This window comes from Hordeum vulgare, chromosome 3H (genome assembly GCF_904849725.1).
Source record: "Hordeum vulgare subsp. vulgare chromosome 3H, MorexV3_pseudomolecules_assembly, whole genome shotgun sequence".
In the NCBI taxonomy this organism is placed as follows: Eukaryota; Viridiplantae; Streptophyta; class Magnoliopsida; order Poales; family Poaceae; genus Hordeum; species Hordeum vulgare.
In genome coordinates, this window is record NC_058520.1 from 612,430,915 (window position 1) to 612,503,003 (window position 72,089).

General features: G+C 44.9%; 2 protein-coding genes across 2 annotated transcripts; one reads left to right on the plus strand and one right to left on the minus strand.

Moving 5' to 3' along the window:
• The first annotated feature begins 27,161 nt into the window (after window positions 1–27,161).
• LOC123445661 (eukaryotic translation initiation factor 4E-1) lies at window positions 27,162–32,058 on the plus strand. Its single transcript, XM_045122679.1, has 5 exons — window positions 27,162–27,507; window positions 29,124–29,289; window positions 29,378–29,503; window positions 31,627–31,692; window positions 31,789–32,058. Exons 1-5 carry the CDS (start codon window positions 27,269–27,271, stop codon window positions 31,837–31,839), a joined length of 648 nt encoding a protein of 215 aa, XP_044978614.1. The 5' UTR covers window positions 27,162–27,268; the 3' UTR covers window positions 31,840–32,058.
• A 500-nt stretch (window positions 32,059–32,558) lies between these two features.
• On the minus strand, window positions 32,559–36,135 carry LOC123445662 (malignant T-cell-amplified sequence 1 homolog). The gene is made up of 8 exons (XM_045122680.1): window positions 35,820–36,135; window positions 35,311–35,392; window positions 35,155–35,222; window positions 34,823–34,920; window positions 34,052–34,188; window positions 33,614–33,681; window positions 33,198–33,261; window positions 32,559–32,904 (listed from the first exon to the last, which is right to left on the minus strand). Exons 1-8 carry the CDS (start codon window positions 35,828–35,830, stop codon window positions 32,887–32,889), a joined length of 546 nt encoding a protein of 181 aa, XP_044978615.1. The 5' UTR covers window positions 35,831–36,135; the 3' UTR covers window positions 32,559–32,886.
• Between the last annotated feature and the right edge of the window lie 35,954 nt (window positions 36,136–72,089).

Genomic DNA, 72,089 nt, shown 5'->3' on the forward strand with positions numbered 1-72,089 from the left:
CCCCAGAGGCAGAGGATCCCGACGGCACCCAGCTGGCGTGGCAGTACGACGAGGAGACAGATCGCCTTTATGTGAACTATCCAGAGGACTGAGCCGTGGTTGTGATCGTGGGCCTGCAGCGGGTAGCATAGCATTTCCCTTGTTTTGTAGTCCGTACCGGAACTACCTTGTTTGTATCTGCGTTGTACTCTGTATTTTTAATAAGAAGACAGTTGAATCCCAGATTGTCTACTATATTTATTATTATGTGCTATGTTTACTTGCTTGCAAAACACTTAGATGCGCTTCTTTCCTATTCGGGGGCCTCGACCCCCAGATCGGAAAGGACCGCATCTTGGTCGTTACAGTGATAGACTCAACGTTCACATACAACGGGTGCAAAACAGTTGCGCACGCGGAACACTCGGGTTAAGCTTGACGAGCCTAGCATGTGCAGACATGGCCTCGGAACACATGAGACCGAAAGGTCGATCATGAATCATATAGTTGATATGATTTGCATAGGGATGCTTACCACTGAAACTACTCTCGACTCACGTGATGATCGGACTTGGGATAGTGTAAGTGGATCATGAACCACTCAAATGACTAGAGAGATGTACTTTTTGAGTGAGAGTTTAGCATATAATTTGATTAAGTTGAACTCTAATTATCTTGAACATAGTCTAAGTCCACTTTGAATATATTTGTGTTGTAGATCATGGCTCACGCAAGTGTCATCCTGAATTTTAATACGTTCCTAGAGAAAGCTAAGTTGAAAGATGATGGAAGCAACTTTGTAGACTGGGCTCGTAATCTTAAGCTAATCTTACAAGCTGGAAAGAAGGATTATGTCCTTAATGCTGCGCTAGGAGATGAACCACCCGCTACGGCTGATCAGGATGTTAAGAACGCTTGGTTAGCGCGTAAGGAGGACTACTCAATAGTTCAATGTGCAGTTTTGTATGGCTTAGAACCGGGACTTCAACGTCGCTTTGAGCGTCATGGAGCATTTGAGATGTTCCAGGAGTTGAAGTTTATCTTTCAGAAGAACGCCCGGATCGAGAGGTATGAGACCTCCGATAAATTATATGCTTGCAAGATGGAGGAAAACTCGTCTGTCAGTGAACATGTGCTCAAAATGTCTGGGTACTCAAACCGTCTAGCTGAACTGGGGATTGAACTCCCGCAAGAAGCTATCACTGACAGAATCCTTCAATCACTGCCGCCAAGCTATAAAGGCTTTGTGTTGAACTACAACATGCAAGGGATGAACAAGTCTCCCGGCGAGTTGTTTGCGATGCTGAAAGTCGCAGAGTCTGAACTCCGTAAAGAGCATCAAGTGTTGATGGTGAGCAAGACCACTAGTTTCAAGAGAAACAGCAAAGGCAAGAAGGGCAATTCGAAGAAGAGCGGCAAGCCTGTTGCCAATCCGCCAAAGAAACCCAAGGCTGGACCTAAGCCTGAAACAGAGTGCTTCTATTGCAAGGGTATGGGTCACTGGAAGCGCAATTGCCCCAAATATCTGGCAGATAAGAAGGTGGGCAAAGAAAAATCAGGTATATTTGATATACATGTTATTGATGTGTACTTAACCGGCTCTCGTAGTAGTGCCTGGGTATTCGATACCGGTTCTGTTTCTCACATTTGCAACTCGAAGCAGGAACTGCGGAATAGACGAAGGCTGGCGAAAGACGAAGTGACGATGCACGTAGGAAACGGTTCCAAGGTTGATGCAATCGCCGTCGGCACAGTGTCACTTCAACTACCATCGGGATTAGGGATGAACTTAAATTATTGTTATTTAGTGCCTGCGTTGAGCATGAACATTATATCTGGATCTTGTTTATTGCGAGACGGTTACTCTTTTAAGTCTGAGAATAATGGTTGTTCTATTTCTATGAGTAACATCTTTTATGGTCATGCACCGAATGTGAGAGGATTGTTCATATTGAATCTCGATAGCGATACACATATACATAACATTGAGACCAAAAGAGTTAGAGTAAACAATGATAGCGCCATATTTTTATGGCACTGCCGCTTGGGTCATATTGGTGTAAAGCGCATGAAGAAACTCCATGCTGATGGACTTTTGGAGTCACTTGACTTTGATTCACTTGACACGTGCGAACCATGCCTCATGGGCAAGATGACTAAGACTCCGTTCTCCGGAACAATGGAACGTGCAAGTGACTTGTTGGAAATCATACATACCGATGTGTGTGGTCCGATGAGCGTGGAGGCACACGGCGGATATCGTTATTTTCTCACCTTCACTGACGATTTAAGTAGATATGGTTATGTCTACTTGATGAAGCACAAGTCTGAAACATTTGAAAAGTTCAAGCAATTTCAGAGTGAAGTAGAAAATCATCGTAACAAGAAGATCAAGTTCCTACGGTCTGATCGTGGGGGTGAATATCTGAGTTTCGAGTTTGGTACTCACTTAAGACAATGTGGAATTGTTTCGCAGTTAACACCGCCTGGAACACCACAGCGTAATGGTGTGTCCGAACATCGTAATCGTACTTTGTTAGAGATGGTGCGATCTATGATGTCTCTTACTGATTTGCCGTTATCATTTTGGGGTTATGCATTAGAAACAGCTGCATTCACTTTAAATAGGGCACCATCAAAATCCGTTGAGACGACACCATACGAACTGTGGTATGGAAAAAGACCAAAGTTGTCGTTTCTTAAAGTTTGGGGATGTGATGCTTATGTCAAAAAGCTTCAGCCTGAAAAGCTGGAACCCAAAGCGGAAAAGTGCATCTTCATAGGTTACCCAAAGGAGACAGTTGGGTACACCTTCTATCTCAAATCCGAGGGCAAAGTGTTTGTTGCTAAAAACGGAACTTTTCTCGAGAAGGAGTTTCTCTCGAGAGAATTGAGTGGGAGGAAGATAGAACTTGACGAGGTTGTCGAACCTCTCATCCCTCTGGATGGTGGCGCAGGGCAAGGGGAAACCTCTGTCGTTGCGACACCGGTTGAGGAGGAAGTTAATGATGATGATCATGAAACTCCAGTTCAAGTTTCTGTTGAACCACGCAGGTCGACGAGATCACACGCTGCTCCAGAGTGGTACGGTAATCCCGTCTTGTCAATCATGTTGTTAGACAACAATGAACCTGCAAATTATGAAGAAGCAATGGTGGGCCCAGATTCCAACAAATGGCTAGAAGCCATGAAATCCGAGATAGGATCCATGTATGAGAACAAAGTGTGGACTTTGGAGATACTACCTGAGGGCCGCAAGGCTATTCAGAACAAATGGATCTTTAAGAAGAAGACGGACGCTGACGGTAATGTGACCGTTTATAAAGCTCGACTTGTGGCAAAGGGTTTTTCACAAGTTCCAGGAGTTGACTACGATGAGACCTTCTCACCCGTAGTGATGCTTAAGTCCGTCAGAATCATGTTAGCAATAGCTGCATTTTTCGATTATGAAATCTGGCAGATGGATGTCAAAACGGCATTCCTTAATGGTTTCCTTAAGGAAGAGTTGTATATGATGCAACCCGAAGGTTTTGTCGATCCTAAAAATGCTGACAAGGTGTGCAAGCTCCAGCGATCCATTTATGGACTGGTGCAAGCATCTCGGAGTTGGAACAAACGCTTTGATGAGGTGATCAAAGCATTTGGGTTTATACAAGTGGTTGGAGAATCTTGTATTTACAAGAAAGTGAGTGGGAGCTCTGTGGCGTTTCTAATATTATATGTGGATGACATATTACTGATTGGAAACAACGTAGAGCTTTTGGAAAGCATAAAAGGTTACTTGAATAAAAGTTTCTCTATGAAGGACCTAGGAGAAGCTGTTTACATTCTAGGCATTAAGATCTATAGGGATAGATCAAAACGCCTGATAGGACTTTCACAAAGCACATACCTTGATAAAGTTTTGAAGAGGTTCAAAATGGAACAGTCCAAGAAAGGGTTCTTGCCGGTGTTACAAGGTACGAGATTGAGTAAGACTTAGTGCCCAGCAACTGATGAAGATAGAGAGCATATGCGCTCCGTCCCCTATGCTTCAGCCGTAGGCTCTATCATGTATGCAATGCTGTGCACTAGACCGGATGTTAGCCTGGCCATAAGTATGGCAGGTAGGTTCCAGAGTAATCCAGGAGTGGATCACTGGACGGCGGTCAAGAATATCCTGAAGTACCTGAAAAGGACTAAGGAGATGTTTCTCGTGTATGGAGGTGACGAAGAGCTCGCCGTAAAAGGTTACGTCGATGCAAGCTTTGACACAGATCCGGACGACTCTAAGTCGCAAACCGGATACGTATTTATTCTTAATGGGGGTGCAGTAAGCTGGTGCAGTTCCAAGCAAAGTGTCGTAGCAGATTCTACATGTGAAGCGGAGTACATGGCTGCCTCGGAGGCGGCTAAGGAGGGTGTCTGGATGAAGCAGTTCATGACGGATCTTGGAGTGGTGCCAAGTGCACTGGATCCAATAACCTTGTTCTGTGACAACACTGGTGCCATTGCCTTAGCAAAGGAACCAAGGTTTCACAAGAAGACCAGACACATCAAACGACGCTTCAACCTCATCCGCGACTACGTCGAGGAGGAGGACGTAAATATATGCAAAGTGCACACGGATCTGAATATAGCAGACCCGCTGACTAAACCTCTTCCACGGCCAAAACATGATCGACACCAGAACTGTATGGGTGTTAGATTTATTACAATGTAATTCACATGGTGATGTGAGGGCTAGATTATTGACTCTAGTGCAAGTGGAAGACTGTTGGAATTATGCCCTAGAGGCAATAATAAATGTATAGTTATTATTATAATTCCTGTATCAAGATAATAGTTTATTATCCATGCTATGATTGTATTGAATGAAGACTCATTTACATGTGTGGATACATAGACAAAACACCGTCCCTAGCATGCCTCTAGTTGGCTAGCCAGTTGATCGATGATAGTCAGTGTCTTCTGATTATGAACAAGGTGTTGTTGCTTGATAACTAGATCACGTCATTGGGAGAATCACGTGATGGACTAGACCCAAACTAATAGACGTAGCATGTTGATCGTGTCATTTTGTTGCTACTGTTTTCTGCGTGTCAAGTATTTATTCCTATGACCATGAGATCATATAACTCACTGGCACCGGAGGAATGCTTTGTGTGTATCAAACGTCGCAACGTAACTGGGTGACTATAAAGATGCTCTACAGGTATCTCCGAAGGTGTTAGTTGAGTTAGTATGGATCAAGACTGGGATTTTTCACTCCGTGTGACGGAGAGGTATCTCGGGGCCCACTCGGTAATACAACATCACACACAAGCCTTGCAAGCAATGTAACTTATTGTAAGTTGCGGGATCTTGTATTATGGAACGAGTAAAGAGACTTGCCGGTAAACGAGATTGAAATAGGTATACGGATACTGACGATCGAATCTCGGGCAAGTAACATACCGAAGGACAAAGGGAATGACATACGGGATTATACGAATCCTTGGCACTGAGGTTCAAACGATAAAGATCTTCGTAGAATATGTAGGATCCAATATGGGCATCCAGGTCCCGCTATTGGATATTGACCGAGGAGTCTCTCGGGTCATGTCTACATAGTTCTCGAACCCGCAGGGTCTGCACACTTAAGGTTCGACGTTGTTTTATGCGTATTTGAGTTATATGGTTGGTTACCGAATGTTGTTCGGAGTCCCGGATGAGATCACGGACGTCACGAGGGTTTCCGGAATGGTCCGGAAACGAAGATTGATATATAGGATGACCTCATTTGATTACCGGAAGGTTTTCGGAGTTACCGGAAATGTACCGGGAATGACGAATGGGTTCCGGGAGTTCACCGGGGGGGGCAACCCACCCCGGGGAAGCCCATAGGCTTTGGGGAGGCACACCAGCCCTTAGTGGGCTGGTGGGACAGCCCCAAGGGGGCCTATGCGCCAAGAGAAATAAATCAAAGGAAAAGAAAAAAAAAGGGAAGAAGTGGGAAGGGAGGGGGACTCCTCCCACCAAACCAAGTCCAACTCGGTTTGGGGGGGGAGTCCTCCCCCCCTTGGCTCGGCCGACCCCTTGGGAGTCCCTTGGACCCCAAGGCAAGGTCCCCCTCCCTCCTCCTATATATATGGGGCTTTTAGGGCAGATTTGAGACGACTTTCTCACGGCTGCCCGACCACATATCTCCATAGTTTTTCCTCTAGATCGCATTTCTGCGGAGCTCGGACGGAGCCCTGCTGAGACGAGATCATCACCAACCTCCGGAGCGCCGTCACGCTGCCGGAGAACTCTTCTACCTCTCCGTCTCTCTTGCTGGATCAAGAAGGCCGAGATCATCGTCGAGTTGTACGTGTGCTGAACGCGGAGGTGCCGTCTGTTCGGTACTAGATCGTGGGACTGATCGCGGGATTGTTCGCGGGGCGGATCGAGGGACGTGAGGACGTTCCACTACATCAACCGTGTTCTCTAACGCTTCTGCTGTACGATCTACAAGGGTACGTAGATCACTCATCCCCTCTCGTAGATGGACATCACCATGATAGGTCTTCGTGCGCGTAGGAAATTTTTTGTTTCCCATGCGACGTTACCCAAAGTGGTATCAGAACTAGGTTCATGCGTAGATGTCTTCTCGAGTAGAACACAAAAGTTTTTGTGGGCGGTGATGTGCGTTTTGCTGCCCTCCTTAGTCTTTTCTTGATTCCGCGGTATTGTTGGATTGAAGCGGCTTGGACCGACATTACTCGTACGCTTACGAGAGACTGGTTTCATCGTTACGAGTAACTCCGTTGCTCAAAGATGACTGGCAAGTGTCGGTTTCTCCAACTTTAGTTGAATCGGATTTGACCGAGGAGGTCCTTGGATGAGGTTAAATAGCAACTCATATATCTCCGTTGTGGTGTTTGCGTAAGTAAGATGCGATCCTACTAGATACCCGTGATCACCACGTAAAACATGCAACAACAAAATTAGAGACGTCTAACTTGTTTTTGCAGGGTATGCTTGTGATGTGATATGGCCAACGATGTGATGTGATATATTGGATGTATGAGATGATCATGTTGTAATAGAAATATCGACTTGCACGTCGATGGTACGGCAACCGGCAGGAGCCATAGGGTTGTCTTTATACTAACGTTTGTGCTTGCAGATGCGTTTACTATTTTGCTAGGATGTAGCTTTAGTAGTAATAGCATGAGTAGCACGACAACCCCGATGGCAACACGTTGATGGAGATCATGGCGTGGCGCCGGTGACAAGAAGATCGTGCCGGTGCTTTGGTGATGGAGATCAAGAAGCACGTGATGATGGCCATATCATGTCACTTATGAATTGCATGTGATGTTAATCCTTTTATGCACCTTATTTTGCTTAGAACGACGGTAGCATTATGAGGTGATCTCTCACTGAAATTTCAAGACGAAATTGTGTTCTTCCCGACTGTGCACCGTTGCTACAGTTCGTCGTTTCGAGACACCACGTGATGATCGGGTGTGATAGACTCAACGTTCACATACAACGGGTGCAAAACAGTTGCGCACGCGGAACACTCGGGTTAAGCTTGACGAGCCTAGCATGTGCAGACATGGCCTCAGAACACATGAGACCGAAAGGTCGATCATGAATCATATAGATGATATGATTAGCATAGGGATGCTTACCACTGAAACTATACTCAACTCACGTGATGATCGGACTTGAGATAGTGCAGGTGGATCATGAACCACTCAAATGACTAGAGAGATGTACTTTTTGAGTGGGAGTTTAGCAAATAATTTGATTAAGTTGAACTCTAACTATCTTGAACATAGTCTAAGTCCACTTTGAATATATTTGTGTTGTAGATCATGGCTCAAGCGACAGTCATCCTGAATTTTAATACGTTCCTAGAGAAAGCTAAGTTGAAAGGTGATGGAAGCAACTTTGTAGACTGGGCTCGTAATCTTAAGCTAATCTTACAAGCTGGGAAGAAGGATTATGTCCTTAATGCTGCGCTAGGAGATGAACCACCCGCTACGGCTGATCAGGATGTTAAGAACGCTTGGTTAGCACGTAAGGAGGACTACTCAATAGTTCAATGTGCAGTCTTGTATGGCTTAGAACCGGGACTTCAACGTCGCTTTGAGCGTCATGGAGCATTTGAGATCTTCCAGGAGTTGGAGTTTATCTTTCAGAAGAACGCCCGGATCGAGAGGTATGAGACCTCCGATAAATTCTATGCTTGCAAGATGGAGGAAAACTCATCTGTCAGTGAACATGTGCTCAAAATGTCTGGGTACTCAAACCGTCTAGCTGAGCTGGGGATTGAACTCCCGCAAGAAGCTATCACTGACAGAATCCTTCAATCACTGCCGCCAAGCTATAAAGGCTTTGTGTTTAACTAGAACATGCAAGGGATGAACAAGTCTCCCGGCGAGTTGTTTGCGATGCTGAAAATCGCAGAGTCTGAACTCCGTAAAGAGCATCAAGTGTTGATGGTGAATAAGACCACTAGTTTCAAGAGAAACGGCAAAGGCAAGAAGGGCAATTCAAAGAAGAGCGGCAAGCCTGTTGCCAATCCGACGAAGAAACCCAAAGCTGGACCTAAGCCTGAAACGGAGTGTTACTATTGCAAGGGTATGGGTCACTGGAAGCGCAATTGCCCCAAGTATCTGGCAGATAAGAAGGCGGGCAAAGAAAAATCAGGTATATTTGATATACATGTTATTGATGTGTACTTAACCGGCTCTCGTAGTAGTGCCTGGGTATTCGATACCGGTTCTGTTGCTCATATTTGCAACTCGAAACAGGAACTGCGGAATAGGCGAAGGCTGGCAAAAGATGAAGTGACGATGCGCGTAGGAAATGGTTCCAAGGTTGATGCAATCGCCGTCGGCACAGTGTCACTTTGTTTACCGTCAGGATTAGTGATGAACTTAAATCATTGTTATTTAGTGCCTGCGTTGAGCATGAACATTATATCTGGATCTTGTTTATTGCGAGACGGTTACTCTTTTAAGTCAGAGAATAATGGTTGTTCTATTTCTATGAGTAACATCTTTTATGGTCATGCACCGAATGTGAGAGGATTGTTCATATTGAATCTTGATAACGATACGCATATACATAACATTGAGACCAAAAGAGTTAGAGTTAACAATGATAGCGCCATATTTTTGTGGCACTTCCGCTTAGGTCATATTGGTGTAAAGCGCATGAAGAAACTCCATACTGATGGACTTTTGGAGTCACTTGACTTTGATTCACTTGACACGTGCGAACCATGCCTCATGGGCAAGATGACTAAGACTCCGTTCTCCGGAACAATGGAGCGTGCAAGTGACTTGTTGGAAATCATACATACCGATGTGTGTGGTCCGATGAGCGTGGAGGCACGCGGCGGATATCGTTATTTTCTCACCTTGACTGACGATTTGAGTAGATATGGTTATGTCTACTTGATGAAGCACAAGTCTAAAACGTTCGAAAAGTTCAAGCAATTTCAGAGTGAAGTGGAGAATCATCGTAACAAGAAGATCAAATTCCTACGGTCTGATCGTGGGGGTGAATATCTGAGTTTCGAGTTTGGCACTCACTTAAGACAATGTGGAATTGTTTCACAGTTAACGCCGCCTGGAACACCACAGCGTAATGGTGTGTCCGAACGTCGTAATCGTACTTTATTAGAGATGGTGCGATCTATGATGTCTCTTACTGATTTGCCGTTATCATTTTGGGGTTATGCATTGGAAACAGCTGCATTCACTTTAAATAGGGCACCATGAAAATCCATTGAGACGACACCATACGAACTGTGGTATGGCAAAAGGCCAAAGTTATCGTTTCTTAAAGTTTGGGGATGTGATGCTTATGTCAAAAAGCTTCAGCCTGAAAAGCTGGAACCCAAAGCGGAAAAGTGCGTCTTCATAGGTTACCCAAAAGAGACAGTTGGGTACACCTTCTATCTCAAATCCGAGGGCAAAGTGTTTGTTACTAAAAACGGAGCTTTTCTCGAGAAGGAGTTTCTCTCGAGAGAATTGAGTGGGAGGAAGATAGAACTTGACGAGGTTGTCGAACCTCTCATCCCTCTAGATGGTGGCGCAGGGCAAGGGGAAACCTCTGTCGATGCGACGCCGGTTGAGGGGGAAGTTAATGATGATGATCATGAAACTCCAGTTCAAGTTTCTGTTGAACCACGCAGATCGACGAGACCACGTGCTGCTCCAGAGTGGTACGGTAATCCCGTCTTGTCAATCTTGTTGTTAGACAACAATGAACCTGCAAATTATGAAGAAGCAATGGTGGGCCCAGATTCCAACAAATGGCTAGAAGCCATGAAGTCTGAGATAGGATCCATGTATGAGAACAAAGTGTGGACTTTGGAGGTACTACCTGAGGGCCGCAAGGCTATTCAGAACAAATGGATCTTTAAGAGGAAGACGGACGCTGACGGCAATGTGACCGTTTATAAAGCTCGACTTGTGGCAAAGGGTTTTTCACAAGTTCAAGGAGTTGACTAGTATGAGACATTCTCACCCGTAGCGATGCTTAAGTCCGTCAGAATCATGTTAGCAATAGCTGCATTTTTCGATTATGAAATCTGGCAGATGGATGTCAAAACGGCGTTCCTTAACGGTTTCCTTAAGGAAGAGTTGTATATGATACAACCCGAAGGTTTTATCGATCCTAAGAATGCTAACAAGGTGTGCAAACTCCAGCGATCCATTTATGGACTGGTGCAAGCATCTCGGACTTGGAACAAACGCTTTGATGAAGTGATCAAAGCATTTGGGTTTATACAAGTGGTTGGAGAATCTTGTATTTACAAGAAAGTGAGTGGGAGCTCTGTGGCGTTTCTAATATTATATGTGGATGACATAATACTGATTGGAAACAACGTAGAGTTTTTGGAGAGCATAAAAGGTTACTTGAATAAAAGTTTCTCTATGAAGGACCTAGGAGAAGCTGCTTACATTCAAGGCATTAAGATCTATAGGGACAGATCAAAACGCCTGATAGGACTTTCGCAAAGCACATACCTTGATAAAGTTTTGAAGAGGTTCAAAATGAAACAGTCCAAGAAAGGGTTCTTGCCAGTTTTACAAGGTACGAGATTGAGTAAGACTCAGTGCCCAGCAACTGATGAAGATAGAGAGCATATGCGCTCCGTCCCCTATGCTTCAGCCATAGGTTCTATCATGTATGCGATGTTGTGCACTAGACGGGATGTTAGCCTGGCCATAAGTATGGCAGGTAGATTCCAGAGTAATCCAGGAGTGGATCACTGCACAGCGGTCAAGAATATCCTGAAGTACCTGAAAAGGAATAAGGAGATGTTTCTCGTGTATGGAGGTGACGAAGAGCTCGCCGTAAAAGGTTACGTCGATGCAAGCTTTGACACAGATCCGGACGACTCTAAGTCGCAAACCGGATACTTATTTATTCTTAATGGGGGTGCAGTAAGCTGGTGCAGTTCCAAGCAAAGCGTCGTAGCAGATTCTACATGTGAAGCGGAGTACGTGGCTGCCTCGGAGGCGGCTAAGGAGGGTGTCTGGATGAAGCAGTTCATGACGAATCTTGGAGTGGTGCCAAGCGCACTGAATCCAATAACCTTGTTCTGTGACAACACTGGTGCCATTGCCTTAGCAAAGGAACCACGGTTTCACAAGAAGACCAGACACATCAAACGACGCTTCAACCTCATCCGCGACTACGTCGAGAAAGAGGACGTGAATATATGCAAAGTGCACACGGATCTGAATGTAGCAGACCCGCTGACTAAACCTCTTCCACGGCCAAAACATGATCAACACCAGAACTGTATGGGTGTTAGATTTATTACAATGTAATTCACATGGTGATGTGAGCGCTAGATTATTGACTCTAGTGCAAGTGGGAGACTGTTGGAATTATGCCCTAGAGGCAATAATAAATATAGTTATTATTATAATTCTTGTATCAAGACAATCGTTTATTATCCATGCTATAATTGTATTGAATGAAGACTCATTTACATGTGTGGATACATAGACAAAACACCGTCCCTAGCAAGCCTCTAGTTGGCTAGCCAGCTGATCAAAGATAGTCAGTGTCTTCTGATTATGAACAAGGTGTTGTTGCTTGATAACTGGATCACGTCATTAGGAGAATCACGTGATGGACTAGACCCAAACTAATAGACGTAGCATGTTGATCGTGTCATTTTGTTGCTACTGTTTTCTGCGTGTCAAGTATTTATTCCTATGACCATGAGATCATATAACTCACTGACACCGTAGGAATGCTTTGTGTGTATCAAACATCGCAACGTAACTGGGTGACTATAAAGATGCTCTACAGGTATCTCCGAAGGTGTTCGTTGAGTTAGTATGGATCAAGACTGGGATTTGTCACTCCGTGTGAACGGAGAGGTATCTCGGGGCCCACTCGGTAATACAACATCACACACAAGCCTTGCAAGCAATGTAACTTAGTGTAAGTTGCGGGATCTTGTATTACGGAAGAGTAAAGAGACTTGCCGGTAAACGAGATTGAAATAGGTATACGGATACTGACGATCGAATCTCGGGCAAGTAACATACCGAAGGACAAAGGGAATGACATACGGGATTATATGAATCCTTGGCACTGAGGTTCAAACGATAAGATCTTCGTAGAATATGTAGGATCCAATATGGGCATCCAGGTCCCGCTATTGGATATTGACCGAGGAGTCTCTCGGGTCATGTCTACATAGTTCTCGAACCCGCAGGGTCTGCACACTTAAGGTTTGACGTTGTTTTATGCGTATTTGAGTTATATGGTTGGTTACCGAATGTTGTTCGGAGTTCCGTATGAGACCACGGACGTCACGACGGTTTTCGGAATAGTCCGGAAACGAAGATTGATATATAGGATGACCTCATTTGATTACCGGAAGGTTTTCGGAGTTACCGGGAATGTACCGGGAATGACGAATGGGTTCCGGGAGTTCACCGGGGGGGCGACCCACCCCGGGGAAGCCCATAGGCCTTGAGGGAGGCACACCAGCCCTTAGTGGGCTGGTGGGACAGCCCACAAGTGCCCTATGCGCCATAGAGATAAAAATCAAAGAGAAAAAAAAAAGGGAGGAGGTGGGAAGGAAGGGGGACTCCCTCCCACCAAACCAAGTCCAACTCGGTTTGGGGGGAGTCCTCCCCCCTTGGACTCGGCCAACCCCCTTGGGGCTCCTTGAGTCCCAAGGCAAGGTCCCCTCCCTCCCACCTATATATACGGAGGTTTTAGGGCTGATTTGAGACGACTTTCCCACGGCAGCCCGACCACATACCTCCACGGTTTTTCCTTTAGATTGCGTTTCTGCGGAGCTCGGGCGGAGCCCTGCTGAGACAAGGTCATCACCAACCTCCGGAGCACCGTCACGCTGCCGGAGAACTCTTCTACCTCTCCGTCTCTCTTGCTGGATCAAGAAGGCCGAGATCATCGTCGAGCCGTACGTGTGCTGAACGCGGAGGTGCCGTCCGTTCGGTACTAGATCGTGGGACTGATCGCGGGATTGTTCGCGGGGCGGATCGAGGGACGTGAGGACGTTCCACTACATCAACCGCGTTCTCTAACGCTTCTGCTGTACGGTCTACAAGGGTACGTAGATCACTCATCCCCTCTCGTAGATGGACATCACCATGATAGGTCTTCGTGCGCGTAGGAAAATTTTTGTTTCCCATGCGACGTTACCCAACACGCCGATCATCATGATGTCGGGGCCCGTAAGGCCCACCCCGCGGAGGGGTGCGTGAACGGCGACGATCTTCGGGATTCGTGGAACGGTTGCCCCCTCTGCGTCTCTGATGAGAGTGGGGGCTGTAAACCGACCGATGCGTGTTCGCGTGAACAGAACTGTTGTGGATCCTGTTGTGTGACTGGGAGACCGCCGAATTCTGCTGCTGCGCCGTGTGCAACAGGGCACGCATCTGCTCGATCCCTCTACGACCCTCCGAATCAGTCGGTTGGAGGGAATCGACTATCTTGGCAGCGGCAGCCAGGTTGAGGACGGGTGTACGGAAGACCTCGACGTTGCTCTGACGAGTGCGTCAACTGGCAGAACGGTGGGGTTGACGGCGAGCGCCGGACGATTCGCCGACCTCGTGCTCGTTCCAGCCAGTCCGGTGGGGACTTTAATGGGAATTTGCCATGAGAACTTCGGCTGCAGGCCCGCGACCCAAGTACTCGGAAGGTAACTCAGTTGGAACTGAGTCCAAGCACTGGGACGACGACGCGACCACAACCGACTCGAGGACCGCCACTTGAGAGGACGCGCTCTGGCGCGCCTGGGCGTGTCGCACCCAACGCTGGAGCAGCGGACGGCGGGACCGCTTGTTGCGGCGCGTGACGGGGGCGAAGGTCGACACCGGGGCCGACTGCTGGAGAAGAAGGACGCCGCAGGCACCGGCACGGAAGTGCGTAGCCCCGTGACTGGGGAGCGCCTCGACGGCGAGAGATGCATCCCGAAGCCATGCCGAATCGTCGATGATGAAGGAGAGTGTGCCGAAGAGGATCTCCCGACCCATGCATAAATCTCCGCCGGACGACATGATGAAAAGATCAAGCTGCAAACTCGCCGGAAGTCGCTTAGACGCCGGCCCCACGGTGGGCGCCAACTGTCGTGGGTATAAGTCTGACAGTAGATGTGTAGGGTACGAAAGGATGGGCAGAGCCTTAGCTACGACAAGGTTGTATGAGGTCAGGCCCCTTTGCGGTGGAGGTAAAAGCCCTACGTCTCAGTGCTCTTGGGAGCTTAGTGTCGAGTGGAATATAGGATTGCAGTAAATGCCAACCCCTGCACCAGTGGGGAAGGGCGGCTTATATAGACTGCGTTTCCCTTCACAACGGCCCGGTGGACAGAGGTGGAGTAGTGGCGAATAATGATGGGGAACGTCGCAAGGGAAACAAAAAATTTCCTACGCGCACAAAGACCTATCATGGTGATGTCCATCTACGAGAGGGGATGAGTGATCTACGTACCCTTGTAGATCGTACAGCAGAAGTGTTAGTGAACGCGGTTGATGTAGTGGAACGTCCTCACGTCCCACGATCAACCCCGCGAACAATCCCGCGATCAGTCCCACGATCTAGTACCAAACGGACGGCACCTCCGCGTTCAGCACACGTACAGCTCGACGATGATCTCGGCCTTCTTGATCCAGCAAGAGAGACGGAGAGGTAGAAGAGTTCTCCGGCAGCGTGACGGCGCTCCGGAGGTTGGTGATGACCTTGTCTCAGCATGGCTCTGCCCTAGCTCCGCAGAAATGCGATCTAGAGGAAAAACCGTGGAGGTATGTGGTCGGGCTGCCGTGGAAAAGTCGTCTCAAATCAGCCCTAAAACCTCCGTATATATAAGTGGGAGGGAGGGGACCTTGCCTTGGGGCTCAAGGAGCCCCAAAGGGGTCGGTCGAGTCCAAGGGGGGAGGACTCCCCCCCCAAACCGAGTTGGACTTGGTTTGGTGGGAGGGAGTCCCCCTTCCTTCCCACCTCCTCCCTTTTTTTTCTTTCTCTTTGATTTTTATCTCTATGGCGCATAGGGCACTTGTGGGCTGTCCCACCAGCCCATTAAGGGCTGGTGTGCCTCCCTCAAGGCCTATGGGCTTCCCCGGAGTGGGTTGCCCCCCTCGGTGAACTCCCAGAACCCATTCGTCATTCCCGGTACATTCCCGGTAACTCCGAAAACCTTCCGGTAATCAAATGAGGTCATCCTATATATATCAATCTTCGTTTCCGGACCATTCCGGAAACCCTCGTGACGTCCCTGATCTCATCCGGGACTCCGAACAACATTCGGTAACCAACCATATAACTCAAATACGCATAAAAGAACGTCGAACCTTAAGTGTGCAGACCCTGCGGGTTCGAGAACTATGTAGACATGACCCGAGAGACTCCTCGGTCAATATCCAATAGCGGGACCTGGATGCCCATATTGGATCCTACATATTCTACAAAGATCTTATCGTTTGAACCTTAGTGCCAAGGATTCATATAATCCCGTATGTCATTCCCTTTGTCCTTCGGTATGTTACTTGCCCGAGATTCGATCGTCAGTATCCACATACCTATTTAAGTCTCGTTTACCGGCAAGTCTCTTTACTCGTTCCGTAATACAAGATCCCGCAACTTACACTAAGGTACATTGCTTGCAAGGCTTGTGTGTGATGTTGTATTACCGAGTGGGCCCCGAGATACCTCTCCGTCACACGGAGTGACAAATCCCAGTCTTGATCCATACTAACTCAACCAACACCTTCGGAGATACCTGTAGAGCATCTTTATAGTCACCCAGTTACGTTGTGACGTTTGATACACACAAAGCATTCCTCCGGTGTCAGTGAGTTATATGGTCTCATGGTCATAGGAATAAATACTTGACACGCAGAAAACAGTAGCAACAAAATGACACGATCAACATGCTACGTCTATTAGTTTGGGTCTAGTCCATCACGTGATTCTCCTAATGACGTGATCCAGTTATCAAGCAACAACACCTTGTTCATAATCAGAAGACACTGACTATCATTGATCAACTGGCTAGCCAACTACATGCATGCTAGGGACGGTGTTTTGTCTATGTATCCACACATGTAAATGAGTCTTCATTCAATACAATTATAGCATGGATAATAAACGATGATCTTGATACAGGAATTATAATAATAACTATATTTATTATTGCCTCTAGGGCATAATTCCAACAGTCTCCCACTTGCACTAGAGTCAATAATCTAGCCCTCACATCACCATGTGAATTACATTGTAATAAATCTAACACCCATACAGTTCTGGTGTTGATCATGCTTTGGCCGTGGAAGAGGTTTAGTCAGCGGGTCTGCTACATTCAAATCCGTGTGCACTTTGCATATATTCACATCCTCTCCCTCGACGTAGTCGCGGATGAGGTTGAAGCGTCGTTTGATGTGTCTGGTCTTCTTGTGAAACCGTGGTTCCTTTGCTAAGGCAATGGCACCAGTGTTGTCACAGAACAAGGTTATTGGATTCAGTGCGCTTGGCACCACTCCAAGATCCGTCATGAACTGCTTCATCCAGACACCCTCCTTAGCTGCCTCCGAGCCAGCCATGTACTCTCCTTCACATGTAGAATCTGCTACGACGCTTTGCTTGGAACTGCACCAGCTTACTGCACCCCCATTAAGAATAAATACGGTTCCGGTTTGCGACTTAGAGTCGTCCGGATCTGTGTCAAAGCTTGCATCGACGTAACCTTTTATGGCGAGCTCTTCGTCACCTCCATACACGAGAAACATCTCCTTAGTCCTTTTGAGGTACTTCAGGATATTCTTGACCGTTGTCCGATGATCCACTCCTGGATTACTCTGGAACCTACCTGCCATACTTATGGCCAGGCTAACATCCGGTCTAGTGCACAGCATCGCATACATGATAGAACCTATGGCTGAAGCATAGGGGACGGAGCGCATATGCTCTCTATCTTCATCAGTTGCTGGGCACTGAGTCTTACTCAATCTCGTACTTGGCAAGAACCCTTTCTTGGACTGTTCCATTTTGAACCTCTTCAAAACTTTATCAAGGTATGTGCTTTGTGAAAGTCCTATCAGGCGTTTTGATCTATCCCTATAGATCTTAATGCCTAGAATGTAAGCAGCTTCTCCTAGGTCCTTCATAGAGAAACTTTTATTCAAGTAACCTTTTATGCTCTCCAAAAACTCTACGTTGTTTCCAATCAGCAATATCTCATCCACATATAATATTAGAAACGCCACAGAGCTCCCACTCACTTTCTTGTAAATACAAGACTCTCCAACCACTTGTATAAACCCAAATGCTTTGATCACCTCATCAAAGCGTTTGTTCCAACTCCGAGATGCTTGCACCAGTCCATAAATGGATCACTGGAGCTTGCACACCTTGTTAGCATTCTTAGGATCGACAAAACCTTCGGGTTGTATCATATACAATTCTTCCTTAAGGAAACCGTTAAGGAACGCCGTTTTGACATCCATCTGCCAGATTTCATAATCGAAAAATGCAGCTATTGCTAACATAATTCTGATGGGCTTAAGCATCGCTACGGGTGAGAAAGTCTCATTTAGTCAACTCCTTGAACTTGTGAAAAACCCTTTGCCACAAGTCGAGCTTTATAAACGGTCACATTGCCGTCAGCGTCCGTCTTCCTCTTAAAGATCCATTTGTTCTGAATGGCCTTGCGGCCCTCAGGTAGTACCTCCAAAGTCCACACTTTGTTCTCATACATGGATCCTATCTCGGACTTCATGGCTTCCAGCCATTTGTTGGAATCTGGGCCCACCATTGCTTCTTCATAATTTGCACGTTCATTGTTGTCTAACAACATGATTGATAAGACGGGATTACCGTACCACTCTGGAGCAGCACGTGGTCTCGTCGACCTGCGTGGTTTGACAGAAACTTGAACTTGAGTTTCATGATCATCATCATTAACTTCCTCCTCAACCGGCGTCGCAATGACAGAGGTTTCCCCTTGCCCTGCGCCACCATCCAGAGGGATGAGAGGTTCGACAACCTCGTCAAGTTCTATCTTCCTCCCACTCAATTCTCTCGAGAGAAACTCCTTCTTGAGAAAAGCTCCGTTTTTAGCAACAAACACTTTGCCCTTGGATTTGAGATAGAAGGTGTACCCAACTGTCTCCTTTGGGTAACCTATGAAGACGCACTTTTCCGCTTTGGGTTCCAGCTTTTCAGGCTGAAGCTTTTTGACATAAGCATCACATCCCCAAACCTTAAGAAACGACAACTTTGGCCTCTTGCCATACCACAGTTCGTATGGTGTCGTCTCAACGGATTTTGATGGTGCCCTATTTAAAGTGAATGCAGCTGTTTCTAATGCATAGCCCCAAAATGATAACGGCAAATCAGTAAGAGACATCATAGATCGCACCATCTCTAATAGAGTACGATTACGACGTTCGGACGCACCATTACGCTGTGGTGTTCCAGGCGGTGTTAACTGTGAAACAATTCCACATTGTCTTAAGTGAGCACCAAACTCGAAACTCAGATATTCACCCCCACGATCAGACCGTAGGAACTTGATCTTCTTGTTACGATGATTTTCCACTTCACTCTGAAATTGCTTGAACTTTTCAAATGTTTCAGACTTGTGCTTCATCAAGTAGACATAACCATATCTACTCAAATCGTCAGTGAAGGTGAGAAAATAACGATATCCGCCGCGTGCCTCCACGCTCATCGGACCACACACATCGGTATGTATGATTTCCAACAAGTCACTTGCACGCTCCATTGTTCCTGAGAACGGAGTCTTAGTCATCTTGCCCATGAGGCATGGTTCGCACGTGTCAAGTGAATCAAAGTCAAGTGACTCCAGAAGTCCATCAGCATGGAGTTTCTTCATGCGCTTTACACCAATATGACCTAAGCGGCAGTGCCACAAAAATATGGCGCTATCATTGTTAACTCTAACTCTTTTGGTCTCAATGTTATGTATATGCGTATCGTTATCAAGATTCAATATGAACAATCCTCTCACATTCGGTGCATGACCATAAAAGATGTTACTCATAGAAATAGAACAACCATTATTCTCTGACTTAAAAGAGTAACCGTCTCGCAATAAACAAGATCCAGATATAATGTTCATGCTCAACGCAGGCGCTAAATAACAATGATTTAAGTTCATCACTAATCCTGACGGTAGTTGAAGTGACACTGTGCCGACGGCGATTGCATCAACCTTGGAACCATTTCCTACGCGCATCGTCACTTCATCTTTCGCCAGCCTTCGTCTATTCCGCAGTTCCTGTTTCGAGTTGCAAATATGAGCAACAGAACCGGTATCGAATACCCAGGCACTACTACGAGAGCCGGTTAAGTACACATCAATAACATGTATATCAAATATACCTGATTTTTTTTTTGCCCGCTTTCTTATCTGCCAGATACTTGGGGCAATTGCGCTTCCAGTGACCCATACCCTTGCAATAGTAACACTCCGTTTCCGGCTTAGGTCCAGCTTTGGGTTTCTTCGTCGGATTGGCAACAGGCTTGCCGCTCTTCTTTGAATTGCCCTTCTTGCCTTTGCCGTTTCTCTTGAAACTAGTGGTCTTATTCACCATCAACACTTGATGCTCTTTACGGAGTTCAGACTCTGCGACTTTCAACATCGCAAACAACTCGTCGGAAGACTTGTTCATCCCTTGCATGTTGTAGTTCAACACAAAGCCTTTATAGCTTGGCGGCAGTGATTGAAGGATTCTGTCAATGATAGCTTCTTGCGGGAGTTCAATCCCCACCTCAGCTAGACGGTTTGAGTACCCACACATTTTGAGCACATGTTCACTGATAGACGAGTTTTCCTCCATCTTGCAAGCATAGAATTTATCGGAGGTCTCATACCTCTCGATCAGGGCGTTCTTCTGAAAGATAAACTACAACTCCTGGAACATCTCAAATGCTCCATGACGCTCAAAGCGACGTTGAAGTCCCGGTTCTAAGCCATACAAAACTGCACATTGAACTATTGGGTAGTCCTCCTTACGTGCTAACCAAGCGTTCTTAACATCTTGATCAGCCGTAGCGGGTGGTTCATCTCCTAGCGCAGCATTAAGGACATAATCCTTCTTCCCAGCTTGTAAGATTAGCTTAAGATTACGAGCCCAGTCTACAAAGTTGCTTCCATCATCTTTCAACTTAGCTTTCTCTAGGAACGTATTAAAATTCAGGATGACTGTCGCGTGAGCCATGATCTACAACACAAACATATTCAAAGTGGACTTAGACTATGTTCAAGATAATTAGAGTTTAACTTAATCAAATTAATCGCTAAACTCCCACTCAAAAAGTACATCTCTCTAGTCATTTGAGTGGTTCATGATCCACTTACACTAGCTCAAGTCCGATCATCACGTGAGTTGAGTATAGTTTCAGTGGTAAGCATCCCTATGCTAATCATATCATCTATATGATTCATGATCGACCTTTCGGTCTCATGTGTTCTGAGGCGATGTCTGCACATGCTAGGCTCGTCAAGCTTAACCCGAGTGTTCCGCTTGCGCAACTGTTTTGCACCCGTTGTATGTGAACGTTGAGTCTATCACACCCGATCATCACGTGGTGTCTCGAAACGACGAACTGTAGCAACGGTGCACAGTCGGGGAGAACACAATTTCGTCTTGAAATTTCAGTGAGAGATCACCTCATAATGCTACCGTCATTCTAAGCAAAATAAGGTGCAAAAAAGGATTAACATCACATGCAATTCATAAGTGACATGATATGGCCATCATCACGTGCTTCTTGATCTCCATCACCAAAGCACCGGCACGATCTTCTTGTCGCCGGCGCCACACCATGATCTCCATCAACGTGTTGCCATCGGGGTTGTCGTGCTACTCATGCTATTACTACTAAAGCTACATCCTAGCAAAATAGCAAACGCATCTACAAGCACAAACGTTAGTATAAAGACAACCCTATGGGTCCTGCCGGTTGCCGTACCATCGACGTGCAAGTCGATATTTCTATTACAACATGATCATATCATACATCCAATATATCACATCACATCGTTGGCCATATCACATCACAAGCATACCCTGCAAAAACAAGTTAGACGTCCTCTAATTTTGTTGTTGCATGTTTTACGTGGTGACCATGGGTATCTAGTAGGATCGCATCTTACTTACGCAAACACCACAACAGAGATATATGAGTTGCTATTTAACCTCATCCAAGGACCTCCTCGGTCAAATCCGATTCAACTAAAGTTGGAGAAACCGACACTTGCCAGTCATCTTTGAGCAATGGAGTTACTCGTAACGATGAAACCAGTCTCTCGTAAGCGTACGAGTAATGTCGGTCCAAGCCGCTTCAATCCAACAATACCGCGGAATCAAGAAAAGACTAAGGAGGGCAGCAAAACGCACATCACCGCCCATAAAAACTTTTGTGTTCTACTCGAGAAGACATCTACGCATGAACCTAGCTCATGATGCCACTGATGGGGAACGTCGCAAGGGAAACAAAAATTTTCCTACGCGCACAAAGACCTATCATGGTGATGTCCATCTACGAGAGGGGATGAGTGATCTACGTACCCTTGTAGATCGTACAGCAGAAGCGTTAGTGAACGCGGTTGATGTAGTGGAACGTCCTCACGTCCCTCGATCCGCCCCGCGAACAATCCCGCGATCAGTCCCACGATCTAGTACCGAACGGACGGCACCTCCGCGTTCAGCACACGTACAGCTCGACGATGATCTCGGCCTTCTTGATCTAGCAAGAGAGACGGAGAGGTAGAAGAGTTCTCCGGCAGCGTGACGGCGCTCCGGAGGTTGGTGATGATCTTGTCTCAGCAGGGCTCCGCCCGAGCTCCGCAGAAACGCGATCTAGAGGAAAAACCGTGGAGGTATGTGGTCGGGCTGCCGTGGAAAAGTCGTCTCAAATCAGCCCTAAAACCTCCGTATATATAGGTGGGAGGGAGGGGACCTTGCCTTGGGGATCAAGGAGCCCCAAGGGGGTCGGCCGAGTCCAAGGGGGGAGGACTCCCCCCCCCAAACCGAGTTGGACTTGGTTTGGTGGGAGGGAGTCCCCCTTCCTTCCCACCTCCTCCCTTTTTTTTCTTTCTCTTTGATTTTTATCTCTATGGCGCATAGGGCACTTGTGGGATGTCCCACCAGCCCACTCAGGGCTGGTGTGCCTCCCTCAAGGCCTATGGGCTTCCCCGGAGTGGGTTGCCCCCCCCCCCCCCGGTGAACTCCCGGAACCCATTCGTCATTCCCGGTACATTCCCGGTAACTCCGAAAACCTTCCGGTAATCAAATGAGGTCATCCTATATATATCAATCTTCGTTTCCGGACCATTCCGGAAACCCTCGTGACGTCTGTGATCTCATCCGGGACTCCGAACAACATTCGGTAACCAACCATATAACTCAAATACGCATAAAACAACGTCAAACCTTAAGTGTGCAGACCCTGCGGGTTCGAGAACTATGTAGACATGACCCGAGAGACTCCTCGGTCAATATCCAATAGCGGGACCTGGATGCCCATATTGGATCCTACATATTCTACGAAGATCTTATCGTTTGAACCTTAGTGCCAAGGATTCATATAATCTCGTATGTCATTCCCTTTGTCCTTCGGTATGTTACTTGCCCGAGATTCGATCGTCAGTATCCACATACCTATTTCAGTCTCGTTTACCGGCAAGTCTCTTTACTCGTTCCGTAATACAAGATCCCGCAACTTACACTAAGTTACATTGCTTGCAAGGCTTGTGTGTGATGTTGTATTACCGAGTGGGCCCCGAGATACCTCTCCGTCACACGGAGTGACAAATCCCAGTCTTGATCCATACTAACTCAACCAACACCTTCGAAGATACCTGTAGAGCATCTTTATAGTTACCCAGTTACGTTGCGACGTTTGATACACACAAAGCATTCCTCCGGTGTCAGTGAGTTATATGGTCTCATGGTCATAGGAATAAATACTTGACACGCAGAAAACAGTAGCAACAAAATGACACGATCAACATGCTACGTCTATTAGTTTGGGTCTAGTCCATCACGTGATTGTCCTAATGACGTGATCCAGTTATCAAGCAACAACACCTTGTTCATAATCAGAAGACACTGACTATCATTGATCAACTGGCTAGCCAACTAGAGGCATGCTAGGGACGGTGTTTTGTCTATGTATCCACACATGTAAATGAGTCTTCATTCAATACAATTATAGCATGGATAATAAACGATTATCTTGATACAGGAATTATAATAATAACTATATTTATTATTGCCTCTAGGGCATAATTCCAACAAATAAATGCCTACGTTACAGGTAACGTATGCCTTAAATGCTAATAATGGTGTATGAAAACGTATGACCGTTGCCCTCCTCGGAGGTTACGATGTACAAAGTGGAATTCAGTCGGTACGATAAATATGCTCCGAATGCTCGTCACCGACTGGATGATGGGGGGTCCTTAGTTCAGTCGGAATTGTCTAAGGGCCTTGCCCTCTATGAAGGGTAGTCCTTGGGTAGGACCTATAGGGCAGGCCTATAACCCTACCCTGGGACTATAACCCCATCATATGCTATGTTTATAGTTTGGGTCTTGTCCATCACATCATTCTCCTAATGATGTGATCCCGTCATTAAGTGACAACACTTTCTATGGCTAGGAAATCTTAACCATCCTTGATCAACGAGCTAGTCAACTAGAGGCTCACTAGGGACATTGTTTTGTCTATATATCCACACATGCATTTATGTTTCCATTCAATACAGTTATAGCATGGATAATAAACGATTCTCTTGAAATGGAAAATATAATAGTAACTATTTTATTATTGCCTCTAGGGCATATTTCCAATAGTCACCAGGGTCATCGCGGTCGATCTTATATCGCTCGGCACCGCATATCGGGCATGCATTCAAATTCTCGTATTCCTCACCGTGGTACAGGATGCAGTCATTAGGGCATGTATGTGTCTTCTGCACCTCTAATCCTAGCGGACAGATAGTCTTCTTTGCTTCATACGTACTGTCGGGCAATTCGTTGTCCTTTGGAAGCATATTCTTTAACAATTTCAACAACTTTTCAAAACCCTTGTCAGATACACCATTCTCTGTCTTTCATTGCAGTAATTCCAATGTGGTACACAACTTCTTCTTGTCATCTTCGCAATTTGGGTACAACAATTTCTTATCATCCTCTAACATGCGTTGCAACTTCAGCTTTTCCTTTTCACTTGCACATATTCTCTTTGCATCAGCCATGGCCCGACCAAGATCATCAGCGGGCTCATCTGGTGCCTTTACTTCAGCTTCTTCCCCCATTATAGTAATATCGTATTCAGGGAACGGAGGATAGCCTTCATCATCATTTTCTTCTTCATTCCCTTTCATTACATCCCCTCTTTCCCCGTGCTTGGTCCAACAGTTATAGTCGGGCATGAAATCGAACATAAACAGGTGGACGTGAATGACTCTTGACTTAGAGTAAGTTTTATCATTCTTACAGACAGCACATGGACAACACATAAAACTACCCCGCTGGTTTGCCTCAGTCGTACGCAGAAAACTCTGCAAGCCATTAATGAACAGGGGAGAGCGTTGGTCATCGTACATCCATTGCCGGTTCATCTTCATTACACAAGACCGAAAAGACCAAATTAATACAAATTCACACATAAGGATCATACACACTTATTCTCATAAAACAACACAGAAGAATTTCTAGCTAAAGCATTTAAATGCAACAACAAATGCGATCAAGATCGCAACTAAGGTAACAATTGATCCAACAACATAGTGGTATCAAGCCTCTTTATTAAAGACATATTTTCTAATCCTTCTAATCTTCAAGTGCATTGCATCCATCTTGATCTTGTGATCATCGACGACATCGGCAACGTACAACTCCAATATCACCTTCTCTTCTTCAACTCTTTTCAATTTTCCTTTCAAATCCTCATTTTCTTTTTCAACTAAATTTAACTTCTCGACAATAGGGTCCGTTTGAATTTTCGGTTCAACTACCTCCTAGATGAAAATATCTATGCCAACTTCATGGGCATAATTGTCATAAACACGAAATGCAGCAAATAGTTAGAAAAGAGAATAAATCACATCCAAATCGTAAATCGGATGAGGGGCGACGGGCACGGATATCAAAACCATGGCACTATATATAACAAACAATCATACAAGTAAGAAAATTATGCAAGTAACTATCTAAATCATACAAATAAGATCTTTTTTGTAAAAAGGATAAGAACAAGGGGCTCACCAAGGTGGTGCTGACGGCGACGAGACGGTGAGGGCGATTGACGATGCTTAGGACGGGGACGACACTAAGTAAACCACACCTATACATATGCAAACTAGCAAGTTAATTTGAGCTCAAATTGCATATAAATCAAATAAACTCCTACATAATTACTCCCAAACTAAAATCCATAAATCACTATACTTATAGAGCATTGCACGAGCCGATCTAGCAATGAGAGATGAAAGTACAAAGTTGCTAACCTTTGTGAACACTTGGAGAGATGTGGTGCCTTAAACCTTGACAAAATCTTGGCAAAAAATGGAGGTTGAGATCGAGCCAAGGGAGAGAACAGAGAGAGGAATTGAGAAAACAGAGCAATGTGCTCGAACTGGACGAAGGGGTTTATATAGGAAAATCTTTAGTCCCGGTTTGTATCATAAATCGGGACTATAGACCTTTATCCCCGATTTATGATACAAACCGGGACTAAAGGGGCTAGTGGGGGGCCCAGCCTGACACCACACTGTCATCAACCCATGAGTCCTGGTTTGTATCACAAACCGGGACTATAGGTCCAAATTGAGCCGGGGCTAGTGGTGCCCGTGCCCCCCAACCGCTCCTAGCCGTTGAAACCGGGACTAATGATCATACTAATCCCGGTTCAAAATTAAACCGGGACTAAAGGGTCAAACGAAAGGCCTGTTTTCTACTAGCGGGGCTCCGCGACGACGTCTAACAGGTAATGGTGGGCGTCATTCACGGTTGTGTGGTCAACGTGGTGGTCCCGGTATGGACGGGCTGGACGGAGGGGTTTATATAGGAAAATCTTTGGTCTCGATTTGTATAAGGTCTACATATAGTCCCCGTTTGTGATACAAATCGGGACTGAAGGGCTCGTGGGGGCTCCAGCCTGACAAGAGACTGCCAGCAACACTTTATATACAAACCGGAACTATAGGTCCAAATTAAATCGGGACTAATGATGTCCGTGCCCCTCGATCGCTCCTAGCCGCTGAAACCAGAACTAATGGTCACATTAACCCCGATTTAAAACCAAATTAGGACTAAAGGGTCAAACATAAGACGTGTTTTATACTAATGGAGGTAGATTATGTTGAAGAGATCATCTGGAAAGGCGGACCACTGCTCCTTCGCTGCCGTCGGTATGCCGCCGCCGGCGACAGCGGCGGCCCGTTTGCGTCCGCTCCTCCATCTTCCTAGCCTAGATTAGATCGGCCGCCGACGACGACGAGACAACAAACTGTGTACATAGGTTCCTCACGTACGTGCGCGTGACCGACCAATCTAACGGGCCACGACCGTAACCTTTGCCTCTGGGCCCATACCGGCCCACAGGCTTGTCCGCCGGGCCCATCTTAGGCCCAGTCCGCCCCTTGGTGTGTCTACTACTACTAGTCTCCAGCGAGGCGGAAGGCGAGACGAGACCTCACCACCACCGCCGCCGCCGTCGCCAGCTCTCATCCGCTAGCGCCGCCCGTCCGTCCTAGAAAAGGCCAGGACTTTATCGCCGCCGGCGGCGCCGCAGGGATGGCGGAGGACACGGAGACGAGGCCCGCGTCGGCGGGCGCGGAGGAGAGGGAGGAGGGGGAGATCGCGGACGACGGAGACGGGTCCGCGGCGGCGGCGGCCGGGCGCGTCAGCGCCCACCCTCTGGAGAACGCCTGGACCTTCTGGTTCGACAACCCGCAGGGCAAGTCCCGGGCGGTGGCCTGGGGGAGCACCATCCACCCCATCCACACCTTCTCCACCGTCGAGGACTTCTGGAGGTAGCCCCTCTCTTACTGGATTCTTTCCCCTCTCTCTCGGTTGTCTAGTCCGATTCGTTCCTCTCTTACCGGATTATTTCCCCTCTCTCTCTCGGTTGTCTAGTCCGACTCGTTCCTCTCTTACCGGATTATTTCCCCTCTCTCCCGGTTGTCTAGTCCGATTCGTTCCTCTCCGCGACAGGATTGTCGTCCATGTGGTGAAATTTCCTTCCTGCCCATGTGCTAGGTTTTATGGATGCGATTGGGACTATGATTGATGGGTTGTTGATAGATCTAGGCGGGCAGCCCTTCTCTTTTCCTAGCTACTCTAGTTCGTGATTAGGACGCCAGGGTTTCCTACCTTCAAGCTGGCTGCTTATTGATGCCTAATACTAATTCATACTATAGATAGAATATATATATCCATTCATTTACTCTTACCATGATTATTTGGGAGGGCACGACATTCTGGTCTCGTGTATTATGCTGTTTTTGTTTTCATTTGTTGTTTATTACTGTTTAGGAGTACATCGACAACAGTTGTTAGGCTTTGGTTGCTACCTAAATATCCATCATTATTAGGTTTTGCGATACCTCCAGATCTAATATTGTTGGTGCTCCTGTTAATTGATAATAGTCAGTCTTGGCTCGTTTTACAAGGATTGCCTTTTCTTCTCACACAAATGGCCAAAAAATTATGTTTTGTCATTACCTCATTTCTCTTATCTTTCCCTCTATTGTGTGAATTTTATTTACCATACATGGATAGGTTTTGTTTTGATTTAAATGTCGCAACATTTTCTCTAGATTGTGCCTGAAATACTTGATTTCTAAACTTTGATACTGGTATTACATTTTTCTTCTCGTTGTTTACATTCAGCAGGATGCATCAGTTTTAAAAATGCTAGTTATGTACTATGTGTCATCAGTTGCCTTGAATTACTCTGTTGCTTTTGACAATGAAGGTTATCCCAACTTAGATTCCCTGCAAGGCGTACATTTAAGTTAAACCCCAGACCCGTTCTTAGTTTATTATTGTTCTGATACTCAGCCATAGGATTGGATTATTAGCGAGCCGAGATGCATCCCTCTAGGCCATTGGGCTGTGGTTAAATGTTTCAAAAAGCATTAGAAACTGCGGATCTAGATATGGCGAGGGAAAACAAAAGGACGCTTTTATGGGCTTTAGCAAGTACATACAGTTAGATTGCTAGAATACTCAATATTCTACTGCAACCCTAAGAAATTCTGAAGTTTCAGTTTGGGTAATATGGTACTCATGCTTAACACCTCTAATATCTAGTTTATATTAACTAAAAATATATTATGTGCTGTGGTTCTAGTTTTATGAGAAAGTTTCAGCCACCTACAAGCATTCCCATGTTCACAGATAGATGATCCATTAAGCTGCTGAATAGTGTGTGTTGCCCGACAATTTGACACCGTGGCTTGTCTTCAGCAGGTTATTTGCCATACACATGAGATATGTTTCAGGATGATTTCTTTTGTGCTAATAGCTTCCTTCAGAAATTTGGTTATGTTCGTTTGATAATTTAGTTAGTTAGTTTGTTTGTTTTTCTTTTGCTTTCATCTGTTGATATATTCCGTTATGGCTAACAAGTTGAGTGGTATTTCAGCCTTTACAACAATATTCATCACCCTAGCAAGTTGAATGTTGGAGCCGACTTCCATTGCTTCAAGGATAAGATTGAGCCAAAATGGGAAGACCCCATTTGTGCCAATGGCGGTAAATGGACCATCAGTTGTGGCAAAGGGAAATCTGACACATTTTGGTTGCATACTGTAAGCATCTTTTGCATCATTTTTTGTTGCATGATTATCTAATCTGTAAGTTCCACCCTAATTCCCTTCTCACAAATATTATGTTTAGTTGCTGGCATTGATTGGTGAACAATTCGACTTTGGTGATGAAATTTGCGGAGCAGTCGTCAGCGTGCGTAAGAACCAGGAAAGAGTAGCTATCTGGACTAAAAATGCTGCCAATGAAACTGCTCAGGTATGTATTCTAAAATCCATGCTATAAAACTGTTCTTTGATTGCAGACTACAGCCATGTAGTTTATGGCATCATAGTTACTGTCTCAAATGTAAGCATTCGTAATAATATTGTGACCTGCATATAAAAAGGGGGGCCTGAGCGTGAGCCCTTCACTGTGTGATTGTGATAAATGTCATTATGTATGGAGTGCTCCTGTTTATATGCAAAAGGGCCCATGCGTTGCAACGGAAAAAAAATATCACACGCTTTTAATCTTTTTATAATTATTTTGATTTATTAAAATAATAAGCTAACTAACTAATGTAGCCAGTCCTATCCTATTTTGTTGATAAATCAACCCATCCATTGTTAATTCCACCATCATGAAAAATTGAGCGGGACAAGCAAAGCAAAACAAAGAGGCTACGTGAATTGATCAGTGGACTGTTATCTTATTTCACTCATGGGGTAGAGAATGTGGGATCAGATGACAAACTGAAGGTGGTGTTCCATTCTCTCTCTCTACAACAATGCAATCTTACATTCAATACATTCATTCATCGGAAAACAAATTCTCACAAAACAAAATTTCTTGCCGGTGCTTGGCACATGGTTGGAGACATGGGGAGGGAATCTCACCAGATGATGAGTTTCTGCCAGAGGAGGAGATACGATGAGGGGAGCAAGGTTTAGGCGGCTCTATCTGGCCATAAGGAGTCGCCGTTGCCGCGCCATAACCTCGGAGTTCCCCATGTGAGGCATGGAGGCCCGCCTCCACCTGCAAGTACTTCGCTCTGCCGCGCCTTATCCGCGCGCCGCCGCCGTTCTGCATCGAGCAGACGCATCATCCCAAGTCGATGTAGCTGTCGCGTTGATTTGGTCCAGAAGCTGTGCTCGAGCGCTGAAACGGGGGCAGCAAGCGGCCAGAGGTACGACCGCGGAGGCGGGTGGGTTGAGATCGACAGCAGTGGTGGTTGAGGTCGACCGCGGAGGCGGGTGGGTTGAGATCGACAGCAGTGGTGGTTGAGGTCGACCGCGGCGGCGAGTGGTGTGGCAGCGGCCTGGGCACAGGCCAGGGTGGACCAGGATCGACGCGATGCGCTCGAGCGCCGCAACGGAGGCAGTGAGCGGGGAGAGGTACAACCGTGGAGGCGGGTGGGTTGAGATCGGCAGCGGTGGCGGTTGACGTCGGCCGCGGCGGCGAGTGGTGTGGCGGCGGCCGGGGCACAAGCCACGGTGGCCCAGGGTCGATGGGAGGAGACGATGCGTACGGGTATAATTTTTGCAGCGAATCGTTTTTTTCTTTTGCGTTGTAGATAAATGATGGAGCGTGGGTTGAATAACAAAAATTACAGGGGCTTTTTTATAAAAATGTTATGGTGGGTTTTCTGACGGAAGCAATAGCCGCTTTATTATTATTAGGTAGGTATAGATTATGTGAAGAGCAAAACATAATTGAATTAACTTAATACTCCTGAAAGGATGTATGCAGCACCCTTAACAGCAGAAAATTGTTGACGAAACTTGACTTCTTATCTTCCATTTTACTTTATTTCTATGTTTGTAGTTCCCAAGATAAGTTTATAAGTAGAAAGTTTTTCTATTTGAGCAAAATATTCCAACTGTGCTACGCAACTGTTAAGTTATTTGAACTGCTGCTTGGAAGATTTGTTCATTTGTCGGTGTTATTCTTCGGCTATATGTTAGTGTCAACTTCTTCTGTTAGCATTTCTTGATAGATCTTGACATTGGAGTGGGATAGCGTCATAAAGTGTGATATGTTAGGAGATTTTTGTACTCCACTGGGTGGCAAGACATTTTATAGCTCAATTAATAAATGGATATGCACATCTAGGCTTAATGATCTTATTCCCCCAGAATAGTTTTATTTATTTCTCTCACATATGCATTCATTCATTAGCATAATGCAAAATACTCCCACCTGATTATAAATCAATCTTCAGCGGGTACCTGGGTAAATGCTATCACGTAAGTCCAAATAGGTGAGGGAGCAATGGTAACGGTTTTGTCATCGGTGCCTTGGATACATGAGCATATATGTACTGTCTAGTTTCTGTTTGTATCATTTCCAGCCGATCAGCATGTATTTGTTTCTAAGCACATTCCCTATTTATCTACCAGATAAGCATCGGTAAGCAGTGGAAGGAGTTTCTGGACTACAAGGACTCCATTGGATTCGTCGTTCATGTGAGTGGCAGTAAAAAAATCGTGAATTTTGTCTTGCTATCACCGATACGCTGGGCTGTGGCTTGACTGACACTGTCTCTTTCTGCTTGCTTGCAGGAGGATGCTAAGAGGTCCGACAAAGGCGCCAAGAACCGCTACACGGTTTGATCCTGGGAGCTTCCAAGGCAGGCCCGCCTACTCTTGGATGCAAGAAAGCTTCTCATGGAATAGCTTTAGCTTGTAGCGGGTGGATGCTGTTTCCCGAAGGATATATTACATGTGTTGCTGTGAATTGCTTCAAAGACATGATCTAACATATTTGTGTTTGTCGTCGTTGTACTCCATAAGTCTCATTTTATTCTATGATGAGAAGCATAACTTGTTTTAGGTGCAGTGTTTAGTCTACTCTACTGCTGGATCTATCTTGCACGCGAGATGGTTTCCAGTGCAGAAGACTGCTCAGTTGTCAGTTGTGTGTGCAAACTTGTTTTAGCTGCAGTGTTTAGTCTACTCTACTGCTGGATCTATCTTGCACGCGAGATGGTTTCCAGTGCAGAAGACTGCTCAGTTGTCAGTTGTGTGTGCAAACTTGTTTTAGCTGCAGTGTTTAGTCTACTCTACTGCTGGATCTATCTTGCACGCGAGATGGTTTCCAGTGCAGAAGACTGCTCAGTTGTCATTTGTGTGTGCAAACTTGGATGTGATGTCTGGAGTATGTCACAAAAAATTACAGAGGATTACTTCATATGTATTGTTTCCTTCTGATGGGAATTTACTGCTTTTGCCGTGAGAGCACATCTCACAATGCATTACAGACGTAAAAAATGAAGAAGATTTAGTAACATGTCAGAAAAAATTGGTAAAGAAGATTGTTGTGCGCCCTTTGCTTTTGTTACATCAATGTGGATTACCTCCAGAAATCAAATCAAATCAAATCAGGTTGCGGCAATGCCTTATACAAAACACAAATACAGTGTATATTTCTGTTTTCGCTGGCCTCATAAAAAACACGGCTTTCTTCTGAACTGTTATTGGTAAAAGTGTGAATGATGAGCGATACAGTCACGTATCATACAAGGATCTCGGCGGCAGCATAGTACCAACTAAAGCATCCGCCTAGATTCAGGTTTCTCCCATATGAAAACAACACATGATGCGACTAGTTACAGTTCCATATGGCCTTGCCGCGAATTCTGCTTCCCTTAGCGATACTACTTACTCGAGCCGCTCCATCTGTCAAATGAAGCAACCAAAGTTAGCAAAATAGCATATGTATTATGTTTCAACCATATCTTTGCATAGTTCAAAAAGAAAAAGAAACACAAGAAGCTTGACGGCAATCATGAGCAGTTTGAAAGGAGGATAAAAAGGACTGACAGTCACAATCTGGTACAAATTGTCACAAATCTAAGACTTAATCTAGCAAAGCCACTTGATATGTGCTTTCATTACAGCAACTACAGATTCAATTATTGCTAATTTATAAGGTACATCATGACAAGGAGACATAGGGAAAAGAAGAGTACCTTCCACAGGCCATCATTCAAATAGTGCATGTTGTCAACTCCAATTCCTTTGTTGATGGTGCTTCTGCAAAAGTTCGGAATTTCAGAAGAAGCATTACCGACGGCCAAATGCAAAACATGATACTAACAAAGAATGTATGGGATGTAACATTCAGGAAAGCTTAAGTTTATCAGTATATCTGCATAAGGTTCTGCTATGTTGAAGTATAATTTGCAGGCATATAAAATATGAACTACGGAATACCAAGGACATGACTACAAATGTATTATCTTTTTTTTTGGACCACATTATCAATCATTTGGAAACATTAGGATGGAACCTGACTGAAAAATCAAAACAGATAGAAGAAGCAACCATGAGTTCCAAGGTTCACGCTTCACAAGGATTAAGGATTAATCCTTCAAAAAGAGCTTACATGTCTTTCGCTGACATCTTTGTGAATCCAATTGCCAACGCGTGTTGCTTGCCTTCAGCCATTATAGCCTGAGAATTATAGTTTTGAAGAGATAAATAATTAGTCTGGTAGTCGGCATGCTCAGGGGAAGGAAGCTTATTCATCATTTTAAAGTGTATTAGGATGCATAGTAATAACCAATATCAAATAATTACAATACTATGAACTAGTTAAAAGATGGTATACTAATCTGCAGACAGCCAACTTTAACTCACATGGAAACCACAGAAAGGCACTAAAATATACTCCCTCTGTCCCAAAATAAGTGACTCAACTTTGTACTAAAGTTAGTATAAAGTTGAGTCACTTAATTTGGGACGGAGGGAGTACTTACTATGGCATACATTTGTACTGTCTCTATAAATTGATGAACTGGAATTTAAAAGGTTAGTCTTGTACCACTGGTGTTTCCTCCTCGACTTCATTGTCCAGCACACCACCAGGCGATGTCAGTCCAGGGCACATTATGTTGGCACCAGAGAGAACAAACTTGATAGCACCTCTGTCCACTTGGAATTTCTTCATGATGTTAGGATCTGATCAAATGTAAGCATAAGTTAGCAAAACAAAGAGGGATATTTTGGAATGCAGATTTTCCACAACAATTTGTGCCCACACCCATTGCTGAAAATATGCATCTCGAAGTTAAAAAAAGGAAACAAATCAGGGACATACATATAATGTTCTAACTTATAACATGAACGCTTGCTTGAGAAAATTTGTGCATAAATATGGCATACTATGTGCAATTCAGAAAAAGACAAGAAACAGGCGAATAGTATACAAATTATCCACATAAATTTGTTGTGTTGCTCGGTTCACAAGTGGTCACACTATTGTTTGATTCTTTTGTAAATGCCCATATTATAGCAGTTCATCTATGACATGTTCTGAAAATGAAAAATGGATTTTGACAAGGGTTGCATCCGCAGCTAGTTGCACATTTTCATTTCTCGATATTTTGCGTTTACAAATAACTCGTACAATTTCCTTTCTGGTTGACATTCTTCAACAGGTTAATGTAAAGGACGATGGTACTCCAATTCTCTAACAGATAATCATGCCCAGGCATATCTAAAAAAAAGCAAATTTAATAGACAATGATGTACGTCATAGGGGGAAACAGATGCAGCGATGGCATGCCAGAAAAAACGGAGAGAAGAAAATTACACTGATGAAGAAGGCGCAGGGTTGGCATGTATGGACCATCACGGATGTTGAAGAAGAGTGGGACATTGTTCACCACCACAAGATTGAGATGATTTTGGCTAGGGAAAGAAACCAAGTGCATTAGTGACGTAGAAAAGCCACAATCTTGCAAATAAAAGCAATGTAATCTAAGAGCAACTTTTATGCATTCTGACTTTTGAAGTGGAGAAAACTAGGAAACAGCCAAATGTAACAGTCTCATTAAGGGCAGGCTCTTATAAGCATGTTAACTGATAAAGGTTATTCAACAGACTATGAAGCAACTCGAATCAGAGAGACGGGGAGCCACTGACCATTTGACAACAATCATAGGCGACTTCTTTGGAAGCATGTCCTCCAGCAAAGGTTCAAGGAGAGGGTACTGCAACAAACTTGGTGATTTCAGTATAGCCCAGGGTCTGCAGCCGATACAAAAAAGATAAACAGAGGATGTTTTTGGCATGCATAACCTCTTCCGCGATACTTTGCCGGATCCTCCGCTGCACGGACGCCTTGACCTGATTCTGCCCGGATATGTCTTCGGAGGAGAACCTAGGCACAAAAAAAATGAAAAAAGAGGCAGTTTTTTGTTTGTTTGTTTGTCATGGTAATAATTACGTATAAAAGAGACCTGTGCTAGCGCTTCCTAATGTAGAGCAATCTTGCATATATAGAATCCAATGGGGATTGGCAATGGCCACCCAGGCCATCATATCATAAATCATACTGTATGTGCCTATGATAGTCACAAGCAAGGCAATGGAGAGCAGAGTATAGAGATTGCCATTAGGTTAGCTGAAACAAGTTGCCTTGTAAAGCCAATCGGGAGCGGCGTGGTGCAGTTGGGAGACCTCGGATTCGGAGCGCGCCCCTCGTCCCTAGCTCTCTCGCACAAGGGCAATGGCGCCTCTGAATCCAGCGCTACTCGACTCGCCGACTTGGCGTACGGGTTTGGACGGGGTGGGGAGGGGTTACTCACTTCTTGAACATGGTGAGCGGCGATTGGGAAGCGGCGACGGAGATCGACGCGGAGGGGCGGCGCGGATACCGGGATTGGGAAGCGGCGACGGAGATCGACGCGTAGGGGCGGCGCGGCGAGCGGGATTGGGAAGCGGCGACGGAGATCGACGCGGAGGGGCGGCGGCGGCTCTATCTGGAGGAAGGAGAGAGGGCAGAGAGGGTTTCGGCGTGGGCCCCGGTGAGATCAGATGTCTCGAGTCGGATGACGGACTCGCCTCAGACTCAGAGATTGAAGCACATCTGGCCAAACGGGCCGTGCTGCCCGCAGGCCAGGCACGACACTGGCCGGGCCCGGCACGTTTTAAACGGGCGGTGCCAGGTACGTGGCACGCCTCGGGCCGTGTCTGGATCTGGAGGCTGAGCATGCAGGTCGACACGGCACGACCCATTTAACGTTTTATTTATTTATTATATATATATATGATATAAAATAAAGCCTAATACGTTAATATTAACCCAAAAAACAGCTTAAAATGTCAAAGCCGATCCTAATAATAGCCAAACAGGCTGAAATCAGCCCAAATAGCGGCCTAAAATATCAAAATCCTAGTAGCCCAGCGGGCCTGGCGTGCCGACGGGCCGGCCCGATTAGAGGGTGTGCCGTGCTTGGGCCTGGTTGCCTGGCACGTGGGCCGACACGACACAACCCGTTTAATAATCGGGCCCAGGCGTGCCGTGCCGGGCCGGCCCGTTTGGCCAGGTACGGATTGAAAGGGTGTTTGTTTTCAGGGACTTTTTGATGTAGGGACTAAAAAAATCCCTTTTAGTCCCATGTGAAACAAACGAGAGGGACTTTTAGGGATTAAAAGGGGTATTTTAGACTAAAGAAAGAAGTCCCTATGAGAGGGTCTTTTTGGGACTTTTTTGACACTTTTTTCAAGATTGCCCCTACTTTTATCATCTCATTTAATAACTTCTAGTACATTACTAGGGGTAACATGGTCTTTTTGCATGGCATTTAATGACATCTAGTCCCTGTTTAGTCCATGAAAACAAACGGGTAAGGACTAGGGACTTTTTAGTTGGGATTAAAAAAGTCCTGGGACTTCTGAAACAAACAGGGCCTCAGTTTTCAGCTTGCTTCTACTCTTTTTCTCGGTATCTTCATCAGTTTTCTTTATATTTACCTACCTATATATATAATAATAAGGACAGTGCTACACGTCTGTCGACTTTCTGCATCGAGGATAACCGATTAGATTGGTCGAGTCTCTACTGCCGTCGAATGCCACCCACAACAGTCGTCTGATCTATCGTCCCAACTCCCAATCAACAAAGTACCTTTGCAACACCTAGCTTGTTGAGCTCACGAGCTTTGCAACAAGGACCTTGTTGCAAAGGTCTGCCAAGACAATACCGTTGTCCCACGATGGCCTGAGCGCCTCGGCCATGGAGCGTCGTCGGTCGTTGGAATTGACGCGCCTCCTCCGACGCAGCATGCCAAGCAACTGCCTCTACTCCAGCATGGTGGCTACGTGCCTGCCGTCGGAATTGCCGCACCTCCTCCGAACCAACACCCCGAGCAGATGCCTCTACTCCTGTAGGAAATATGCCCTAGAGGCAGTAATAACAGTTATTTTGTATCTCCAATTTAGTAATAAATGTTTATGTTCCATGCTATAACTGCAATGATTCTGGAGTCTACAATAACCACGAGGCTTGGAGGGAAACTCATGTGCACGTGTGGTATAATAAACGGTAAATTGTATTCCTAGTCTTGCCTCTAAGACTGGCTCAAGTATTGCATGATGATCCTGTTTTCCTAATCATGGGCATGGCTATGTCGACAATTTTGAGGGCACAATGTTGGTAGAACACTTGTGTTGACTAGACCCAAATTGATGTTATGTTATGAGATACATTCGTCACAAGTTAAAGGTTAATATCACAGAGATAGTTAATGTTTGCATAATTTCTTAGACCATGAGAGTATCGAGTTCCTTTGTGCTTGCTTCGTGAACTTTGGGGTTTGTTAAACGTCGTCCATAACTGGGTGGCTATTACGGCGGCTTACGGGTTCACGAAAAAGTATGGCAAGTAACGAGATAGCTCAAGATTGGGATTTGCTCCTCCGACGATGGAGAGATATTCTCGGCCCCTCTCGGTGTTACGGTATCCATCATCATCTGGCCAGACACAATGTGATTTGATTACAGGTATGCCGGAACACGGAAACGAGAAAAGCGAACAAAACAGGTAACGAGGTAACTAGCATAGTGGACAAGTTGTTGATCCACGGGGATGCAAGTAAATCTCACCTCGGGGTGTTTGTAATATATCATGAGGCAACAAGAATAGCACACGGCAACTGGAGGTTCACTCGAATATTCGTTCGTGTGGGTATAGGGGTCAATATGGGTGTCCACGGCTTCGATGTTGATCATTGATCGGAAAGTGTTCGGGTCATGTCTATACTTCACCGAACCTATAGGGTCACACGCTTAAGGGTCATCTATGTGGTGAATACTAGACAAGGAGTCTAAGAGAAATTCACCGAAATTTTTTTGGAGTCATCGGAAAGGTTCCGGAGAGAGAACACTGGAATAGTTTCCAAAAAACCGAAAAGTTATTTCGGGGTGTACCATTAAGTCAAAATGGTTTCGGCACATGCCTCGTAATTCTTGGAGGGTACCAGTTTTATTCTGGAAACTTCTGGGAATTTTCTAGGATAAAAAACGGAAATGTTCCGGAGCACGCGGAACCGTTGTAGTAGCTTTTCGCTGAAGAAAAATATTGTTTCGGATTTTTTTGGAATGCGTTCAAAATTGTTTTAGTGGTACTGGAACTGTTCACACAGAAATAATTTGGGATTTATCGGACGCAAAAAAATGTCTTCGTGAATAGTGAAAGTGTTTTTTGGGTTACTTTATGGAAAGCCACCTTTTTAGGGCTTTTCCCGAAGGGCTTCTAGAAGGACATGGGGATCAAGGAACCCCCTTTGAGGGGGGCATGAAGGTGGGACGTTCAAGGGTGCAGCTCCTCCATGGAGCTCCACTTGTCATCCATTTATGCCCTTCATGACCTTTATGTGTGACATAAAGTGTGGGCATTTTGGGTTTTTCATGTGCCCCTTTACCCCTTGGGTTTTCCTATAAATAGAGGTGGAGAGTCACTTTCCACTCTCATCCTTGCTCTCATACATATGCCATAGATTTGTATGGCTTCTCACTCCCTCCTAGCGAAATAGTTTCGTAGAGTCGAAAGGTTGTCTGGGTTCCGACAGGAACTAGTTCTGGACGGCGAAGCCCTGCCGGATAGCTGGCACCGTATGTGTGCAACCCTGTAGAGAGGTCATAGTTTCAATTTTTTGCCCGAGGGACTGTGTCGAGTGTCCTTCCGAAGGGCTGCCCGAGTTTCCGTTCGAGTTTCGAGGGTCCTCCCGAAGGGTTGTCCGTGACATCGTCCGAAGGACACCGCCTCCCGGAGGGCTGTCCGACGAGGGAGTACATCCTCGCGGTTGGGAGGTTGTAAATCCTAGATGGGGGATCTGCACCAACGATCTCTACCGACTCTTCTTCCGCTACACTTCGAGTCGGTATGGACCTGGTCAAACCTTGTATGCACTCTCCATAGTTGTGACGACTAAGATGCGGTCCTTTCCGATCCGGGGATCGAAGCCCCGAATTTGGAAAGGAGCGCATCTAAGCGTCTCGCAAACAAGGTATCATTGCACATACATAACAATAATAGAATGACAATCAGGGGTTCAATTGTCATATCATAATAATATCAGAGTACATCACGCATACAACCAAAGTAGTTTTGCTACAGACTACAAACATGAGAAAATGCTATGCTATCCTGCCTGCTGGCCCATGATCAGGACCACGCCTCAATCGTGTGGATAGCTCACGTACAGGCGGTCTGTCTCCTCATCGTACTGCCACGCCAGCTGCGTGCCATCGCGATCAACTGTCTCTCGAGTACCTGAACCTGTGGTGTTGTGAAGGAATCTGTGAGCCACGGGGACTCAGCAATCTACGACCTCTGTGCCAGAACTAGTCAAGCTATTAGGTAGGATAAGGTGAACTGTTTAAGGTTGCAACATCCTAAGCTTGATTTAGTGGCTAACTTACGTAGAATATCTATGAAGGTGGACTATACTAGCGGTCGTGAAAACTTGATCACTAAATGATCCTGAACACCTGCCTACGTCCATCATAATCCCTCCGTGTTCCCGATCGAAGAGAGATCGTCGAGGGGACAGTCACGGTTACGCACACAGTTGGCAATTTTATTAGATTATGTTTGAGTTATCTAATACCGGATGTTAACAAATATTCCACGTTGCCACATAACCGCGGGCACGGCTTTCCGAAAGGTTAAACCCTGCAGGGGTGCTCCAACTAGTCCATCACAAACGTACACGGGCCACAAAGTAATCCTCTATCACGTATCTCGTGATCTCGTCGGATTCCTAGAGGAAAACCTCAACTCTAGGGAGAACCAAAGCTTCACTAGGATTCCTATACGCAAGATATATCGCTAAGGTAAGACAAGGCTAGCAGGACCTCCCGACGTGTCGACGATCCTGATAAGAGCCGCGTATCTCAGTCTCAGGACACGCCGGATGAGCGACGCATACAGTGGCCTGATAGAAATCTCTCTAGTTGCCCTGAGTTGGCCCCGCACAGTGCTCTAAGTTGGACCAACGCTCATGAGGAGCACTGGCCCGGGTTGTTGATTAAAGATCCTCGGGGTGATCATTTCCTATGCAGATTATTAAGTGATTAGCAAATTAACACCAATGTTGGGTCCTGCCGGGCAAGTATTAACACTACGCGATTTATCAAGGGGGTCCCCATAACAACCCCGAACGTGTTAGGAGCGATCAATATGGAATCAAACACCGGTAGCCGGTAACTATGGCGGCAATAACGGAACAAAGCACCCGGCAAAAGGCTAGGCCTTCCGTTATTTACCAAGTATATAGGTGCATTAATTAAATAACAGAATTTAACATAATGATATCAAGCTCATGTTATCACATGAGGCAAAGCACCTGCATCTAGCAACGCTGACATTAGTAGCTGAGCAAAGCCTACTTAGCCAATCAAGTTTTGCTAGGAAGGGGTAGTGTTTGGTTTCATGGCATTTCAGGAGGCAATTATTTCAGTGGTAGGCAGCGATCAATATGACATGTAAACGTAATCTAACATAACAAGTCTAGAGATGGAATCAAGGTCATATCATCTTGCCTGTGAGATCCTGAGCTTGGAAGGGTTCTTGTTCGTCCTGCACGTACTCTCCCGAATCCACGTACTCGTTCTCCGATCCCGGTACTACCCAACATAATAATAACATCCAATGAACAACAACACCTCAAGATGCAACAAGCACATGATGCATGAGATGAATATGAGCATGCATCACTAATTTCTATCACCAGCACAAGCAAAAGAAGCTAATACATGTTCCTGGACAGAACTGTAACCTAAGCTATTTTGACATGCATGGGAATGACATGATCAAATGCGTCTCGAGAAAACGATGCAAATGCATATAAAGAACACTACAAACGGAGCTACGGATCAACCGGAATCAACGAAATAAGATATGAAGACCTACGTGTCAAAATCATCACCACACACTGGCACAACCCTGGTGTTTCCAGGTTGCCAAGACATATAACAACCCAACATTAATGGATTGGAGCAAGGAAGAACACCACATCTCCAACTAAGCACTCACAAACATCAAAATGACAAAACTACACAATGTGCCATAAACTGCATCTTAGCACTTTGTGAGCTGCATGCAACATACCTACAACTACCCAAATATGACAAATAATATATGTGGCTGTAGCTATCCAAGAATACTACAAGCATAAGCGAGAATCACACCAAAAGGAATTATACACAGGAAGATACAAGGCTGCAAACTTGCCCAAAACCATCAGATTTCAGGGACTTAGTGAAAATTCCTGCACCTGACTTTCTGTCTTTGCTCTGAAGCTTTTTGACAGCAGCCAAAACATTATCTACAGGACTCCAAATGGAATGAAATTTTACAGGGAGTTACACAAACCTATCAGGTCCAACTTCCTAGTAGTAAACTAAGGCTAGATCACAACATAATGACCAGCACAACCTCAGCAACAGGGGAAGAAAATATAACCAGATTCTCAGACTTGGTGAAAATCTCAGGTTTTCACTAATCTGGAATTTCAGCCCCAAGCCTACTTTGGATGGGCACAACTTGCACACATGGATTCAAAATCATGAATTGAAACCATCATGTGGTAGAGGGGTCACCCTCTACTACCACAACCAAGAAACAAATGCAAGAGCACTTCACAACTCATGGAACCAAGCTCCAAACTTAGAAGAAAATGTAAATATGTATTTTCCAGAAAATGTTCCAAAGGCAAAAATGATTTCATCAATGGATTCCTGGGATCTTTCTACCCCAAAACCATATATAAAACATATGCACTTGCTTGGAGCAAGTGAGCTCAAACTAGGAAGGAAAAACTACATAGAATCTAACATAGTGAATAGTGCAACATTTCATGCAACTCCCACTAGAACAACTATCACATATCTATGCTCATGTGCAGAAATACAATATGGGCATGAGGGTTTGGAACCCATGTTGGTGTCAAGCACATCAACAACACAAATACTTCTCTCACTAAGTCACCCACCCACACACACATCATGCTCTCTCTCATATTAAACATGAGGAGGTGCACAACTTGCATATGGGGTTGTTTTACCACATACATATCACACCACAATCTCCTCATAAGCTCTAAGACCCCAAGAACAACACAAGGGAAAGCTATCAAGCAAGTGATATGAAAGCTACACTTACATGCACACATACACTAGCAACACCTCATGTGTGTGCAACACACACACACACATGCACATACCTACTGCCATTTAACTAGACACACAAGCAAAAGAACACAAGCCACCTACACTTACACCATCTACAAGGGAAGCACCACCACACACACCTACACATGTGGCTAACACCATGTGTATGCACACACACACACACACACCTCTCACAAGAACATACACATGCATCACATCATCTAGCACTTCTATAGTAGCAAAAGGAAAGATAAAAATGCCATTGTCATCTATTGTTTTAGGCACAAGTTGTTGGGGAACGTCGCATGGGAAACAAAAAATTTCCTACGCGCACGAAGACCTATCATGGTGATGTCCATCTACGAGAGGGGATTTCCGATCTACGTACCCTTGTAGATAGCACAGCAGAAGCGTTAAGAAACGCGGTTGATGTAGTGGAACGTCCTCACGTCCCTCGATCCGCCCCGCGAACCGTCCCACGAACCGTCCCGCGATCCGTCCCACGATCCGATCCGATCTAGTGCCGAACAGACGGCACCTCCGCGTTCAGCACACATACAACTCGACGATGATCTCGGCCTTCTTGATCCAGCAAGAGAGATGGAGAGGTAGATGAGTTCTCCGGCAGCGTGACGGTGCTCCGGAGGTTGGTGATGATCTAATCTCAGCAGGGCTCCGCCCGAGCTCCGCAGAAACGCGATCTAGAGGTAAAACCGTGGAGGTATGTGGCCGGGCTGCCGTGGCAAAAGTTGTCTCAAATCAGCCCTAAACCCCCACTATATATAGGAGGGAGGGAGGGGAGGAGGCAGCCTCAAAACCTAAAGGTCTGGCCGAAATTGGAGGTGGAGGAGTCCTACTCCAATCCTACTTGGAGTAGGATTCCACCTTCCCACTTGGAAACTCTTTCCACCTTGTGTTTTTTCCTTCTCAAACCTTATGGGCCTTAGTGGGAACTTATTCCAGCCCACTAGGGGCTGGTTTATCTCTTCCCATAGCCCATGAGACCCCTTGGGGCGTGACACCCCTCCTGATGGTCCACGGCACCCCTCCTGATGGTCCACGGCACCCCTCCCGGTGTTGGGGAACTTCGCATGGGAAACAAAAAATTTCCTACGCGCACGAAGACCTATCATGGTGATGTCCATCTACGAGAGGGGATGAGTGATCTACGTACCCTTGTAGACCGTACAGCAGAAGCGTTAGAGAACGCGGTTGATGTAGTGGAACGTCCTCACGTCCCTCGATCCGCCCCGCGAACAATCCCGCGATCAGTCCCACGATCTAGTACCGAACGGACGGCACCTCCGCGTTCAGCACACGTACAGCTCGACGATGATCTCGGCCTTCTTGATCCAGCAAGAGAGACGAAGAGGTAGAAGAGTTCTCCGGCAGCGTGACGGCGCTCCGGAGGTTGGTGATGACCTTGTCTCAACAGGGCTCCGCCCGAGCTCCGCAAAAACGCGATCTAGAGGAAAAACCGTGGAGGTATGTGGTCGGGCTGCCGTGGAAAAGTCATCTCAAATCATCCCTAAAACCTCCGTATATATAGGTGGGAGGGAGGGGACCTTGCCTTGGGGCTCAAGGAGCCCCAAGGGGGTCGGCCGAGTCCAAGGGGGAGGACTCTCCCCCCCCCCAAACCGAGTTGGACTAGGTTTGGTGGGAGGGAGTCCCCCTTCCTTCCCACCTCCTCCTTTTTTTTCTTTCTCTCTTGATTTTTTTTCCTTGGCGCATAGAGCCTTTTGGGCTGTCCCACCAGCCCACTAAGGGCTATGGGCTTCCCCGGGGTGGGTTGCCCCCCCGTGAACTCCCGGAACCCATTCGTCATTCCCGGTACATTCCCGGTAACTCCGAAAACCTTCCGGTAATCAAATGAGGTCATCCTATATATCAATCTTCGTTTCCGGACCATTCCGGAAACCCTCGTGACGTCCGTGATCTCATACGGGACTCCGAACAACATTCGGTAACCAACCATATAACTCTAATACACATAAAACAACGTCGAACCTTAAGTGTGCAGACCCTGCGGGTTCGAGAACCATGTAGACATGACCCGAGAGACTCCTCGGTCAATATCCAATAGCGGGACCTGGATGCCCATATTGGATCCTACATATTCTACGAAGATCTTATCGTTTGAACCTCAGTGCGAAGGATTCATATAATCCCGTATGTCATTCCCTTTGTCCTTCGGTATGTTACTTGCCCGAGATTCGATCGTCAGTATCCGCATACCTATTTCAATCTCGTTTACTGGCAAGTCTCTTTACTCGTTCCGCAATACAAGATCCCGCAACTTACACTAAGTTACATTGGTTGCAAGGCTTGTGTGTGATGTTGTATTACCGAGTGGGCCCCGAGATACCTCTCCGTTCACACGGAGTGACAAATCCCAGTCTTGATCCATACTAACTCAACTAACACCTTCAGAGATACCTGTAGAGCATCTTTATAGTCACCCAGTTACGTTGCGACGTTCGATACACACAAAGCATTCCTCCGGTGTCAGTGAGTTATATGATCTCATGGTCATAGGAATAAATACTTGACACGCAGAAAACAGTAGCAACAAAATGACACGATCAACATGCTACGTCTATTAGTTTGGGTCTAGTCCATCACGTGATTCTCCTAATGACGTGATCCAGTTATCAATCAACAACACCTTGTTCATAATCATAAGACACTAACTATCTTTGATCAACTGGCTAGCCAACTAGAGGCTTGCTAGGGACGGTGTTATGTTTATGTATCCATACATGTAAATGAGTCTTCATTCAATACAATTATAGCATGGATAATAAACGATTATCATGAACGAAGAAATATAATAATAACTAATTTATTATTGCCTCTAGGGCATATTTCCAACAGTCTCCCACTTGCACTAGAGTCAATAATCTAGTTCACATCACTATGTGATTCCAACGAATCCAACACCCATATAGTTATGGGGTGTGATTACGTCTTGCTCGTGAGAGAGGTTTTAGTCAACGGTTCTGAAACTTTCAGATTCGTGTGTTCTTTACAAATCTTTATGTCATCTTATAGATGCTGCTACTATGTGCTATTCGGAAATGCTCCAAATATCTACTCTACTATACGAATCCGTTTCACTACTCATAGTTATTCGGATTAGTGTCAAAGCTTGCATCGACGTAACCCTTTACGACGAACTCTTTAACCACCTCCATAATCGAGAAAAAATCCTTAGTCCATCAGTTACTAAGGATAAATTTTGACCGCTGCTAGTGATTCAATCATGGATCACTCTCTGTACCTCTCAACAGACTTTGAGTCAAGGCACACATCAGGTGCCGTACCCAGCATGGCATACTTCAGATTCTACGGCCAAGGCATAGAAGACGACCTTCGTCTATTCTCTTTATTCTGCCGGGGTCGGGTTTTGAGTCTTACTCAAATTCACACCTCACAACGCAACCAAGAACTCCTTCTTTGCTGATCTATTTTGAACTCCTTCAAAAACTTGTCAAGGCATGAATTTTGTTGAAACTTCTATTAAGCGCTTTCGATCTATCTCCATAGATCTTTGATGCTCAACGTTCAAGTACCGCAATCCAGGCATTCCTTTGAAAAACTCCTTTCAAACAACCTTGTATGCTTTACATAAATTCTACATTACTTCTGATCCACAATATGTCAACCACATATACTTATCAGAAATTCTATAGTGCTCCCACTCACTTCTTTGGAAATACAAGTTTCTCATAAACCTTGTACAAACCCAAAATCTTTGATCATCTCATCAAAGTGTATATTCCAACTCCGAGATGCTTGCACCAGTACATTGAAGGATCGCTGGAGCTTGCATACTTGCTAGTATCTTTAGGATCGACAAAACCTCCTGGTTGTATCACATACAATGTTTGCTCAAGGAAACCGTCGAGGAAACAATGTTTTGACATTCTATGTGCAATATTTCATAAATAATGCAGCAACTACTAACATAATTCTAACAGACTTTTAGCATCGCTACGAGTGAGAAAGTCTCATCATAGTCAACTGTTTGATCTTGTCGGAAACATCTTTGCGACAAGCCGAGCTTTTCTTAATAGTGACTTATCACCATCATCGTCTGTCTTCCTTTTAAAGATCCATCTTTACTCTATAGTCCTATGACCATCAAGTAGTTCTTCCAAAGTCTACACTTTGTTTTCATACATGGATCCTCTCTCGGATTTCATGGCCTCCAGCCATTTGTCGGAATCCGGGCCCACTATTGCTTTCTTCATAACTCGTAGGTTCACTGTTGCTCAACAACATGACCTCCAAGACAGGGTTACCGTACCATTCTGCAGTAGTATGCGACCTTGTCAACCTATGAGGTTTGTAGTAACTTGATCCGATGCTCGATGATCACCATCATCAGCTTTCACTTCAATTGGTGTAGGCGCCACAGGAACAACTTCCTGCGCCCTTCTACACACTGGTTGAAGTGATGGTTCAGTAACCTCATCAAGTTCTACCACCCTCCCACTCAATTCTTTCGAGAGAAACCTTTCCTCGAGAAAGGATCTGTTTCTAGAAACAAACACTTTGCTTTTGGATCTGAGATAGGAAATGTACCCAACTGTTTTGGATATCCTATGAAGATGCATTCATCCGCTTTGGGTTTGAGCTTATCAGACTGAAACTTTTTCACATAAGTGTCGAAGCCCCAAACTTTCAAGAAACGACAGTTTAGATTTCTCTAAACCTCAGTCTATACTGTGTCATCTGAACGGAAGTACGCGGTGCCCTATTTAAAGTGAATGTGGTTGTCTCTAATGCATAACCTATAAACGATAATGGTAATTCGATAAGAGACATCACAGCATGCACCATACCAAATAGTGCGTGGCTATGATGTTCAGACACATCATCACACTATGATGTTCCAGGTGGCATGAACTGCGAAACAATTTCCACATTGTCTTAACTGCGTACCAAAACTCATAACTCAGATATTCATTTCTATGATCATATCGTAGACAGTTTATCCTCTTGTTACGACGAACTTCACTCTGAAACAGAATTGAACTTTTCAATATTTCAGACTTGTGATTCATTAAGTAAATACTCTTGTATCTACTTAAATCGTCATTGAAGTAAGAACATAATGATATCCACTGTGTGCCTCAGCACCCATTGGACTCCATACATCAAAATGTATCACTTCCAACAAGTTACTATCTTGTTTCATCTTAATGAAAACAAGGCCTTGCTCATGTGGTATGATTAGCATGTCACTAGTGATTCAAAATCAAGTGAATATAAAGATCCATCATCATGGAGCTTCTTCATGCAATTTATACTAACATGACACAAGCGGCAGTGCCACAAGTAAGTGGTACTATCATCATTACCTTGTATCTTTTGGCACCAATATCATGAACATGTGTAACACTACAATCGAGGTTCAATAAACCATTGAAGGTGATTATTCAAGCAAATAGTTTAACCATTATTCTCTTTAAATGAATAATCGTATTGCAATAAACACGATCCAATCATGTTCATGCTTAACGCAAGCACCAAATAACAATTATTTAGGTTTAACACCAATCCCGATGGTAGAGGGAGCGTGCGACGTTTTGATCATATCAATCTTGGAAAAACTTCCAACACGTATCATCACCTCGCCTTTAGCTAGTCTCCATTTATGTCGTAGCTATCATTTCGTGTTACTAATCACTTAGCAACCGAACCGGTATCCAATACCCTCATGCTACTAGGAGTACTAGTAAAGTACACATCATGTATATCAAATATACTTCTTTCGACTTTTGCCAGCCCACTTATCTACCAAGTATCTAGAGTTGCTCCGCCCCAGTGACTGTTCCCCTCATTACAGAAGCACTTAGTCTCAGGTTTGGGTTTAATCTTGGGTCTCTTCATTAGTGCAGCAACTGTTTTTCCGTTTCACGAAGTATCCCTTCTAGCCCTTGCCTTTCTCGAAACTTAGTGGTTTTACTAACCATCAACTATTGATGCTCCTTCTTGATTTCTACTTTCGCAGTGTCAAACATCGCGAATCACTCAAAGATCATTGTATCTATCCTTGATATGTTATAGTTCATCACGAAGCTCTCATAGCTTGGTGGCAGTGACTTTGGAGAACTATCACTATCTCATCTGGAAGATTAACTCCCACTTGATTCAAGCGATTGTCGTACTCAGACAATCTGAGCAGACGCTCAACGATTAAGCTTTTCTCCTTTACTTTGTGAACAAAGAATCTTGTCGGAGGTCTCATACCTCTTAACAAGGGCACGAGCATGAAATCACAATTTCATCTCTTTAGAACATCACTTATGTTCCGTGACGTTTCAAAACGTCTTTGGCGCCTTGCTTCTAAGCCATTAAGTATTTTGCACTGAACTATCGTGTAGTCATCAGAAACGTGTATGTCGGATGTTCACAACATCTACAGACGACGCTCGAGGTGCAGCACACCGAGTGGTGCATTAAGGACATAAGCCTTCTGCGCAGCAACGAGGACAATCCTCGGTTTTACAGACTCAGTCTGCAAAGTTTGCTACTATCAACTTTCAACTAAATTTTCTCTAGGAACATATAAAAAACAGTAGAGCTATAGCGCAAGCTACATCATAATTCGCAAAGACCATTAGACTATGTTCATGACAATTAGTTCAATTAATCATATTACTTAAGAACTCCCACTCAAAAAATACATCTCTCTAGTCATTTGAGTGGTACATGATCCAAATCCACTATCTCAAGTCCGATCATCGCGTGAGCCGAGAATAGTTTCAGTGGTAAGCATCTCTATGCTAATCATATCAACTATACGATTCATGCTCGACCTTTCGGTATCATGTGTTCCGAGGCCATGTCTGCACATGCTAGGCTCGTCAAGCTTAACCCGAGTGTTCCGCGTGTGCAACTGTTTTGCACCCGTTGTATGTGAACGTTGAGTCTATCACACCCGATCATCACGTGGTGTCTCGAAACGAAGAACTGTCGCAACGGTGCACAGTCGGGGAGAACACAATTTCGTCTTGGAATTTTAGTGAGAGATCACCTCATAATGCTACCGTCGTTCTAAGCAAGATAAGGTGCATAAAGGATTAACATCACATGCAATTCATAAGTGACATGATATGGCCATCATCATGTGCTTCTTGATCTCCATCACCAAAGCACCGGCACGATCTTCTTGTCACCAGCGTCACACCATGATCTCCATCATCATGATCTCCATCAACGTGTCGCCATCGGGGTTGTCGTGCTACTCATGCTATTACTACTAAAGCTACGTCCTAGCAATATAGTAAACGCATCTGCAAGCACAAACGTTAGTTTAAAGACAACCCTATGGCTCCTGCCGGTTGCCGTACCATCGACGTGCAAGTCGATATTATCTATTACAACATGATCATCTCATACATCCAATATATCACATCACATCATTGGCCATATCACATCACAAGCAGACCCTGCAAAAACAAGTTAGACGTCCTCTAATTTTGTTGTTGCATGTTTTACGTGGTGACCATGGGTATCTAGTAGGATCGCATCTTACTTACGCAAACACCACAACGGAGATATATGAATTGCTATTTAACCTTATACAAGGACCTCCTCGGTCAAATCCGATTCAACTAAAGTTGGAGAAACTGACACTTGCCAGTCATCTTTGAGCAACGGGGTTGCTCGTAGCGATGAAAACGGTCTCTCGTAAGCGTAAGAGTAATGTCGGTCCAAGCCGCTTCAATCCAACAATACCGTGGAATCAAGAAAAGACTAAGGAGGGCAGCAAAACGCACATCACCGCCCACGATCCGATCCGATCTAGTGCCGAACGAACGGCACCTCCGCGTTCAGCACACGTACATCTCGACGATGATCTCAGCCTTCTTGATCCAGCAAGAGAGACGGAGAGGTAGATGAGTTCTCCGGGAGCGTAACGGCGCTCCGGAGGTTGGTGATGATCTAATCTCAGCAGGGCTCCGCCCGAGCTCCGCAGAAACACGATCTAGAGGTAAAACCGTGGAGGTATGTGGTCGGGCTGCCGTGGCAAAAGTTGTCTCAAATCAGCCCTAAAACCCCACTATATATAGGAGGGAGGGAGGAGAGGAGGCAGCCTCAAAACCTAAAGGTTTGGCCAAAATTGGAGGTGGAGGAGTCCTACTCCAATCCTACTTGGAGTAGGATTCCACCTTCCCACTTGGAAACTCTTTCCACCTTGTGTTTTTTCCTTCTCAAACCTTATGGGCCTTAGTGGGAACTTATTCCAGCCCACTAGGGGCTGGTTTATCTCTTCCCATAGCCCATGAGACCCCTTGGGGCGTGACACCCCTCCTGATGGTCCACGGCAGCCCTCTCGGCACTCCCTGTACACTACCGATGAGCCTGAAACTTTTCCGGTAATGCACGAAAACCTTCCGGTAACCAAATGAGGTCATCCTATATATCAATCTTCGTTTCCGGACCATTCCGGAAACCCTCGTGACGTCCGTGATCTCATCCGGGACTCCGAACACATGCGATAACCAACCATATAACTCAAATACGCATAAAACAACGTCGAACCTTAAGTGTGCAGACCCTGCGGGCTCGAGAACTATGTAGACATGACCGGAGTGACTCCTCGGTCAATATCCAATAGCGGGACCTGGATGCCCATATTGGATCCTATATATTCTATGAAGATCTTATTGTTTGAACCTCAGTGCCAAGGATTCATATAATCCCGTATGTTATTCCCTTTGTCCTTCGGTATGTTACTTGCCCGAGATTCGATCGTCAGTATCCGCATATCTATTTCAATCTCGTTTACTGACAAGTCTCTTTACTCGTTCTGTAATACAAGATCCCGCAACTTACACTAAGTCACATTGCTTGCAAGGCTTGTGTGTGATGTTGTATTACCGCGCGGGCCCCGAGATACCTCTACGTCACACGGAGTGACAAATACCAGTTTCCATCCATACTAAGTCAACGAACACCTTCGGAGATACCTGTAGAGCATCTTTATAGTCACCCAGTTACGTTGCGACGTTTGATACACACAAAGCATTCCTCCGTTGTTAGTGAGTTATATGATCTCATGGTCATAGGAACAAATACTTGACACGCAGAAAATAGTAGCAACAAAATGACACGATCAACATGCTACGTCTATTAGTTTGGGTCTAGTCCATCACATGATTCTCCTAATGATGTGATCCCGTTATCAAGTGACAACACTTGCCTATGGTCAGGAAACCTTGACCATCTTTGATCAATGAGCTAGTCAACTAGAGGCTTACTAGGGACAGTGTTTTGTCTATGTATCCACACGTGCACTGTGTTTCCAATCAATACAATTATAGCATGGACAATAAACGATTATGATGAACGAAGAAATATAATAATAACTAATTTATTATTGCCTCTAGGGCATATTTCCAACACAAGTGTAGCAAGCAAAATCAAAGGGAAAAAAGAAATGAGGGAAAAAGAAAATGGGGCAGCCTGGGATTCGAACCCCTGTGCCCTTGGTGCACTGCACACCACAACACCACTGCGCTAGGCCTGCTTGCTCGACAGAGAGGGAAGCCTAGACAGGTTAACCAGACCCTGTGTGCTACTGTGCTGGAGCAGTAAAACAAATAAAAGGTGCCGAAGGGGGGAATCGAACCCGCGCCCTTCTCATCAGGCACACGCACCACTACCACTACGCTACGGCTCGACGACTGACAGAGAAGGAGAAGCAAAGCAGAAAAGGAAACCCTCTTTGCTTATCTGATGTCGACGCTGGCCGGAATAGAGGAGGAGTCTCGTCGGCACTACTCTGCTGCTGCTGCGCTACGACGGGAGGCACTACTGCTGATGCTGCTATGCGGGGGAAGGTTCGTGCTACTTCTACATCGCCGAGACAACACCACACACATGCACGCACGAACTGCTGCTGCTGCTGCTCGACAGAGAGCTCGGCGACAGTGAGGTCGCCGGCTGCCTCGTCGTGCTACTGCTGCTGCTGTGCCACCGGAGGCCGGAGCAGAACAATGAGAAGGACGGCCCTAGAGGACTACTTCTACTACCCTAGCTCCATCTAGACGCCATGCACGACCACCACCTGCACCTGCTACCGTCTACAGACAGAGAAGCACACACGCCTACACACGGGATCCAGGCGATCTACGGAGGGGGAAGGAAGGAGAGGTTGATCCTCACCTTGGGGAGGAAGAAGGGGTCCCGATCGAAGCAGAGGGCCCGGCCGGAGAGGAAGAATGTGACAGCCCGGTGCCGACGTTCCAGAAGATTCCCCCTTCTTTCCATTTTTGTCGTGTGTCTATATTCGTTTGTCGCATCATCATCGCATCATGCACATCATCAGCATTGCATCGGCATTCCGTGCCGCCAGATTTCAAAACTTGCATCCGTTAGTAGTTGCCGGTTCTCGACGTTGTCTGTTCTGAGCCCGACCGCACTCGCACGCGCCCGCGGCATCGTTCGAATCTTGTTTTTAAAAGTGTGTTGAAAACTTTCTCTGATTGGGTTGGAATTTGACGTGCGGTCTTATTTTAATATAGCTAGGCCGCCTGTCGAATTTCGTCGCAATCGAAGTCCGTCTGGTACCCGAACGGTCGACCGTAGCGGCACCGTATTTGGTCTATCGTTGGACGTTTTTCGGTATTTTAAATCACATCGCCGAGTTTCCTTTTACCCTCCCATCCCCGCCTAGCCCCTCTGCACAGTGCACTGACCTGCGCGCAGCCTAGTTCGAAACTTCACGGAACCCGAACCCGACGGTCGTGACCGTTGGATCCGGATCAACCCCGGTTTACCACAAACCGTCATCGGTTTGTCCATTGGACGCCCTAACCTATTTATCCCGCCCGTCCGATCTAAATCGGAAGGGTGCACTTACCCCTACCCCAATCCCAAATGTTATAAACAGACCCCAACCCAGTTTTTAGGGAACTGTCCCATCTTCCCTCGTGCGGCGCTGCCGGTCATTTCCCCCTTGAAATCAGCGCCGAGCCAACCTGCAACCTCCATTTTCTCTCCAGATCCAATTGCTCCGCGTAGCCACATCCAAATCGAGGAGTAGGCTCGGTCTCCAGCTTGCCGGGCACCTGCAGGTCCACGGCCATGTCCGAATCCCTCTCCTTTTTTTCCCTCTCTTCCTTCCCCTATTTCTTCTCTGAACTCTCTCTCCCTCTGTTTGTTTCTTTCTTCAGGTCCAGCAGCTCGCAGCCACAGGAGCAGGGTCATGGCCGACCCAAAGCAGCACCACCACCCCCGCAGGTCGCCTTCCCCCTGTCAGTTGAAAAACCGAGCTCCGGCGACCTCGTCTCTCCAGATCCGGTCCTCCCCGTGCTCTTCTCCCTCCTCTCTTCTCGATCTCTCTTACCATAGCCTCGCCCTCCCTTCTATCTGCAGGGCAGGAGATGCCCATCCATGGCTGACCGGGGCAAGGCCAGGCGCCTCCATCCCGGGACCCCGTCCCCGCGTTCCCGACCAGGAGGTACTGAACGCCGCCCTCCTTCCTGGCCTCCCGCGCCCGGCTCTGAACCGCCATGGATAAGGCATGTGTATCCCGTGCCGTGAGCAGCCCGTTCGTGGCTGTAGATAATTTTGGCCAGATCCGTTTTGGTTTCGAGAGGTTATATAGCGTGGGCACTAGAATTATTCACAAGCATATAGGTATCCGAGTGGTTGTTATCCCACTCCCTGTCCAGGAGGTCAATCCCTGGCGCCTTCACTATGTTTTCTTTGTTTTTTTAGCATGCGAGGTGTTAGATTTTCAGTGCCATCACCCGGATGGATTGATTATATTGGCCCAAACTTATCTATTGACAGTGTTCTATTGTAGACTAGCAGGTTATCTAGGTGTGGGCTTATGTATGATGTCTAAGGTTCAAATCCTAGACTACACACTATTTTTGCTGGGGTTTTTATCTATTTTTTTGTGTGCCCATGAGACACTGACCACTTGTCATTACTAGTAGCTAGCCTAGTTGGTTAGCACTTTGGTTTGAATCTTGGAGGTCGAAGGATCAAATTCCCATGGCCTCTCTTTTATATTCATCTATGTATTTTGTTTTGCATGCATGTTGCATCCTTATTATGTTTTGTGTTGCCCGTATATTTTATACCGTAACCCCGTTGGAGATGTGCCATATATGTAAATGGAGCAGAACGACGAGTATAATCACGTGAACCACTTTGTTTTTTCGTTTAACAAACCTAAAATGTGATTAGGACAAATCTGGACAGAATCGTTAATTAACATGTGAGGTCGTTTCGGAGATGCTATATGTCATTTCCGAGCTCATTTAAAATGCCTAGATATGTAGTTTAATTATGCTTCACCTCTTGCCATGTTTAAACACATTTAATATTGTCGTATAACTAATCGGGGTAGAACTAAATAATTAACGTGGAGTTTCGTCAATATGCAACTCGTTGCATATTGAACTTCACTTAATGTGTAGTGTTTGATTGTGTGAATTGTCACGTCGTGACTTGCATATATTCAGCTGCTCATGCATCATTTATGTCGTGCATCGTGTGGTGAATATCGTGTGTTGATTCTTGTTTCCGGTTTTCCCTGTCTCGATAGAGTCCGCAAGCGTGTCGGATGTGAGGACCCGTTCGACTACGTCGGTTCGTGTGCTTCACGGAGACATTCTTCTTCCAAGCGGGATCTCAGGCAAGATGACCATTTCCACAGATACCATTACTATCATTGCCATGCTAGTTTTATCGCTTCTATCGATTATGTCTCGTTGCCTACCACATGTTAAATATCAGCCTCTCAACAATGCCATGATAACCTTCAACCTGTTCAACCTAGCAAACCACTGATTAGCTATGTTACTGCTTGCTTAACCCTGTTGATAGCGTTGCTAGTTGCAGGTGCAGTTGCTTCCATGTGAAAACATGGGTTCCTTGTTATATCACCATATTGAATGCTATTTAATTTAATGCACCTATATACTTGGTAAAAGGTGGAAGGCTCGGCCTTTCTAGACTGGTGTTTTCGGCTACCGGTGTTATGTTCCATAAATGAGCGCTCCTAACACGATCGGGGTTGTTATGGGGACCCCCTTGATAATTCGTTTTAGATTAAGACTGTTCTGGCAAGGCCCAACTTTGGTACTACATTTGCCTAAACACCTAATAAAATTGCATAGGGACTTTCCGGACCCCGAGGATAATTTAATCAACCCCCCGGGCCAGTGCTCCGCATGAGTGTTGGTCCAAATTGGCAGACTACGGGGCCACCGCGGGGCAACCCGAGGTTTGGTTCTCCTAGTGTGACCCATCCGTCGTGTCCTGAGAACGAGGTACGCGACTCCTATCGGGATCGTCGACACGTCGGGCGGCCTTGCTGGATTAGTTTTACCTTTGACGAAATATCTTGTGCATCGGGATTCCGGTGATGCTTTGGGTAATCTCAGAGTTGAGGTTTTCCACTAGGGAATCCGACGAGATCGCGAGCTTCGTGATTGAGGATTTCTATGCGGCTTGTGGTAATTTGTGATGGACTAGTTGGAGCACCCCTGCAGGGTTAAATCTTTTCAGAAAGCCGTGCCCGCGGTTATGTGGCAACGTGGAAGCTTTTTTTAACACTGGTTCTAGATAACTTGAAGTTAACTTAATTAAAATATGCCAACTGTGTGCGTAACCGTGACTGTCTCTTTCGTGAGTTCCTTCTCCGATCGAGGACACGGTGGGGTTATGTCTGACGTAGGTAGGTGTTCAGGATCATTCATTTGATCATCAGTAGTTCACATCCGTTATGCGTAGATCATCCCCCCCTCTTAATTCTTGTACTCGGAGTTTAGCCACCAAATTTATGCTTAGCCGCTGCTGCAACCTCACCACTTAACCATGCCTCACCCATTAAGCTTTGCTAGTCTTGATACCTTTGGAAATGAGATTGCTGAGTCACCTGTGGCTCACAGATTACTACAACACCAGTTGCAGGTACATGTAAAGGTCACTTGACGTGAGCGCGTTGATTGTTCATTTGGAGTTGCTTCTTCTTCTCCTTCATCGATCTAGGATGGGTTCCAGGGCGGCAGCCTGGGATAGCAAGGATGGACGTCGTTCTTCTTTTCTCGTTTGTTTTCTTCCGTAGTCGGACCCTGCTCTTACTCTTGATGATGTAATGTACTGATGTGACTCTGATGTAGCTTGTGGCGAGTGTAAGCCAACTCTATATATATCTCTTCTTTTCAGTACATGTACTTGTAACGATATCCATTCTTGCGACACGACGAGATGCGCATCTATCCCTAACGAGGCCCTCGTGCCAAATTGAGGATAGGGTCGCATCTTGGGCATGACAAGTTGGTATCAGAGTAGTACCGACCTAGGAGCCCCCTTGATTGATCGAACTTGGCCGAGTCGAGTCTAGTGAAAAACTGCTTTGAGTCTAGTTATATATTGGAGAGTAGGATTCTTTTTTCTTCTCTTCTATGCTCTGGTGAGGATTCTTGACATAATAATTTAATTCTACTCCTCTTCTCACTCAAATTTTTTTTAGGATCACGCGGATATTTTTGGAATCTATATGATGCCGATGTGACAGAGTTCTGTCTTGGTGCCTCCTATCTGCTTTGAGTCTCAGGGGAGTTGAGCTCCAGGGGATTCTTGAGCACATCGTTATCATTCAGATTTCTTAGTATCTCAGAACGAAGGATGTTCGTGATTGCTTCAATACTAGTAGTGGCGAGATAACCCCGATGTCCCCAGTACTGGTGCAGATTGTTCGGGAGTACTGCCATACTTTGTATCGTTGTGATCACGAGGGTCTGTTGTAGATGAAGGTCCGAGATTCTGGCCGTGTGTTGACGGACGTGATACAGGTGACGGGTTAGTATAGGAGTTGTGTGATTATTACTCCTTATATCCGTGTACCAGATTGCATGACCACATATTTCGGGAATTCTTAGGTGGGAATTCAAGTAGCTACTTATAGGACACTCTTCCAACAAATGCATGATGTTAGGTTGGGGTTCGACATCTAGTGGATTCGTTTGTTCACGGTCGACTTACAGCGGTACACGTTGTGTCTTAAAGAGTCCTTGTAGCTTGCTACGACTCGAGGATGCTTCGTATGTCGGGTGCACTGCATTGCACTTGATGGCTACTGTAAAATCGAGCCCGTGCGATCCTGTCCACGAAAATATCGGACGAAATCTTTCTCATGAGTTTGTTCTGGCTAATTGCAAGCCGCATCCTTGTTTTGTTGGAATATGGTAATTTGAGTTGCTTCGACGTCAAGTGGTGATTTCAGATCTTTCTAAGAGGTGTTCTCATATTTTTATGTGAGAATGCAAATCCTTTTGCTTAATCAGTTGTCTTGTCAATTCTTGTCTACCGGAGTTGTCATGTTAATTCTTTTCCAACCGGTGTGCTTCTCTTCAGTGAATTCAATCCTCTCAAATTTTTGCAGATCATTCTCTCAATTATTTCCGGAGTTGTCTCATCTAGCCCAAGTTGTGTTTATGTTTTCCCACCCTCCCACCCTTTTCTTCAGTCATTCAATTTTCATCCAAGAGTTTTTTTTCCATTGTGCTTCCGTTGTCTTTTCTTTTCTCTCTTACCCGGTGATTCGTTGTGAAGATTCTCAGGAGCTTCATATTCATCTTTATTAATTCTTGTCATCCTTACCGGTGAATTCATTTCAGTTATCCATGGTCATCATATCCTTTTCAACCATTAAATTCTTTCCGACGTTGGAAATTATTTCAGCCTATCTTGTTTATTAATTCCTCTCTCTTTCTATCCGGAGTGTTAAAGATATTTCACTAGTTTCTTGTTTTCAATTATTTTAATTATTTCGAGGTTCTAACCTCCTCTAGTTTTCTTATACCGGTGCAATATCTCTCGTTCTAGCAATTGTTTCAATGGTGATTTCTTTGAGTGGGCCCATAACCCACAGGTTTCCCAGGATCTTGTCTGGCTCTTGTAATCATCCGGAGATCTTTAATTTTTTTCAACTATGAAGTAAGTATGAATTTCATCAGTCATATCCCTTCTCCAAGATCTATTGGAATTTAATTCTCATATTGGCTCAACCTTTCATTCTTCATTATTCCGGAGTGTCTCAGTAGTTCTTGGTGTTGTTTCTCGTCATCATTCTCAGCTTGCTATCCGAAGGAGTGTTTCTCACGAATCTTGGTTCATTCTCTTGAAGATTTATCTTTTCAGCTTGTGCCATCATATTGAATTGTTCCAATCATGAGAATCCATTTCTTGCTATCCGGTGCTTTTCTGAGTTGTTTTCATTCTCGTTCCTCCGAAGGCCATCATTTTAGAAGATTCTTCGTTCTCAACTTTCAGCTTTCATCCTTGATTCTTCTCAATTGTTGTCTCTTCATTCGTCTCTCGATTATTTCGGTGCTTTATTCAAGTTTTCTGTTAGGTGGCTCATGATCTTTTCATTCTCTTGTATATCCATTAATTCGTGGTGTTCCCATTCAATTGTGAATTCTTACCGGTGCTTTCTTCAATTTTGCTTCAAGTGGTGTTTTTCCTCTCTGTCTCTCCAAGAGTCTTTCAAGAAGAATAAGTGGTATGCTAAATCCGCTGTTTGTCATCAATTAAACTTGATGAAGGACAAGCATAACATAATTCTTATTCTTGTTCGTAGTATTTTGAATTCTTGTTCCGGAGTGGCTCATGGTTTCAATTCTTTTCTCGTGTGCTTATCTTTATTTTCCGGAGTTCCAAGTTCTTTTAAGTATCTCTTTGTGAGGCTTCTTCTAAGTCCTGGCAAGGTCATAATCTTATTCTTTTCTACCTTGTTATCTTTGCATCATTCATTCGTATACGGAGGTCCATCATGGTGGTTCATCAAGGTTTCAATCCATTCTCAAGTGTTCTTCAAGATTCTTATTGGAGAACCTCAAGTTTTCTCATCTTGCATTTCCGAGTGCATTTGTTCTTCCTTCATCTTTTGAGGTGGTATTATAGCATTCTTGTTAGTGTAGGAGTCTCGAAGAGATTTCCTTTCAAGAATGAGATAATTGAAACCACCAATTCTATGATCATGAGATATTTCAACCCATGATTTCTTCATTGAGCTATCTTGGTTTGGATTTCACCTAATGCCTTTCCTATGGATTGTTGCTATTATGGTGCTTGTCTTTAATCCAAGTTCTCACTGTATCCTCTTGGTGTAAGAAATTGTTCATATTTTGTTTCTCCCTATCAATCCTTGTTTCTTTTAGTGGTTTACTGTCACCTCATATTTGTTGAGATGATTTTCATAAGCCCACTACTATCTTGTTCTTTTCGTTGTAGGTTTTCCAACTACTACGTCAATTATCTGTCCGGAGGCCCTTCAATTCTATTGTGATGATAGTCGTCATTTTTTTCTTCATTCTCTTCTTCCGCTTGAGCTAGTTCATATTCTCTTGTTCCGGAGGCTTTGTGATGTTGCTCTTTTGGGTCTATTATCTTTTTCTGTCAAGATCATGGTGTTCCCTTGCTCTATTTACTTGTTCGTTGTGATTACTCTCTATTTCTCCTACCTTTTCGAATTTTTTGTCCCATTTTCCTACCGAAGTGCTGCCGAAATTTTCCGTGAATTCTTGCTTCTTTCTCATATCATTCCTCATCTCTTTGCAAATTTCAAGGATCGTTGGTTTCACTCATTTGTCAAAGAAGCGGATAAGTTTTACTCTTGTTCTTTCTCATCCTCTTCCCCCTTTCATTCTTGGATCTCGGGGCGAGATCCTCTTGTAGTGTAGGAGAGTTGTGACAGCCTCGTGCCGACGTTCCAGAAGATTCCCCCTTCTTTCCATTTTCGTCGTGTGTCTATTTTCTTTTGTCACATTATCATCGCATCATGCGCATCATCAGCATTGCATCGGCATTCCGTTGCCGCCAGATTTCAAAACTTGCATCCGTTAGTAGTTGCCGGTTCTCGACGTTGTCCGTTCTGAGCCCGACCGCACTTGCACGCGCCCGCGGCATCGTTTGAATCTTGTTTTTAAAAGTGTGTTGAAAACTTTCTCTGATTGGGTTGGAATTTGACGTGCGATCTCATTTTAATATAGCTAGGCCGCCTGTCGAATTTCGTCGCAATCTGAGTCCGTCTGGTACCCGAACGGTCGACCGTAGCGGCACCGTATTCGGTTTGTCGTCGGACGTTTTTCGGTATTTTAAATCGCATCGCCGGGTTGCCTTTTCCCCTCCCATCCCCGCCTAGTTTTTAGGGAACTGTCCCATCTTCCCTCGTGCGGCGCCGCCGGTCATTTCCCCCTTGAAATCAGCGCCGAGCCAACCTGCAACCTCCATTTTCTCTCCAGATCCAATTGCTCCGCGTAGCCACATCCAAATCGAGGAGTAGGCTCGGTCTCCAGCTTGCCGGGCACCTGCAGGTCCACGGCCATGCCCGAATCCCTCTCCTTTTTTCCCTCTCTTCCTTCCCCTATTTCTTCTCTGAACTCTCTCTCCCTCTGTTTGTTTCTTTCTTCAGGTCCAGCAGCTCGCAGCCACAGGAGCAGGGTCATGGCCGACCCAAAGCAACACCACCACCCCCGCAGGTCGCCTCCCCCCTGTCGGTTGAAAAACCGAGCTCCGACAACCTCATCTCTCCAGATCCGGTCCTCCCCGTGCTCTTCTCCCTCCTCTCTTCTCGATCTCTCTTACCATAGCCTCGCCCTCCCTTCTATCTGCAGGTGCAGGAGATGCCCATCCATGGCTGACGGGGGCAAGGCCAGGCGCCTCCATCCCGGGACCCCGTCCCCGCGTTCCCGACTAGGAGGTACCGAACGCCGCCCTCCTTCCTGGCCTCCCGCGCCCGGCTCTGAACCGCCATGGATAAGGCATGTGTATCCCCTGCTGTGAGCAGCCCGTTCGTGGCTGTAGATAATTTTCGCTAGATCCGGGCACTAGAATTATTCACAAGCATATAGGTATCCGAGTGGTTGTTATCCCACTCCCTGTCCAGGAGGTCCTGGGGTCAATCCCTGGCGCCTCCACTATGTTTTCTTTGTTTTTTAGCACGCGAGGTGTACAAAACGGACAATCTTTCTCGAAGTATCAGCGTTTCGAACGAGAACTCATCTCTTACAAAGGGATTTCATTTTTTTGAGCTTATTTGAACTCCATACTTTTTGTGTGTTCAAAATGTACCATTCAAAGGCACATCATAAAATTTCAACAATTTCTGACTTAATTTGGTATATTTCGTGCATTTACTAATTTTTTTGAGCTAGTTGACCCTGAAATTGAAAAGCACTACAAATGAACTCTGAAAATGTTGAAAGTTGGCATGCTATCATCATTTCACCCACATAGCATGTGTTAAAAAGTTGAGAGGGCTACGACAAAAACTGGATGCACTTCGTGTACAAAACGGACAATCTCTCTCGAAGTATCAGCGTTTCGAACGAGAACTATCTCTTACAAAGGGATTTCATTTTTTGAACTTATTTAAACTCCATACTTTTTGTGTGTTCAAAATGCACCATTCAAAGGCACGTCACAAAATTTCAACAATTTCTGACTTCATTTGGTATTCTTCGTGCATTTACTTATTTTTTTTGAGCTAGTTGACCCTGAAATTGAAAAGCACTACAAATGAACTCTGAAAATGTTGAAAGTTGGCATGCTATCATCATTTCACCCACATAGAATGTGTTAAAAAGTTGAGAGGGCTACGACAAAAACTGGATGCACTTCGTGTACAAAACGGACAATCTCTCTCGAAGTATCAGCGTTTCGAACGAGAACTCATCTCTTACAAAGGGATTTCATTTTTTTGAACTTATTTGAACTCCATACTTTTTGTGTGTTCAAAATGCACCATTCAAAGGCACATCACAAAATTTCAACAATTTCTGACTTCATTTGGTATTCTTCGTTCATTTACTTATTTTTTTTGAGTTAGTTGACCCTGAAATTGAAAAGCACTACAAATGAGCTCTGAAAATTTTGAAAGTTGGCATGCTATCATCATTTCACCCATATAGCATGTGTTAAAAAGTTGAGAGGGCTACGACAAAAACTGGATGCACTTCGTGTACAAAACGGACAATCTCTCTCGAAGTATCAGCGTTTCGAACGAGAACTCATCTCTTACAAAGGTTTATTAAAATTATTTTTGCATATTTGAGAATTTGACAAAACTATGAAAATGAAAAGTGTTTGAAATTGAATAAATAATTCAAAACTAAAAGGTTTAGTACATTCCATACATGCATTACATAAAAGGTTTAATACATTATTACATTATTGCACCAATATTCCTATCTATTATTTCTGTTTTCTTCTGGGTCGTAGCCATGGAGAATCTTCATCATTCAGTAGGATGCTTGGGTCAGTTTTCACTTTGAAGGGCGGAATTTCATGAAATATTTATAATCTACTGACATGTATGTCTTGTCATCTACTCCCACGATGTTTCCTTTCCCCTGAAAGAACTATGTGGCGTTTTGGCTCATCGGACGATATCTTCTTTTGCTGATTTCTTTTTCTCGTTTTTGTAGACATGTCCTTCACATAGAAAACCTGAGCGACATCATTGGCTAGGACAAATGGTTCGTCCATGTACGCAAGATTGTTGAGATCCACTGTTGTCATGCCGTACTTTTGGTCTACAACTACCCCGCCTCCTGTCAGCTTCACCCATTTGCACCGAAACAAAGGGATCTTAAAAGTAGGTCCATAGTCAAGTTCCCATATCTCCTCTATGTACCCGTAATATGTTTCCAAACAGTGCCCATTCTCGTCTGTTGCATCAAAGCGGACACCACTATTTTGGTTGGTGCTCTTTTTATCTTGGGCAACCATGTAAAATGTATTCCCATTTATCTCATACCCTTGGAAAGTACATATAGTCGAAGATGGTGGCCTGGCCAAACAGTACAACTGATCTCCAACAGTGTCGTCATTCATGAGATGTGTCTGCAACCAACTGCCGAAAGTCTTCTCATGTTCCCCTTTAATCCAAGAGTCAGCATTCCCCGGGTTTTCGGAGTGTAGAATATTCTTGTGTCTCACGATATACGGAGCCACCACGGTGGAATTGTGTAGAACTGTGTAGTGTGCTTGAGAGAAAGAATGCCCGTCCATACATACTTTTGCTTTCCTTTCTAGTGTGCCTTTTCCTGTCAGCCTACCCTCATACTGAGATTCAGGAACACCAATCGGCTTAAGGTCAGGAAGAAAGTCCACACAAAACTCAATGACCTCCTCTGTTCCATAGCCCTTGGAGATGTTTCCTTCTGGCCTAGCAGGGTTACGAACATATTTCTTTAAGACTCCCATGAACCTCTCGAAGGGGAACATATTGTGTAGAAACACAGGACCGAGAATTCTAATCTCTTCGACTAGGTGCACTAGGAGGTGTGTCATTATATTGAAGAAGGATGGCGGGAACAACAACTCAAAGCTGACTAGACATTGGACCACATCAATCTGTAACCCTGATAGACTTTGTTGATCGATTACCTTCTGAGAAATTGCATTGAGGAATGCACATACCTTCACAATTGCCATGCGAACATTTTCCGGTAGAATTCCCCTCAATGCAACCGGAAGCAATTGCGTCATAAGCACGTGGCAGTCATGAGACTTTAGGTTTTGGAATTTTTTGTCTTTCATATTTACGATTCCCTTTATATTCGACGAGAAGCCAGTCGGGACCTTGATACTGAAAAGGACTTCAAAGAAGATTTCCTTCTCTTCCTTACTAAGAGCGTAGCTGGCACGCCCTTGAAACTGCCCTGGATGCATGCCATCTCTTCCTTTATGACGTCCCTGGTCCTCCCGTGCTTCCGGTGTATCTTTTGACTTCGCATACAAGCCCAGGAAGTCTAGAATATTCACGCAGAGATTCTTCGTTAGGTGCATCACGTCGATTGCCGAGCGGACCTCATGGACTTCCCAGTAAGGTAGCTTCCAAAATATAGATTTCTTCTTCCACGTGGGTACGCGCTTATCAGGGCCGTTAAGAACAGGTTGGATGCCAGGACCCTTTCCAAGGATTACTTTTAAATCTTTGACCATATCAAATACTTCAGCACCAGTACGGATGTCAGGCTTCCCCCGGGGTTCTGCCTTGCCATTGAAATGCTTGCCTTTTTTCATTAAGGGATGCTTGGGCAGAAGAAAACGACGATTGTACGGGTACACATTCTTCCTACATTTGTCCAGATATATACTTTCTGTCTGATCCAAACAGTGCGTGCATGCATTGTATCCCTTGTTTGACTGCCCTGCAATTTTACTAAGAGCAGGCCAATCATTGATGGTTACGAAAAGCAACGCTCGAAGGTCAAATTCCTCTTGTTTGTGCTCGTCCCACACACGTACACCTGGTTCGGCCCACAGCTGTAAAAGTTCATCAACTAATGGCCTTAGGTACACATCAATATTGTTGCCGGGTTGCTTTGGACCTTGGATAAGCACTGGCATCATAATGAACTTCCACTTCATGCACAACCAAGGAGGAAGGTTGTAGATACATAGAGTAACGGGCCAGGTGCTGTGACTGCAACTCTGCTCTCCAAAAGGATTCATTCCATCTGTACTCATACCTGACCATAAGTTCCTTGCGTCAGCTGCAAATCTCGGGAACTCTCTCTCGATTTTTCTCCATTGCTGACCATCAGCGGTGTGCCTCAACTTATCGTCTTTCATACGATCTTCCATGTGCCATCGCAACAACTTCGCATGATCTTTATTTCTGAACAGACGTTTCAACCGTGGTATTATAGGAGCATACCACATCACCTTGGCAGGAACCCTCTTCCTGGGTGGCTCGCCCTCAATATCACCAGGATCATCTTTTCTGATCTTATACCGCAATGCAGTGCATACCGGGCATTTATCCATATTCTCGTACTTCTCACCGCGGTAGAGGATGCAGTCATTAGGGCATGCATGTATCTTCTGCACGTCTAATCCTAAAGGACAGACAAGCTTCTTTGCTTCGTACGTGCTGGCGGGCAATTCGTTCTTTCTTGGAAGCATCTTCTTCATCAGTACTAGCAACTTTTCAAATGACGAGTCAGTCACACCGGTTTCTGCCTTCCACTTCAGCAATTCCAGTGTGCTACCCAGCTTCTTTTGGCCATCTTCACAAGTTGGGTACAACAAATTGTTGTGGTCCTGTAACATCTGCTCGAACTGCAACCTCTCCTTTTCTGTGTCGCAACCTTGCCGTGCATCAGAAATGACCCGGCTAAGATCATCAGCGGGCTCATCTGGTTTCCGTTCTTCTTCTTCATTGTCTTCCATTGAGGTATCAGCATACTCAGGGAACATAGATCGGTAGTTGTCATCATCGTTCTCTTCTTCTTCATCGTCGTCTTCCATCATAAGCCCTCTTTCTCCATGCTTGGTCCAAACATTATACCCCGACATAAAACCGGACCGAAGCAGGTGGCTCTGAATGACTCTTGAGGAAGTGTAATCCTTCTCATTCCGACATTCAACACATGGACAAAACATATAGCCACCACCATGCTTGTTCGCATCGGCTGCATCTCGAAAAGAATGCACGCCTTCTCTGTAAGCGGTTGTGCGTCGATCACCGTACATCCATGGATGGCTCATCTGCGTTATACGACAGTATATCAAATACAATCGCGATCCTAAAAATTAGTACCGCATGGTCTAAACGAGGAAATATAGTTGCTAACCTTTTAGAATAAGTAGAAATAAAGAGGAAGAGGTTCAAGCGTGGCTCGGGCATCTCATATCGTAGTTGTGTTCGGTGAATTGAAGCGGCATCGCTCTAACATACATTTCAACAAACACCTCTAGTGCATAAAAAAAATGGAGAGCTAGCACACACCCACACTCTTCCATCCAAGAAAAATGCAAGGAAGAGGGGAGAGGGGGGCTGTGCTATATATAGGCAGAGGACTTTAGTCCCGGTTTGAAACACAAACCGGGACTAAAGGTGGCGCACATGCGGGCTGCACACCGCATAGCCATTTAGTCCCGGTTTGAAACACAAACCGCGACTAAAGGCTCCTTACTGGCCGGGACCAAAGCCTCGTGGGCGGCATTGCGATTTGGGGCGACGTGGCCGGGCCTTTAGTCCCGGCCCAGAGGGAGGCCGGGACTAAAGGGTCCAGGCCAAAGGCCTGTTTTCCACTAGTCTATTTAACATGCACGCGTCCATGCTCATTATCATGCTCATTATAATGGTCTCCTTGTTATCGATTTTGTTATTCTTTCTTGTTGACATATTCCGGCATCCCTGTGAATTATTCACATGTGTTTGGCCAGACGATGATGCATGTTGTCACACTGAAAGGGCCCTAAAAATATATCTCCATCGTTGGAGAGCAAATTTCACTCATGAGCTATCTAGCCCCTTATCACAATTTCCGATGAACCTGAAAGTTTTCCTTATGATTACCATGTTAAAGATGACGTTTTGGCAACCCCAAAGTTTATTGCCCGGTATGAAGTGACTACAATACTCTTATGGTCTAATTAACTAAACATATATTAACTCTCTGTGTTATAACTTATAGACTTGTGATGATAGGATCTAAAAGTATAATAACAAAAAAGTTGGGCCAATTCAATATGATCACTCTACTAACATCATACTCTAGATTTCGTTTGGCATCTTTTTTACAGTTCAACAAATGCCCATTAATAGGAATACATGATCATCAGACAACACTTGAGCTAGTCCTAAAGGCTATACTAGGTATCAAGTTTTACTGTTTATCATTCTACACGTGCTTATGAGTTTTCTCCTAGATCACATATTCAAGAACCATAGCAGTTATAGCATAAAATTATCTTTTAATTATAATCGTGGAAATAAATAATACAATTACTATTGCCTCCAGGGCATATTTTCAACAATTGTGTCTACCTCGGTGAGAATCTTATCTCTTGCTCATCGAAACGCCAACACCCAATTTCTCGATCGAGTGCTGAACTGAGTACCAAGATGTCATCAATGCTGTTGCTGAAGCTAGTTGGCTTCGTAAACTCATGTCGGAACTGCATCACCCCCTACCCCATGCCACCATCATCTTTTGCGACAACGATAGCACGGCTACATGTCTACGTACCTGGTTCAACATAACAGACCAGACATATCGAGATTTATGTGCACTTTGTCTATGACCGTGTCTCCCTTGGATACATCCGCGTGATACATGTACCCTCCTCTCGACAGTTTGCTGATATATTCACCAAGGGGCTGCCGCCCCCTCGTTCTTGGACTTCCGGTCTAGCCACAACAACCGAGAATCTCTTGTCGTGTCTACGGTGGAGTGTTAGGCAAACAGAATATCCTTGATATTATGTTGTCCCTTCCCAAATTAGCGCATGTGTAATTAGCGATATCAGGCTATTATGACAGGGATTGTAATTGGGATTGTGTTCCATGTAGAAGGTCCTGATTCTGGTCTCTATTCCCAAACTTTCAATGTGGATCCACACGTCCGGCGAGTGTTTTGGTAGTGTGTGTACCGGCATCCACATGACATTCTAACAGAGCAAAGCAGATAGGCCCACCATGTCTCGAGGATGAAGCTCGTGATGAGGGATCTCATCATAGATCTATGAAATGGTCTGTCATGCATTAGCTTCGCCGTCGACCACGCCAACACACTGTGTTGTTATGGATGTGTGATCGGAAGATCTTAGCATCGATATCTGGTAGTGACAAAACAATTAACAGAATGTATATAATGAGACTTATCAGGGCTACAGCACACACGTGTGATCGAGCTAAAACAACCCGATCAGACAAGCTGTTTCATTGATTTGTTTCTTACATCATCAGTTTAACTAGCGATAGTACTTGTTAAATTCGTTGCCAGGGCAATTTGAATGGTTTGGAAATTTAGTCATCCATGGAAGACTCTAAGGCTAGCTTGCTGCTCGTACCATTTATTCATTGTTTTGTTGATTAAATCTGATTGACAAGAACTAGCTAGTCGATCTGTCGTGCATGCATGTGAGTGAGGTGAGTTGAGGCCCATATATAAGACCGACTGAGCGACCATGTTTGGTTTCATGCATCCAACTTATCAGCACCAAATGCATGGCATGCACATGGACAAGAAGAGTGAAGAGGTAAGGATCTATTAATACAATTAGTCTAATCTGCTAGAGAAGAGCAATGTGGCGCTGTGCCGCAAGGCCGGTAACATACAACATCGAAGAAGCCCTCTAGAGTTTCAAGTGAAGCATAGTTGAATGAGTCAACCATGCACAATAATCAACTACTCCCTCCGTTCCTAAATGTAAGTCTTTCTAGAAATTTCACTAGTGGACTACATACGGATGTATATAAACATATTTTAAAATATATATTCACTCATTTAGTTTTATATGTAGACGTCTAGTAAAATCTCTTAAAAGACTTATATTTAGTAACGGAGGGAGTAGAAGAATGACAAGTACGTAGTACAATTTATTTCTTGATACGAATAAACATATCGTGATGGGCCCATGAGGTTCCCTATATCTGGATTATTACAAGTGCTCGATCAGGCGAAATAAAGTCGCCAAAAGAAACAAATAAAAATGAAACAAAAACTAGTGCACGTACAATGTGCATTCCTGACAATGAAATTATGAAAAACAATAGAATATAATTTGGCGTGTGTGGTAGGAGGGGGGAGTATGTTATGGCGTTGTGCATGCTTCTATATATTAATGAGATGCAACTTACAGAATTGGCCGGCTAGCCTCCGTGAAGCCATCCTCCATCATCTTGAACTTCTCAGCGGGTGCTGCGGCAGTAACTATCTTAGCGGCTATCTTGTAGGCCAATAGATGTGCACCAAATTTCTCCTTGTCTCCCTTGACCTTGTTCATCGTGTACATAGCGAGGAGTTCCTGCTTTGCAACAGCCTCCGCTACTTTGGTCCTTTTGGATGGTGGGGCGGCGGCGATGACCCCGTCTAGGGCCGTCTTGATGATGGGTGTTAGCTCATCCAAGGCGGCCTCCTCGGACTTGACGATGACGGCGCTTTACGTCGGTAATGATGCGATTTCCACCATGATGATGAGAAGGGTTAGTGCCACCGCAATGTTCTGGAGTGGCGCCATTGCTCTTGTTGGCCTAACAGGTGGCTTAGAGGAATGATGCACCACGATATTGCTACTTTTAGTGAGATTGATGTTTGCACCGTGGAGGCTTATAAAGGTGGTTGTTGCTTTAAATACGAGATGTTGCACAAAGAGAGCGTGAGGCCACGAGAGCTTCGCGGCGCCATGCTGTGGGTGAAAACTTTCTTGCATGCACGCATGTCTAGCCGTATGAGCCACCGCTTTCCCCTCAATAGTAGAATTCCTAAGAAGTAGGAGTACCATCCATCTAGCTGGGCAGCACCACTGGTAAAATTAATGACTGGATCTTGTCTGGTGTGCATGGTTCCATGTATCAGAGGTTCATGATACAACCTTTTGAATGTGAGGTTCATGATACAGCCTTTTGACTTCAGATTGTTTATTAGGTGTAGTGAGAAAGCAAATAGAAAATTTGAATGGATTAAAATATTAAAAGATTTGTGGAAATGCAAGAAGGATCTAGATGTTCTTAGATCACATGGATGTCCTTTACTTTTCAAAAACATTGACCCAATTGCTATTTAAAATGTTCTATGCTTACGTTTTTGTTTACGACAATCATTAAATGTTGTTTGCTTGTATACAGTATATAAGAAACATGATGTAGTCCACTACTCATTATCGGGGACATTGGTCAACTACCCCTATGCTATCTGTACCAACAAAACTCGTCAAAGAAAACTAAGTCATAATTTAAGTGGCCTAATGTGGCAAACCCAAGAATTCAAAAGTTAGTATGATTCTTCAAAGATAATTTATTCATCCAAATACAGAATAAAAAATGAAACCTAATATAATTCTAATCTGATTTGCTAGGATCTTCATCTCTACGACTACATCCATTACTGTTGAATCTTGACATGATCCAAGCTTGTCTCGACCAACTCACTTTTAGACAAACATCCGCTACAATCTTCCTTGAAAAAAATCCATAAAACCTGAGGGAGCTATTTTCTGAGCTAGCATATAAAATTAATAAGTTAGATGTATGATAGATTGAATTATGAAAATAGTAAAATATAACTGCTTCAAAGTTCATCTAGCTCCTTCTCTTTGAGTGAATAGTACGTGCTAAATCAGCATATCGTGGGATGACATCATGTACATGGATATACATGTTAGATTGCTCGATACGATCTTGCCTTCTGAATCACCATCGTGGGATAAATTTATGTACATATTCATGATGGATTACTGATCTCCAAAAGTGAGATTCAAAGGATGAGGTGGAACAGGCTAATATACATCATATATTTTTGTAGTTGGAAAAGGAATATTAAAAGGTTGAAATGAAACACGATTGAGACAGTCGACGATCAATTATCCGTATGTGTATTTTTTTCGTTTTAAGGAAGAAGGCATGCATTTTTTTTATCATGGATGGATATGGCTGTATTTTGTTTTTGAAATATGCACGTATGTGTTAAGGACTCTCTCTTTTAATACATGTGGGTTTAGTCCCGTCTATCTACGTGTTTGTAAAGAAAAATTCTTTTAACAAAGAAGGCACGTGATTTTTGTGTCTTGGACGTGGGTAGTTTTGTTGTGCGAATTGGACCGGGTGTTAAATACTTGTTTTTTGTATGTGTGGGTCTGATCTTTGTTTTTCGTACGTGCAGGTTTAACTCCAACTATGTACGTGGTGTCTTTTAAATCTTTGTCTTTTTTCAAGAGAGAAGGCACATGTTTTTTTATCTCTTGGAGACTCTTTTTTATACATGGCGATTTAGTCTTTTATGGACACTTTTTCTGGCCGTAGATTCCTGGTGATGAAGTCTTTTTATGTCCAGGGAATGTTTGCATAACTAACGTTCGATGTGTTAAAAGCTTTTTTTTGTGACGCGGGACCATCTATGTTACGTAAGTTTTCCTTTTATTTTGAAGGTTCAATTCAATCCGACGGTGTAATTATTTTTAGCGATATGAATTAATGAGAGAACATGAATGATGCCTCTAATTAATAAATAGGAGATAGGAGATAGAAGATAGAAGATAATCGACAGGTGCCCCAGTTAGAAGATTGAAGAAAGATACAAAATAGAAGATACAAGAAAGATATGTATGACCTCTTTATTCACTGCGTCACAAGCGTACACATGACAGTACAGTAGATGACACGACACACATGCATACACACCTCGGGTGCAGAGGTGGACAGTAATTAAGTAATTGATGATGACCGGCGACGCGGCCGGCCGGGGAGGTTGATCCACTTACATCCCGATGCACTTCTCTTTGATGATGTACTTGACGAAGCAGGCAGCGAACTTCGCCGGGCGGAAGTCGAAGCATGCACTGAAGGTGTCCACCAGGCATGCCTGGCATATCTCGGAGCACACACCTGTGATCTCCATCAGGCT

Bases quoted from the DNA above. Each gene is read 5' to 3' on its own strand.
- LOC123445661 (XM_045122679.1), top strand. From the start codon at position 27,269: ATGGCGGAGGACACGGAGACGAGGCCCGCGTCGGCGGGCGCGGAGGAG. The intron at 27,508-29,123 runs GTAGCCCCTCTC...GTGGTATTTCAG, and splicing joins ACCGTCGAGGACTTCTGGAG to CCTTTACAACAATATTCATC. The intron at 29,504-31,626 runs GTATGTATTCTA...TTTATCTACCAG, and splicing joins CTGCCAATGAAACTGCTCAG to ATAAGCATCGGTAAGCAGTG.
- LOC123445662 (XM_045122680.1), bottom strand. The intron at 35,223-35,310 runs GTTATGCATGCC...AGTTTGTTGCAG, and splicing joins GGCAAAGTATCGCGGAAGAG to TACCCTCTCCTTGAACCTTT. The intron at 34,921-35,154 runs GTCAGTGGCTCC...TTCTTTCCCTAG, and splicing joins CCTATGATTGTTGTCAAATG to CCAAAATCATCTCAATCTTG.